The 65,904-nt window shown below is 41.3% G+C and overlaps 3 protein-coding genes across 4 annotated transcripts in view; 1 reads left to right on the forward strand and 2 right to left on the reverse strand.

The window, feature by feature from the left end:
• The window catches only part of LOC133447360 (NACHT, LRR and PYD domains-containing protein 12-like), a 23,119-nt gene extending 5,490 nt beyond the window's left edge, over nt 1-17,629 (forward strand). The window contains exons 5-14 of the mRNA XM_061726035.1: nt 1-1,713; nt 1,813-1,983; nt 2,361-2,528; nt 2,615-2,788; nt 5,825-5,998; nt 9,123-9,296; nt 9,673-9,846; nt 10,526-10,696; nt 13,931-14,095; nt 15,679-17,629. The exon at nt 1-1,713 is cut by the window's left edge and continues 43 nt beyond it. Coding sequence (XP_061582019.1) covers nt 1-1,713; nt 1,813-1,983; nt 2,361-2,528; nt 2,615-2,788; nt 5,825-5,998; nt 9,123-9,296; nt 9,673-9,846; nt 10,526-10,696; nt 13,931-14,095; nt 15,679-15,877 — 3,283 coding nt within the window. The 3' untranslated portion in view covers nt 15,878-17,629. The remainder of the gene's footprint in view (nt 1,714-1,812; nt 1,984-2,360; nt 2,529-2,614; nt 2,789-5,824; nt 5,999-9,122; nt 9,297-9,672; nt 9,847-10,525; nt 10,697-13,930; nt 14,096-15,678) is intronic.
• A 6,412-nt stretch (nt 17,630-24,041) lies between these two features.
• Nucleotides 24,042-37,298, reverse strand: traf5 (Tnf receptor-associated factor 5). 2 transcript variants are annotated; one of them, XM_061726154.1, is made up of 12 exons: nt 37,222-37,291; nt 36,481-36,573; nt 34,666-34,950; nt 33,698-33,761; nt 33,405-33,506; nt 29,883-30,047; nt 29,424-29,501; nt 28,053-28,127; nt 27,856-27,948; nt 27,559-27,699; nt 27,112-27,277; nt 24,042-24,799 (listed from the first exon to the last, which is right to left on the reverse strand). In XM_061726154.1, the coding sequence occupies exons 2-12, from the start codon at nt 36,570-36,572 to the stop codon at nt 24,207-24,209; spliced, it is 1,854 nt and encodes a 617-aa protein (XP_061582138.1). In that variant the 5' UTR covers nt 36,573; nt 37,222-37,291; the 3' UTR covers nt 24,042-24,206. The 2 variants fall into 2 exon arrangements, with proteins under 2 accessions (XP_061582138.1, XP_061582145.1); XM_061726161.1 differs by lacking the exon at nt 36,481-36,573 and having other exon boundaries at nt 37,222-37,298.
• Nucleotides 37,299-40,261: 2,963 nt separating this feature from the next.
• Nucleotides 40,262-60,693, reverse strand: rcor3 (REST corepressor 3). The gene is made up of 12 exons (XM_061726219.1): nt 60,497-60,693; nt 60,337-60,393; nt 57,922-57,999; nt 57,783-57,835; nt 54,271-54,432; nt 52,016-52,140; nt 50,506-50,584; nt 48,651-48,866; nt 47,066-47,143; nt 46,905-46,962; nt 45,608-45,852; nt 40,262-44,329 (listed from the first exon to the last, which is right to left on the reverse strand). The coding sequence occupies exons 1-12, from the start codon at nt 60,618-60,620 to the stop codon at nt 43,943-43,945; spliced, it is 1,662 nt and encodes a 553-aa protein (XP_061582203.1). The 5' UTR covers nt 60,621-60,693; the 3' UTR covers nt 40,262-43,942.
• Between the last annotated feature and the right edge of the window lie 5,211 nt (nt 60,694-65,904).

The raw sequence follows: 65,904 nt of genomic DNA on the forward strand, positions 1-65,904 counted from the left end.
ATATAAAACGAAGAGCCTGCCTGAAGGAACAGAGGGTGAACCTGTGACTTCCTTAAACAAGATCTACACAGAGCTTTACATCATAGAGGGAGGCAGTTGTGAGGTCAATAGTGAACATGAAGTGATTGATTTAGAATGTACAAGGGGTACAAGTGTAGAGAGGAAAATCCATCTCCATGAAATTTTTAAAGCCTCATCAAATGAAGAGGACCCACCTCAGAGAGTTTTGACGAAGGGAATTGCTGGCATTGGAAAAACTGTTGGTGTTCAAAAATTCACTCGGGATTGGGCAGATGGAGCATCCAACCAAGCCTTCCAGTTTGTTTTTCCCTTTACATTCAGAGAGTTGAATTTGTTAAGAGATGAGGATTGGAGTCTTTTGGACTTGATAAAATACTTTTTTGATGATGAGGAGGATTCAAACATGCCCGATTACAACAATTATAATGTTCTGTTCATCTTTGACGGTCTTGATGAAAGTCAGTTCCCTCTGAAATTTGGTGAAAATGGCCTCTGTCGCAAAATTACAAAGAAGACCAAAATAGATGCCCTACTAACCAACTTAATAGAAGGGAAACTGCTGCACAAAGCCTCAGTCTGGATCACAAGTAGACCCGCTGCTGCCAATAAGATTCCTCTCAAACACATCAACAGAGTGACAGAGGTGCGAGGGTTTGATGATGAGCAGAAGAAAGAATACTTTCTAAAGACAATCAGTGATGAGACAATAGCTTGCAAGATCTTGGATCATCTTCAGTCAAGGGCACTGAGAAGTCTGCACATCATGTGCCATATCCCTTTATTTTGCTGGATTTCAGGCAGAGTCCTTCAAAGTCTCTTTGGAAGTTGTGATGAAAGCGAGTTGCCCAAAACTCTAACTGAGATGTATACACACTTCCTGATCATCCAGACACAGCGGAAACAGCAAAAGGATTACCAGGAAGGCAATGCCAACACAGATGTGATTATGAAACTGGGAAAGTTGGCATTTGAACAGTTACAAAAGGGTAATATAATATTCCTTGAAAAAGACCTGAAAGATTGTCAAATTGATCTGAAACAAGCTGTTATTTATTCAGGAGTTTGTACACAAATCATAAGAAAAGAACATGGTCTATACAAACAAGAGTTTTACTCCTTCATACACTTGAGTGTTCAGGAGTTTCTCGCAGCTCTGTATGTACAAGAGACTTTCATGGATGGAGGAGGAAACCCTCTCAGCCGGATAAGAGTCCAGTCACAAGAAGGAGGAAGTCCTGTCATTTTCCTCCACATGAATGCAGTCAACAAGGCTCTGGACGCTAAAGATGGACGATGGGACTTGTTCCTACGCTTCCTTCTGGGGCTGTCTCAAAAGAAAATTCAGGAGCTTCTCCAGAAAGTTTTGGGACTTAAGGAAAGATGTCTACAGAGCAGCCAGGAGACCATCAACTACATTCATGAGATGATCAGGAAAGTGTCTTATGCCGACAAGAGTATTAATCTGTTCCACTGTTTGAATGAGTTGGGTGACCAGTCTCTTGTAGAGCAAGTCCAAAATTACCAGAGTTCAGGGGATGTTACTAAAATGTCACCCTCCCATTGGTCAGCTTTGGCGTTTGTGCTGCTTGTTTCCAATGAAGACCTTTCTATCTTTGATCTGAAGAAATACCATGGATCTGATCAAGTTCTGGAGAGGCTCCTCCGAGTGCTCAAAGCATCAAGAAAAGCTTTGTATGAGTGTAGTTTCAATCAATTACATATTTATCTGAGAGTCCAAGTTGGCTTTTAAAGGTATCATGAACAATCTTTGCAAATGTTTTTTTTCTATAGGTTAAGTGACTGTAAACTCACTGATAGATGCTGCAAATGTATTGCCTCAGTTCTTGGCTCCTCCTCTGGTCTAGAGGAGTTGGATCTAAGCGGAAATCCTCTGTACGACTCTGGAATGAAAATACTCTCTGATGGCCTCAGAAGTCCCAACTGCAAACTCCAAACACTCAGGTAAAACATAAAAAAAGAGTAAAAGATTACAGCAATTATTTATAAATATGTAAAGTGACATTATTAGGACAAAGTGGGAGTAAGTGCCTGCCATTGTTTATGTTATGTTTATGTAATTATTGCTCGGGGGTCATGTTCTGGGTCTCTGGAAAGATCCTAGAGACAACTTCTGTTATAATAGACACTATATAAATGAAATTGAATTGAATTGAATAGAGACTATGTCTACAATGTTTATCTTTTAGTGGCTCCGTCTCATAGAAATACGTTCCCCATAGAATGAAGTATGACTTTTTTTCTCCCTCTTTTTTGTATTAACTGCTGTAATTATTCTTTGTGTGTGTTTGTGTGAGTCATTTTTCTCCCTTGTGGTGTAGTTTGAGACAATGTGGCATTACAGAAGAAGGGTGCAGATCTTTGGCCGGGGATCTGGCTTTGAATCGGTCCCACCTGAAAGAGTTGGATCTCAGCCACAATAAGCTTGATAATGAAGGACTGATAATGCTTTCAAATGTTCTGGACAAATGCCATTTGGAAACACTGAGGTATAAAACATTTGCACTATTTTATCTCTATACGAATAATGATATGAAAAAAATTTAGTAATTAACAAAAACCAATCTGTCTGCAGGTTAACTGAGTGTGGCGCTACAGAAGAAGGATGCCGAGAGCTGGTCTCAGCTCTCCACTTGAATCCATCTCAGCTCAAAATCCTTGATCTGAGCAGGAACAGTGTTGGAAGTGAAGGAGTTGCTCTGCTCTCTAGCTTCCTGAGGAACCCTGACTGCCAGCTTCACCAATTAGGGTAAACAAATAATTCCTTTTTTAACTTTAAAGGAATTTCCACTTTTGATTGTGCTATAGACTAACCATTTACCTACAGTGTTAGTGGTAAGCGTTTAATGTCTTTGGCCCATTGGGACACACTGACGTTAGACCACAGGAATAAATATCAGCCGTGCAACCGGTGCAGTTGCACCGGGGCCCAGACGCTGTCAGGGGCCCATGAAGGAGAGAGAGAAAAAAATGTTTTTGTGAATGGAATAGTCCAATCACTGTAACAGGATACCTGTCAGTCATGTTCAGTAAATGATGTCTAACAGCTACCTCCATAAATGAAAAACGAAATTGACCCGACCAACAGGGGGCCGGGAGGAGACTTCCTGTGCTTTGCAGGGCGGTGTAGCCAGTCACAACGCTAGCCGTCATGGCAACAATAGCAGTTCTCTATAGTGACTGTGCCCGTGTGTGTGCGCTTTTGTTTAGGGCAGGGTTGGGGGCACCAAAAAAATATTTGGACTGGGGTCTATCACCATGATGTTCCGCCACTGCGTTAGACCATACAGTTATATCCGCAGGTTAGCAGCCTGTCTTTTGATTCAATTCCATTAAATTTTATTTGTATAGCGTCTAATACGACAGATGTTGTCTCTAGACGCTTTCCAGAGACCCAGAACATGAACATAAACCCCGAGCAATTATTACATAAACAATGGCAGGTAAAAACTCCCCTAGTGGGAGAAAAGCCCCAAGCCAAACATTAGCAAGGAAAACTCCCCTTTAGGAGGGAAGAAACCTTGAGCAGGACCAGGCTCACAAGGGGGGACCCTCCTGCCGAAGGCCAGGCGGGAGGGGTCGGGGACGTCAGCAGCACACAGCAGGCAGGTGGAAGCAGCAGCGGGATGACCGGGGATGGGGGGGCGGGGTGGCGCAGGCCAGCACGCAGCTCCCGAAGCTCCAGCCTGCAAACATGCACAAAAGAGAAAAAAGGGGGGCCAGCACAAGAAACTACAGGAACGATGGACAAAAATGATAGCTTTGAGATATTTATAATAAGTAAAAATGGAAATGGAGAAGAGAGGAAGGGAGAAGGAGAGGAGAAGAAGGGTGAGAGGCACCGCCCAGTGGATCATGTCGGTGCCCCCCTGCAGCATAAGCCTATAGCAGCATATCTACCACAAAGCTATGTTTGAGACTAACCATTATAGTCTTGTATCTGCAGCTATGACTACTGACTCTAACACACTAGAGTTTACACTACCTAGAGATTTACCAACACCAGCTAGAGGTTTACTAAACACTAACTATAGGCTTTACTAAACAGAAAGGTTTTAAGTTTGGTTTTAAAGGTGGAGGTGGTGTCAGCCTCCTTAACCCAGATTGGAAGTTGGTTCCATAGTAATGGTGCCTGATAGCAGAACGCCCGCCCTCCAAATCTACATTTGTGGCGCTTTCACACTAGTACCGCCTTACCGCCTTACCGCGGCTCGGCTCATCGCGGCTCCACTCGTTTTGTCCCCGTTTGTTTTTCCACAGCCAGGTGAGAAGTGGGGGGGTTGGGGTGAAGCGGCTGTGATGTACTCGATTGCGCAACACCTTTGTTCGTGTCGGCGCTGATGAGAAATCAGCTGGAGCCGCGAGCGGCTGAGAAAAAAACAGCCCGTCTACATCCCTTTTTCAATTCTCTCGTCAGCCCCCAGGTTTATGAATATCTGCACCTCAGAGTTGGATCACCAAACAGACGTTTGCGCTTTATAATAAAATCGCCGCGAGCCGCCAGTCGCCCTCGCGCTGACTCCCGCTTCCTGATTCAAACGTCTGCCGGCCCCGCCCCCCGACCAATCAGTGGCGAGGAGGGTGATGACGGCCCCGCCCCCGAACAATCAGTGGCGAGGAGGGTGATGACGGCCCCGCCCCCGACCAATCAGCTGCCTGTAATGTGATGACGTCGGAAATAGTCCCGGCCGAGCTCGGTTAGAACCTCGCCAGAATGGTTACAGAAAAAGTATCTGCTTGGAGCAGCTCTACCCGCCTCAGCCCCTAGTGAAAAAGCGCAAGACGGGGCCGTGGCGGGTAGAAGCAAGCTGAGTAGATACTAGTGCAAAAGGGCCATTGGATACTCTAGGAACTACGAGTAAACCTGCACTCCGAGAACGGACAGCTCTGCCAGGAACATAAGGCACTATCAGGTCTTGTAAATAATGCGGAGCATAGCGTTTTGGGCTTTATACGCAAGTAATAAAATTTTAAATTGGATTCTGAATTTTACAGGTAGCCAATGGAGCGAGGCGAACACTGGAGAGACGTGGTCTCTCCTGCTGATTCCTGTCAGTACTCGTGCTGTTGCATTCTGGATCAGCTGGAGCCTATTCAGCAAATTACTTGGACATCTTGCTAATAACACATTACAGTAATCTAGTCTAGAAGATACAAACGCATGAACTAGTTTTTCTGCATCACTCTGCGAGAGGATTTTCCTAATCTTTGCAATATTACGGAGATGGAGGTTTTACAAACCTGATTAACATATGGTTTAAACAGCAAATCCTGATCGAACCGTATGATTTTTAGAGCAAAGTCATGATATTTAAAAAAAACATCTGAAAAGTTGGTAAATACAACTTCTAAAAAACAGCAAATGAAGATAATAAAAATAGTTGGATAAATCAAAGGGAAAGAAAATGTAAAATAGAGGAACCAACTGGAGGATTAGACAATCCAGCAATGCCAAATTAGCCATCTGAATTGCCCATATGAGTGAGTGTGTAGATTGCAAGTACCCTTATGATTAAATAGCTTGTACACCCATCTTCAGTTGTAAGAACTTTAGTAACTAATTGTTACCTGCATAACATTACCAGTCTCTCACATTTGTGGAGGAATGTTGGTCCAATCTTCTTCTGAAGGTCCCACGTGTGAGATCCCCATAACTCCATCAGGTTGAGGCCGAAACTTCGGCCGAATCTCATAGATTTGGTGGCGTGCTTGCAATCGTAAGCAGTCAGAGACCAGCATCTATTGTTTGTTATCATTCTTAATTCAAAACTGCTTTTCTCTACAGGCTTGAAGGTTGTCGGTTCACAGAGAGTGGCTGTGCTGCGTTGGCTTCCAGTCTGAAGTCAAACCCGGTACATCTTAGAGTTCTGAATCTGGGAAGAAATGATCTCAGAGACTCTGGAGCTGAAAACCTTGCCAAATTCTTGGAAGATTCACTTTGTCAGCTGGAGATACTGAAGTATGTAAGCTGGCCACTATCACACTCTTCACACCTGCATGTATACAAAGATAGTTCTCAGGCTTTTGACCACATTAACAAACTAATACTTAGTAATCATAGTTTCAAAATGTTGTCTTTTATGAGCTTTAAAAGGTCAACAATTAGAACAGTTAAACACTGAGATAGCTCTGCATAAGTTGATTATGATTTTTTTTCAATTACTTATGTTTTTGTAACTATTCTTACTATATTATTATTTTACACGTGTGTCCAGAACAGCCTTCACAATCTATATATATATATATATATATATATATATATATATATATATATATATAATTTTTTTTTTTTTTTTTTTTTTTTTTTTTTCTTTTCCATATAATATGGAATTCAATGTTCTTAAATGAGAAATATTTTTCACAAGTGGAAAACATTCAAGACAGCTGCCAATCTTTCCAGGAGAGGATGTCCACTCAATCTAACCCCAAAGTCTGACTCTGCAGCACTCAAAGAATAATATATGCATGCACACACCCACACACACTATCGTATACCACAAAGGCCTCAGCAAGCATGATAATAAGTAAATCAGGGACTTTAACATTTAAACGCCTCAAATGTTGGGATGAGAACCCTTGCTTGCTGAATCATCTCTAGCTGAAAATCTGCACCCCTCCCTGCAGATATGGTCTGCATGCAGACATATTCATCTTGGGTACAAGGTAGATGGCCAATGTTACATGCATCAGAAGAATGTTGACCAGTTCAGCTAGATCCACATCCTCCAAACCCAAGAACTGAGTTGACCTTAGAAGAATCTGCAGTTATCTATCATGGGGAGCAACATCAGTGTCTTAAAGAAACTGAGCAAACTGATGAAGAAGGCTGGCTCTGTTTTGGAGCCTCTGGAGCTGAATATGCAAAGGAGAGTACTTCATAAAATGAGGAAGATCATGGACGACCCTGAGCAACCTCTTCGCAATGCAATCAGAACATTTACATGCACTAACAGAAAGTTGAATTGTTGCCTTAATCGGATCGATATCAACATTTTAAAAACCATGTACTGTACGTATACACCTTAGTCAGGGTGTAGTTGAACCGCACTGAAGCTCTTGATAGCTATTAAAGCCTGATATTGCGTCCTAATTCGATTTATTCCGGCATGTAAATGCAACCCACGCTTAGACGTGCTAGCGACTGCCCCAAGACTAGAGTCTCACTTCTGGAAGTGACGACACTGCAAAACCCAGAATATCAACACAGTAGGAGAAGAAGAAGATGAACAACAAAGAAGGAACCGGAAGAACACACACCTCACTCAATAATCGATTGTCTTCTTGTGCTTATATATTTGGATATCTCGGAAACTCCAGCTCTATCCTTAGCTAGATTGTTTCCAATAGCTTGGTTTAGATTTGCATGTGACCACACTGAGTGATTCAGCAATGGGGTGTCATCAGTCAGAGGCTTTGGGGACACCCAGGGCTGTTTCATGATTCTCACAAACTCTGAGAACAAAGCCAGTCTGTGTCTCACCATAGGTTGCTATGTGGGGGGAAATCATTTTCTGACAGCATGGGACTTTGAAGGGTGGCACAATGGGCGTGGTTCAGCCGCTCTTCAAGCCAATCAATGCAAAAGCACTTCCATCTTTCTCGACTGCTGATTCGACACAACAGCCATGGTTCCTCTCTCACCTCATGATAGAGGATGTTGTCCTACCTCACCCTTCCATCTCTTGTGTCATCATTCATCACGTAGGTTACCATCTCAGTAAATGGTATGAGGTTTTTGGAACTAATAAACAATGTAACAAATAGAGGTAGACAGTGAAGTGCAGTAACATTGAGGAGGTTAAGACTAGCACTTTGAGAGATCAGACCCTCCATCTACCATAGCAGTCTCATTGGCCTTGACAAGCATGTTTAAATAACTTTGTCAGGAGGGTCCAACAGTTCATCTTCTATAAGTCTAATGTGGATAGTGCAATCACATCTGCAGTTATCTATTGGGGGAGCAACATCAGCGACTTAAAGAAACTGAGCAAACTGATAAAGAAGGGGGGAACCGACTCAAAACCACACAATAAGTACCGGGGTCCTTATACTTTATTTTAATTAAAAGACAAACGGTTCTGGTCTGAAGCCTCTGCAGCTGATTGTGCAAAGGAGGGTACTTCATAAAATTATGAAGATCATGGCCGACCCTGAGCATTCTCTTCACAACACAATGGTTAAGAAATGGGGTGTCTTCAGATCCACTGCAACACAGACCACAACAGGAGCTCCTTCCTGCCCACAGCAATAAACCTCTACAATGACTCTTTGAAGAGACTTAAATCATGACTACTGTAACAATAAATCTTCATTTGCATTTTAGTAAAGTATTTATTGAAATGGAATTGAAATTGAACAGGGTGTGGTCCCCATATTGATTTGTTCCAAATGTATTAATGGAAAGTAAATATAGAATGAAGAGAAGAGGGTTTGAAGAAAACATTGCAAAAGCATTGCTTTAAAAGAGGATGTACTAGACTTTGCACATGACTACATGGGGCGGCAGTAGCTCAGGTGGTAGAGCGGGTCGTCCAATGATCCGAAGGTCGGCGGTTCGAATCCCGCTCCATCCCAGTTACTGTCGTAGTGTCCTTGGGCAAGACACCTTACCCAGCTTGCCCCGTGTGAATGTGTATGAATATGTTTGAATGTTTGGTGGTGGTCGGAGGGGCCGTTTGGCGCGGAATGGCAGCCACGCTTCTGTCAGTCTGCCCCAGGGCAGCTGTGGCTACAAATGTAGCTACCACCACCAGTGAGAATGTGTATGAATGAATAATGGTCTAAGTGTAGCACTTTGAGATTCATTGAATGGAAATTGAGTGTTACAAGTTAAATGCATTATTATTATTATATGTATAAGTATTCTCACTCTGCATCTGTAAAGTTATTCCAAGCACCCTCATCTGGGAAGAAAAGGAATCTTTTGTAATACAACACCCAGTATTTCTTTGTTTTCTTTTACATTTTATTTTTAAATACTATCCTGAGAAATGACGTACATGAGAATTCATATTACACAGTGACTCCTGTTTGCTCTCCTGTAACATTTTCAGCATAAAGCAATGTTTGGGATTTGTTTTTAGGCTTTTAAAGACCAAACTTCAAAGGCATGACGCAGAAGTCCTGGTGTCAGCCTTGGTTTCAAATCCTTCCCACCTCAAGGAACTGGACCTGGGTCTGAATGACATTGGTGATGAGGGAGTGAAGGGAATTTCTGCTCTTCTGAAGAATCCCAACTGCAAAATGGAAGCACTGAGGTGATGACATGCATGACGAATGTCAGTTTTGTTATAACAAATACAAATTAGCCATCTGAATTGCCCATAGGAGTGAGTGTGTAGATTGCAAGTACCCTTATGATTAAATAGCTTGTACACCCATCTTCAGTTGTAAGAACTTTAGTAACTAATTGTTACCTGCATAACATTACCAGTCTCTCACATTTGTGTAGGAATGTTGGTCCAATCTTCTTCTGAAGGTCCCACGTGTGAGATCCCCATAACTCCATCAGGTCTAGGTCGAAACTTTGGCCGGATCTCATAGATTTGGTGGCGTGCTTGCAATCCTAAGCAGTCAGAGACCAGCATCTATTGTTTGTTATCATTCTTAATTCAAAACTGGTTTTCTCTACAGGCTTGAAGGTTGTCGGTTCACAGAGAGTGGCTGTGCTGCGTTGGCTTCCAGTCTGAAGTCAAACCCGGCACATCTTAGAGTTCTGAATCTGGGAAGAAATGATCTCAGAGACTCTGGAGCTGAAAACCTTGCCAAATTCTTGGAAGACTCACTTTGTCAGCTGGAGATACTGAAGTATGTAAGCTGGCCACTATCACACTCTTCACACCTGCATGTATACAAAGATAGTTCTCAGGCTTTTGACCACATTAACAAACTAATACTTAGTAATCATAGTTTCAAAATGTTGTCTTTTATGAGCTTTAAAAGGTCAACAATTAGAACAATTAAACACTGAGATAGCTCTGCATAAGTTGATTATGATTTTTTTTCAATTGCTTATGTTTTTGTAACTATTCTTACTATATTATTATTTTACACGTGTGTCCAGAACAGCCTTCACAATCAATATATCTAAATGATTTTAGTTTTAACTTCTTAGAGATGATTGTCAAGTTTTTCTCAACTTTATTAACTAGAGAGATAATGTTTTTAACTATGGGATAATTGTTTTTTTTGACTTTTCTTTTGTCCAATCAGGTAAAAAGTTATTTTGTTTTTTAAATGGTTATATAGTTACTGAAACCATTAAGAAAAATTGCATTTAATTAAAAAAGTTGTGATTTTCACTACGTGAATGTTTAGACAGACCAAACCAGAAATGGAACAGACAACATGAGAGCTCTTAAACAACAAACACTCGTGCAATTAGGAGAAAAACATCTCTCTACAACTACATGATTAATTACTCCTTAACATGCATGTTTACAAAGAAAATCTGATTTGAGAACTGTATTTAACTCTCTCCCTGCAGCCTGAGGTGCTGCACCTTAACAGAAGTGGGCTGCCAGACTGTGGTTGCTGCTCTGAGCAATTCCTCCGCTCTCAAAGAGCTCGACCTGAGCTTCAACCAGCTCAAGGAAGAGGAATTGAAGCTGCTCTCTGGCTGGCTGAAGAAACCCTTCTGCAAACTTGAGATATTGAGGTGAGATTTGTCAGATTTGTCTTTTTACATGATATGTTCTCACTTGGGATGCACTTACATTCAATTTACTGTTTTGCCACAAAGGGGCTGCTGGTTCAGTTATTGAAGAGTTATTAATGATTGTCCTTTGACAATTATTAACAATTAATAAAGTAGATTATTTATCAAATTGAATTATCAAAATGAATAAATCAAAACGGGGCACCACCTGAATTAATCAGGAAAATGATAACTAAACAGCAAAATCAGTCTCAAGGAAGATTATTCCTTAGAATAATAGTAAAGGAAGGAGTCCGAGCACAGACCTTGCAACCAGCAGTTGTGACAAATATGTATAAAATACATCGAAACTCATCTCGGCCTCTTGTATCTGCAATCTTGTCCTTTCGGTCACTACCCAAAGTTCATGACCATAGGTGAGGGTAGGTGCGTAGATTGACCGGTAAATCGAGAGCTTCGCCTTTCGGCTCAGCTCCTTCTTCACCACGACGGTCCAGTACACCAACCGCATAACTGCGGACGCTGCACCGATCCGTCTGTCAATCTCACGCTCCATCGTTCCCTCACTCGTGAACAAGACCCCGAGATACTTGAACTCCTCCACCTGAGGCAGGACTTCTCCACCCACTTGGAAACAATTTTTGCATTAGTACCTTTAGAAATTCTTTATTGTAAGTCAAAAATGACAGTGATACAGTTTGGCAATAATTGTTGCCAGTGGGGCTAAACAGGTTAAACAATATGGGTCACAACCAGGGGCCTCATCTATAAAGCTTGCTTGCGCAGAAAAAGCGCCTGAAAGTTGCGGAAGCCGCCTTCTACGCAAATCATCGGATCTAAAAAGAAAAAACTAACCGAAAAATCTGCTTATCTTTACGGCAACTAGGACCCTCCCGTAAGAATTTACTTAAGACACGGGGAACTGGCGACGCAGGGTTTGAGGTGGTGAAATGAAGCCAGATTCATGTCATACTCTTAATAATGTCATCACATATCACAAAATATATCAGACTTAAAATAATAAAATAATAAAATAAAATAATATAGCGCTGATCGTGTTCCTCTGTGTGTGAAGCTGTCAGTCAGGACTCTGGTGCTGCTGGAGCTGCAGCCGCGGTGCAGGACACGCCGGGAACCTCCTTCACCGCTTTAGGACAGAACAAATGAGGGGCTGCGTTTAGGGAGCCCCACGGAGCCCCTCATTTCTTCCCTAGAGGGACTCAGATTTGTTTTCATATATATGAGTTTTACGGGCGCGTGAAACCTTTAGGTGCGGGTGTATGGTGCCTAAATTATGGCCCCGCGTTAAAACGACGCAGAGCCTACGGCGTAGGGTACGCGGCGACGCGCACCTACGCCGTAGGCTCTGCGTTGGTGACGCAGAACCATAAACCCGCCCTGAGCAGCTCTGAGGGGAGACGGGAGGGGAGGAGGGGAAGCTGGGGGTGAAGCGGGGCTGCAGGGCCGTTCTCGTATCGCTTTCATACAGTGTCTTGATAATTTGCAATGTAAGGCTGAGCCTACCGTTAGTTTTTAAACTGTAAAAAGTAAGGGGAAAATAAACATGATTTTGAAAAGACGGGGGGACGTGTATCCCCCTGTTGCACCGGGGAACTCAAGGCGTTCCGCGCAGCAACGGCGTGCTGCCACTCACTCGCTTTATTTTATACTATTTATTTTTCTACTTTTACTGTGACCACAAAATAATGTGGTTTTCCTGTCCTCCTCCTCATCAACAACATCTAGATCTCAGATCTCAGTGAAATTCAGTGGCACGGTGGCTCGACACGTTCATTCATTCATTCTGAAGCCAAACAGGTTGCAGGAAGCCACTGCGCATGCTCAGCAGGCTCATTCATATGCAAAATGATTCCATTTTCGGTAGAAAGTGGGCGTGTAGAGGGAGGGATACCAGGCGGATTCACGTGCGCAGCCTTCCAGCTGGACTGTGATTTATAAATAGAACCTTACGTGGAAGTCTGCGTGCACGCGGTTTTATAGATCCGGATTTTTTTTTGCGCCCGCCATTTTCGGCTTTTGAGCGTACGTGCACTTTTAGTATGACTCCTACGCAGTCCATTTTAAATGAGGCCCCAGTTCTTTAGGTGATTTTAACATATATTTCACAGGAACAGAACAAAATCAGTCAGTGATTCAAGAAAAGATGGTGAAGGAATGCCAGGGGGCCTGCACCAAAACACAATCACAGACAGTGAACACACGCCTAAAGGTTCTGCCTTACAGCTAGTGATTCCTTGACGGCTTGTGACTCCAGTTAAATGTTAAATGTTCCTGGGGGAACAACTATCAAACAAACATAAACCCAATATTTCTACTCCAAAAAAAAGCAATCAGAATTGTCAACCATGCTAAATACTACGCACCAACAAATCCACTTTTCATCCGGTCAAACACCATAAAATTATACGATTTAATCAAATTCAAGACAGCAATAACAATGTACAAGGCACACAACCAGATGCTCCCACACTGTATCCTGGAGTTGTTCCAGGTGAGGGAAAGCAGGCACAACCTAAGGGGCTATGGCATTTTTGAGCAGAAATGGCCAAGAACAAAAAAAATGTCAAGGTGTATCAGTGTCGAAGGTGTGAAACAATGGAACCGCCTGGATGAGGAACTAAAAAAAAGTAGCTCAATTTATAAATTAAAAAAAAATTATAAATCTAAAATAATGGATAAATATAGAACACTAATATAAATTATCTTCATATTAAACTGTCTAAATTATTCCTCCTGCAGCTATCCTCAAATCGTGAGTGACCAAATTTATTTTCTTCTCTTCTTTGTTTATTTTCTTTGTTTTATTCGTTCGTTTCGTTTTCTTCTTATTAGTATCTTTTGTTTCTGAAGTCTGCCTTTGTTGAAAAGGATAGGCAAAATAAGCCATGAGGCTTCAGCTTATACCTTTTTGGTCAAAAAAAAAAAAAGGAAATGTGTACATATATATAATATATATATTTATACCTGTGTGTATACTGTACATATACAGTGTGTATATGCAAACATCTTAAAATGTAAATGACCAAAACAAAATAAACTAAACTAAAACTAAACTAAAGCTTATGTTTGTTTGTTAAAATGTTCAGGAAATAAATAAAGATATAATTGGAAAAAACACAAACAAACAATGTAACTTAAATGACCAAATTGATGAATCATTCATGTTTAAAAAGCAATTCTGACCCAGAGCTCTGTCTAAATCCCTCCCTGTAGCCTCTCTGGATGTGGATTAACAACAGTTTTCCAGACATTGGCTGCTGCTCTGAGCTCGTCCTCAGCACTCAAAGAGCTTGACCTGCGCGACAACCCTCTCAAGGACCAGGAGCTGAGGCTGTTCTCTGACTGGCAGCAGAAAACCTGCAGACTGGAGAGACTGAGGTGAGACGTGCCACATTTGTTTGTGTCTATGTTAAAGCTGTAGTTTTCTTTTTAATTATTATTGTTTGGTTCCACCTTAAATACAATTATTAACTAATAGGAACTATCACATATCGACCAATCAGAAGAAGGGGCGGGGCTAATTCATGCCAATGAAGGTCAAGTACTCAATACCGAGTCAGATGACACCACCCATGACTCTTTATATCACACCATTCAAAATTTATGGCAGAAAATAGGAACTATCAAATATGGACCAATCAGATAAAGGGGGGCGCGCTTTTTGGCGTCTAGCATCGCCACAGTAACGCTTTTGACTGAGAAAAGTAATGCGCGTCGTTGCAGGATGGAGACGCAGATTTTGACGTATAACACACCTGGGTGCACGTTACGGTTCGGGCCGTATTAACTGCCGAAGAAATGGCATAAATTGCGCCAAAATTACACAATTAAGTCAAAATGGCCGACTTCCTGTTCAGTTTTCGGCCATGGCGCCAAGAGACTTTTCTTTAAGTTGCGACATGATACAGGTGTGTACCTTTTTTTCGTGCATGTATGTCCAACCGTATTGTGGGGCTTGAGGCACAAAGTTTTCTAGGGGGCGCTGTTGAGCCATTTTGCCACGCCCATTAATGCAAACCATTAAATATCAAATTTATCACCAGGCGTGGCTTGCGTGCAAAATTTGGTGACTTTTGGGGCACGTTTAGGGGGGCAAAAAGGCCCTTATTTCGTCGGAAGAAGAAAAATAAGGAAAAGGAAAAAGAAAAGGAAGAGTAAAATTCCTACAGATACAATAGGGCCTTCGCACTGTAAGTGCTCGGGCCCTAATAAAGTCTTCCCATAGCTCACAGACAGAGAACAGGTCTCCAGCACCAGCCATGTGTTCTCCTCTCAAACAGGAAGTGAAACTTAACTAAATAGGAGTTAAGACTGCATTTACCCTTGTTTCCACAGGGGGCAGTATAGCATTAAGCAGCTTGGCACTGGCCATGACATCATCACTTGATTTCTTCTTTTGCAATTCTTATGAAATAATGAAATAAATACATAAATAGTAAGTGGAAGCGAAAGGATTAGTGGAGAAAAACTGTTTAAAGTCAGTTTCAATTTCATCCATCCATCCATCCATCGTCCGCCGCTTATCCGTTCCCGGGTCGCGGGGGCAGCAGCCTCAGCAGGAAAGAGATATCTGCCGTATCTGCGCATGAAGAGTATAGACAGCATAGTGAAGACTCCAGTGCATCATGGGAAATTCCCCAGCGATATGGATATGCTTTCGTTCGAGGAAGTTGAGCCAGCTCTTATCTCTTATCTTATCTTTAAGCTTTACCAAAAAACAAAAGCCTCAATCCTAATCATGAAGGTTGAGAGGGTGCCTGCGTCCCAAACACCACACACAGAAGAGGTGTCTGATACAGAAGGCTCTGCCTCAAGTTTGGCATTTTTGCATGAGTGTGAAGTTACGACACAGCGGAAGGGGCATTATCAGAAAATATTTAAATAAAGTTGAATCAAATTTTTGTACTTCCAAACAAGACATGGTCTTAGTTACTAGATGTTAACATGACGTGTTTCACCAGGTTGCCAGATTCCCTGGACAGCAGCGAGAAGTCTCTGGCCCCAGTTCAGAGGTCCGAGTCCTCGTTCCTCGGAGAGCCGGATCCGGACAAGAGTCGGCCAGCAGGAAGGGGTTGGAAGCTGCCCTCTGATTTCCAGCAGAAAATGTCCAACGAACTGATGCTGCAGCATCAGAACAGTGTGCTGCCTGAGCAGCTCTGAGACATGACCCAACTGGACAAGGTTGACTTGAAAACATGCAAACATCACAGGTGAACAACACATGTGGCTGATCTGCCACTTGAGAGAGACCAGGGGCCTCATGCACAAAAAACGTGCGTAAGCAACTTTCTACGCTCACGGTCGGATGTTCAAAAAGTGATTTGAACGTGGAAAGTTGCGGTCCTTCATGCACAAATCATGTCTGGCGTATGCACTTATCTGAGGTTTTGTCCGTTGGCGACACTCACCGGTGATGCAGTCAACTGCAGAATATGAAGAAACGTAACGTTAACAATAAGTTCACGACCACATGAAGGACACGACAGTCCCCACATCACCAGATAAGTTACACAAGAGTTGAGCTGCAACAATCTCACAATCAACCACATGATCTGAACAAACAACTAAAGGCAGGAGCTCAACGATGGAACCTGCAAATCCCAATCGAAGCCTTGGTTCCGTTAGAGCACAGGTGTCAAACTGAATCCCAGAAGGGCCGGTATCCTGCATGTTTTAGATGTTTCACTGCTTTAACACACCTGATTCTAATTAATCATCATCACCAGCTTGTCATCAAGGCCTGGATAGTTCTGTTGATGACACAGTCACTTGTATCATGGTGCAATGAAGCAGGGAAACATCTAAAACCTGCAGGGACACCGGCCCTCGAGGACTGGAGTCCGACACCCCTGCGTTAGAGGAACCTGCTGATGCATCAGATCACACCGATCTGCTGGTCCAGGACTAAGACTGGACCATCAGCTGGTTTAGGTACCAACAGGATCCTTCTGGATCTCTGTCCTGAACTGGACCAGCTGCTCCGGTTTGGACCAACATGATGCATCAGCTGGAGCTGCAGACAGGTCGGACATCTCTGTCCCCATGACGACCGTATGGGACAACTACTCGAGATAAAAGCCAGATCCTAAAACATCCCATAACTGTGTCTGGACCGAAAAACATTAAAATACATTTTACAGCGAAAAAACGGTTCTGTAAAGTTGTCTTTTAAAATAAAACTAAGATGTCACGGAAAGGGTGGTTGGTACGAACTGATGTGACTCGGCAACGAATGAATGAAGTTGAATGAATTAAGTTTTTATTGAATGTTTAGGCAACTTTTAGAGTCTGATATTGAGTCAGTTGCAGCTGCTGCAGGACTCCAGAAAGTGTTTCTCCGGTGATGGAGGCCGGGACTAAGACCGGTCTCTCCTCCTGTACACGAGGCCCCAGGTCCATCAGATCTGTGAGTCAGAAACTACTAGAGCTGCATCGTCATTTTATTATAACTGTTTGGTGACTGTCTGACACACGCACTTGCATTAAATCATGTTTTAAGGGTGGATAATATTGTATTGTAATGGGAAAATAACAATGTATTCTACATTTCGGACACATGGTAATACTCACTGTCTGAGTCTTGGAAATGCAATCATCTTATCGTATGCTCTTTGTTTGTTGTTTAACTTTATCTGAATCCAGGAAGGAACTATTGTCGATTACAATCGACAATACCTGTCGATTGTATTCAGACTGTTTTACAGACTTGTTTACAGACTTGATGACATTTACTTACCGTACACAATCTTTGTCTATAACACACACCTACTGTACTGTACACCTTGGAGCAAACCATCAATGTGCAATTATACTTTGTTGTGATTGTATGCTGATCCCAGTACTTTCATGCACAGGTCCGTGTAAAATGTATTCATTTTCTGATTAAATAAATAATATCAATATCTATTCAAACAGACATGTCCTTTTCTTGCTGGATTCAAATAAAATAAATTCATTTTAACATGACTCAGACGTCAATTTAATGACACTTTCTTATTGAGACTTTTTTGAGGTTTTAAACAAGTCTCATCATGTTTGAAGTTTTGTTCAATATTACATTTATTTGACAATGGAGATCAAAGCTTATTAAAACTGTTAAGTAAGCTATGACCTCATCACGTTTGAAGTTCCTACAGTGAACCTCACCACATCCCCGTGATTTGGATCCAAAAACAGTTTTTGGGCTCCAGTCCAGTTTATTTTTGACTGTGAGAAGACAAAGAGGAAGTCAGTTTTCTCTCTCCCCCTTTGCCTCCTCACAGGCTGGGAGCCAAACCTGGTTCAGCTGCAAAGAGGCCCAAGTCGCTGTTTTACGTGGCACCTGCTCAACAAGCTGAGCTACGGAAACCCGGTCGGCCTCCCTAGGAAATACCCATTTCAGCTGCTTCTATCAGCAATTTTAATCCCTGCCCGAGTATTACACCATATGAATCCTATACGGTGATATACATGGGATACTCTACGAACAGCAGTGGAACTAAGTTTCATGTTCGCAGTGTGGCTGCGTAAACTATTATACCGTGTCCCATGCGATGAGATCGAACTTCAGTGACAAAATAAATTCCATTGCTTTATTTTTTTTTATTGGACTGTCCTAACTGACCGCGAGTTTAACGGTTTCAGTGTGGACAGAGAGAGAGTTTAACAGTTTCAGTGTGGACAGAGAGAGTTTAACGGTTTCAGTGTGGATAGAGAGAGTTTAACAGTTTCAGTGTGGACAGAGAGAGTTTAATGGTTTCAGTGTGGACAGAGAGAGTTTAACAGTTTCAGTGTGGACAGAGAGAGTTTAACAGTTTCAGTGTGGACAGAGAGAGTTTAATGGTTTCAGTGTGGACAGAGAGAGTTTAACAGTTTCAGTGTGGACAGAGAGAGTTTAACAGTTTCAGTGTGGACAGAGAGAGTTTAACGGTTTCAGTGTGGGCAGAGAGAGTTTAACAGTTTCAGTGTGGACAGAGAGAGTTTAAAGGTTTCAGTGTGGACAGAGAGAGTTTAATGGTTTCAGTGTGGACAGAGAGAGTTTAATGGTTTCAGTGTGGACAGAGAGAGTTTAACAGTTTCAGTGTGGACAGAGAGAGTTTAACGGTTTCAGTGTGGACAGAGAGTGTTTAACGGTTTCAGTGTGGACAGAGAGTGTTTAACGGTTTCAGTGTGGACAGAGAGAGTTTAACAGTTTCAGTGTGGACAGAGAGAGTTTAAAGGTTTCAGTGTGGACAGAGAGAGTTTAACGGTTTCAGTGTGGACAGAGAGAGTTTAACGGTTTCAGTGTGGACAGAGAGAGTTTAACAGTTTCAGTGTGGACAGAGAGCGACCGATGTCATGAAGCTCGACGTGACAGTCGGACGCTCGCATGCAGTTACACGGTGTAAACGGATCTTAGAGCCTGAATAACGGTTCTGCGTTAAATCGACGCGTACCCTGCGCCGTAGGCTCTGCGTTGGTGAAACGCGGAACCATAAATCAGCCTTTAGTTCAGGTCACCTCGTCTTCACACTAATTCACACAGGAAGATTTAAGGGAATTCTAAACAGCTACACCACATTTATTTACTCCGATTCCTCATCATTTAATTTCTTATATTACAAGACAAATGAATCATGTTAACTGTAAAGAAATCACAACACTGAATTTTTCACAAATGGCAACTTTATTGTTAAAAATAAAAGGACATAAGTTGTATATAAATAACATGTATGCACTATTGCTGGCTCAAGGAAGGACCGTGCGTCTTCTGAAGGTGTCGTTGAACAGATTCAGGTGCTTGGAAGATCTGAAACCATGAACAGAAGAAAAATGTATTACGGTACTAATAGAGCTCCAGTGTTCCTTAACACTCCGTTAGGGAACACTGGAGCCACCGGGGCCCGGGGCCACTCACCGGTCCGTCCAGTGAGTGGCTCAGGTGCTCCGGAGCTAAGCTAAATACTAAGCCCATGCAAAGATCATACTTGTAAACAAATATAAATAACATTAAAAAAATAACGTCACTTACCGCTGACTCGTGTGCAGTTGCCGGGTCCGTTCTGTTGGAACTGATCCTTTTATGAGGGTAAATGTCGATGCAAAACCTCATTTTAACTCTCCCTCGTTGTTCAAACAGCCACCGCTTCGCAACAATGGCTGAAGCTCCGGCCGGCGGAGTTAGTTGTGGGCGTGGTTTCAGCAGCGGAGGCCAAACCTCTGCGCCTATGGTGACGTCACCATAGGCGCAGATTCTTAACGGCTTGTAAAAGTCACATGACACTGGAAGGATACTCCGGGCGGGTTGTACAGACACTTAGTTGCTTTCTTCCTGCTCGGTGTTGGCAGGCTGAGGGGAGACCACTTTATATATGTTAAAACAAGAAAAAACCTGTTTTTCATAATAGGTCCCCTTTAAGTGGTATATCAACTTAATATAGACTGTATATTTAACATATTCAGATACTGTATGCCCTACATTTGATCCATATTCCAGAAAAAATGTTGTGTTGTGATTAGTCAGACATGTCCAGATATGATATGAGGAGAAACACAAACTCTACAAATATAGGATGTTCCTAGTATGTCCCTATGATGGATATTGGGATCATATTATGCAAAATATGCCATTACAAGGTGGTCGTAAAGGGATGGACATGGTCTGCAACAATACTCAGGTAGTCTGTGGTGTTGACACAATTCTCAGTTGGTACTAATGGGCCCAAAGTGTGGCAGAAAAATATCCCCCACCACACCATGACACCACCACCACCAGCCTGAACCGTTGATACGAGGCAGGATGGATCCATGCTTTCATGTTGTTGACACCAAATTCTGACCCTACCGTCCGAATGTGGCAGCAGAAACTGAGACTCATCAGACATGGCAACGTTTTTCCTTCTTCGTTGTCCAGTTTTGGTGAACCTGTGTGAATTGTAGCCTCAGTTTCTTGTTCTTATCTGACAGGAGTGACCCGGTGTGGTCCTGCTGCTGTAGCCCGTCCGCCTCAAGGTTGGACGTGTTGTGTGTTCAGAGATGCTCTTCTGCACCTCGGTTGTAACGAGTGGTTATTTGACTTACTGTTGCCTTTCTATCAGCTCCGACCAGTCTGGCCATTCTGCTCTGTCATCATTAAGATATTTGCACCCACAGAACTGCCGCTCCTGGATAGTCTCTTTTTCGGACCATTCTCTGTAAACCCTAGAGATGGTTGTGGGTGAAAATCCCAGTAGATCGACAGTTTCTGAAATGCTCAAACCAGCCCGTCTGGCACCAACAACCATGTCACGTTCAAGGTCCCTTAAATCCCCTTTCCTCCTCATTCTGATGCTGGTTTGAACTGCAGCAGATTGTCTGGACCATGTCTACATGCCTAAATGGATTGAATTTCTGCCATGTGATTGGCTGATTAGAAGTTTGCTTTAACGAGCAGTTGCACAGGTGTCCCTAATGAAGTGGCCGGTGAGTGTACGCAATCAACATATGACACATCCAGAAATTCCATAGACCTAATCAGTAATCTATTGTGATTAGATATGATCTAATGTCATATATGGAACACATTTTAAATGCATCCCGTATCCCAATGTATTCATGTTGCATACTGGGTTCATATTGGACCAGATATGGTGCATGTCAACAACACTCAGGATATGCATCAGAGATGTCCGTATTCCAGACAGAATCCAAAAACAAATATTTGTGATTCTTGCACTTTTTGCCCAGTGCAAGTTAATGATGGTAATGGTAAATGGAGGGGATCGCCACATGTCTCTTCACCAACAGACCGGAACAGAGTCCAGATTACAGGCGTTGTGGGACCTATAAACCCGTCAATACTTCCCTTGAGCCAGCATCCCAGTCTGGACCGGGACCAGTGTACCTCCCTTCACCCAGTAGGAGCCATGTCCTCCCATTTGGAGGTTCCCAGTGAGTTGGATCACGTGGTGTAATCCTTCTGATTTTTACTGCAGTTTTCAGAGGGACGCTCATTACAGAGCTGGTTGTTCATTTCTTTTTAATGAAATTAAGCAGCTCGACACATATTTGTTTTTCAGGTTGTTCATGTTATATGTTGCTTTTTGAAGCTGCCCAATCTGACACATGGATGATGTTAACAGACCCATAGCCATATGCTGTGTAAATAACAGTAAATGAGAACATCTCCACTGATAAGAACTTCAATGTACTGCCCTAAACGAACTCCTTTAACACATTTAAGAGATTTCCATCAATAGACAGTAACTGCAAAAGTGTATCAGTTATAAAAAACAAACATTGGTTGTAAAAAATTTAAATAAAACACCATGAATGGTTTGGAAATGTGAGGATTTTAGTAAAAAAAGGTAGTACAAAGAATTGATAAAAGTCATTACACTATTCAACTCAAGTTCAGCAGGAAAAAAGTGTTTTCTCATATGAACTATTATTTCAAACATACTTTCCCAACTTCTCTAAATATCTTTTTGCAAATAAACTTAATAAAGTAACCAAGGAGTTTCATCAAGCACCGTCACAAAGTAGGGGGTGAAGAAAACTGCAGTTATCGAACTGACCACTAGGGGCTGGCTCCAAAATGGGGTCATCGCTGGTGACCCATGTTAAAAACTTCCACATCCATCCATCCATCCATTCATCCATCCATCCATCCATCCATCCTCTATACCAGCTTATTCAGCCGGTGTCTAGGGTTGCCACCTTTCAGAAATAAAAATAAAGGACGCCCTGATTTCAGCAGCACAGGCGCCAAAAATTTTTTTTTGATTTAAAGTTTAAACTGTTTTAATAGCATTGAACTTGCATGACTGTACAGACAGCCAAACATATAGCAACTGAAATAGCCTTTGCTCTTAGCTGTATGTATGTCCACATCAGCCAAGATGTAATATATGCAGGTAAATATAAATAGCCTTCAGGTGACGGTCGGAAAATTAGAATATGGTGTAAAAGTTAATTTGTTTCAATAATTCAACTTAAAAGGTGAAACTAATATATTACATAGTCTCATTACATGCAAAGCAAGATATGTTAAGCCTTTATTTGTTATAACTTTGATGATTTAATTGTTTTTTGATTTCATAAAATATTCAAATTTTTGGAGATTTTTTATTCAGGGTTTTCATAAACTGTGAGCCATAATCATCAAAATTATAACAAATAAAGGCTTGGAATATCTCACTTTTCATGTAGTGGGAAATAATATATTTGTTTCACCTTTAGTTGAATTTACTGAAACGAATGAAGTTTTGCAATATATTCAACCTTCACCTGCATATTATGACATCCATAAATAACAGGGAGCGAACCAACATATGTTGCTGTCTTTAATGTATCCTGTCCTTTATTTTGTTCATTATTGTTAGTTTGTTGTTCATGTGTGTGCGTGTGTGACAGACGTGCATAGGACAATTGTGAAATACGGAACAAACTGTGTTCCGTATTGGTTCAATACGGAATGCAACTTTTAATTCCCAATTACGTAACAATTCCGTATTTCAAGACATGTTTCTTTCCCTGCAGTTGATAAGATTCAACAGATAAGGTTCAACATCGGCTCCTACAACGTACAAAACACCTCTCTTTGTCAGTATAAATATGACTGGATTGATGACCACAGTTCTCTCCTACCTATGTGGTTTGAGAAAAGTGAACCTCCGATTGGAAAACATTGTGCATGATATAATAAAAGCTTGTATTAACTTTGATTCTGTTCCCTGGTTTTCTTGTGGTACATTACACAAATGAACACGAGGATCTTCACCCTAAACAGGAATAAGTAACTACAATCAAAAGATGGGTGGAGGATGTAACGTAACATTAATTTGCATCATAGCCAGACAAGCTAGAACAGGTAAGTGGTGGTAACGGAGCTCAGGTGGATGTGTTCCAGCATCCAGCCCCACTTGGTTCACTCATGTCCATTTGTTGATTCCCTGAGGTTGGACAGCATGAGTCCCCACCAATATGGGATAGTGCAGCTAAATGAAAAAGATGTACGGAAAACCCATGTGTGATGTCACAGAGGGTCCGTCCTGTTCTTACCGTCGTGCTTCTAAAACGTGATTCTGATTCGATACTCTTTAGGAACATGAGACACTTACGGAAGAGTATTAGGGCCAGGCAGGAGAAAAAATATTTGAGAGGGGAAGATTTTTTTTTATTGTGCACTTCGAGAAAAAAGTTGAAATTTCGAGAAAAAAGTCGAAATGTCGAGATTAATGTTGAAATACAATTTCAAGAATAAAGTCGAAATTTCGAGAATAAAGTTGAAATACATTTTGACTTTTTTCTCAAAATTGGACTTCATTATTATTCTCGACATTTCGACTTTTTTCTCGACATTTTGACTTTTTTCTCGAAGTGCATAATGGAAAAAAAATCTTCCTCCTCTAAAATTATTATTATTATTTTTATTTTTCTCCTGCCTGGCCCTAATACCTTTCCGTAGACACAAAGCAGATCAGCCTGCTGTCCACTACAATGCCATCCCTGAAATCCACTTCAGGTGGCACCAAAGTCATACATGAGATTTTTACAGCTGCTCCAAGCCTGCGGTGTCCACCTTAACTTTGACAAACAGTGTGTCATCTTTGACAAACACAGCTTTCCCTGGAGTTTCTAGGGTGTCGAGGGAAATGAAGCACGAGAATCCGACGGCAACGTTGCTCACGGCTTCGGCTTCGGCAGCCGGCTGCTGGAAGCATTTGTTGGCCGGGTCGGGTCTGAAGCTGAGGCTCTGGTGGTTCCTGGAGCCGCTCTGATCCATGACGGACAGCGACACCGTCTGTCTGAACGGCCACGGCAGCAGAGCATCAAAGTCTCCCGGCATGAGGACTACGTAAAGGGACAGGTGGGTTCCCCTTCCGTCCCCGTCCCCGTTCAGGTACACTTTGATGGCCATCTTGTAGCCGCAGCGTCCCGTGTGGAACGGCGTACTGGTCAGGCACGGCAGCTGCTCTCTGGCTGAGGCCTCTTTCTTTTTCTGAAAGTCATCAATCTTCCAAATGAGTCGGCCATCGTAGGACGTCACCTCCAGCTCTTGCAGGTGCTGCTTGTTGAGATTGAGTTGAGCAACGTGAATATCCAGGAGACCCGAGTGACACTTGAGTTTCTCCTCCAACGACGCTGGGGAAAGAAAGCACTGATTTTACTTCTGGACATTAACAGCACAAATACACAATTAATCAAAATGCTGAACTGAACTGAGGTGCAGTGAAAGTTTGTATTATTCTACACATCTCCCCTGTATGTGTTCACTGAAGAACCTGGGGCCTCATTTAAAATGGAGTGCGTAGGAGTCATACTAAAATTGCACATACACCCAAAAGCCAAAAATGCCGGGCGCAAAAAAAAATCCGGATCAATAAAACCATGTGCACGCACACCTCCATGCAATTTTCGCTTTATAAATCACAGTCCAGCTGGAAGGTTGCTCAGCTGAATCCGCCTCATATCCCGCCCTCTACACGCCCACTTTATACCAAAAATGGTATGTTTTTGCATATGAATGAGCCTGCTGAGCATGGGCAGTGGCTTCCTGCAGCCTGTTTGGCGTCAGGATGAATGAGAAGTATCCAGCCACCGTGCCACTGAATTTTACTGAGATCTGAGATCGAGATGTTGTGGATGAGGTGGAGGACAGGAAAACCACATTATTTTGTGGTCACAGTAAAATTAGAAAAATAAATAGTATAAAATACTGCGAGTGAGTGGCAGCACGCCGTTGCTGCGCGGAACGCAGTGAGTTCCCCGGCGCAACAGTGGGGACATGCCCCCCGTCTTTTCAAAATCATGTTTTTGTTCCCCCCACTTTTTACAGTTTAAAAACTAAAGGTAGGATCGGCCATTAATTGCAAGTCATCGACACACACTGTGCAAAGATGATGCGAGAACAGCCCGGCAGCCCCGCTTCACCCCCCGCTCCCCCTCCTCCTCTCCCGTCTCCCCTCAGAGCTGCTCAGGGCGGGTTTATGGTTCTGCGTCACCAACGCAGAGCCTACGGCGTAGCTGCGCGTCACTGCGTACCCTACGCCGTAGGCTCTGCGTCGTTTTAACGCGGGACCCTAATTAGACTTACACCCGCACCTAAAGGTTTCACGAGCGCGTAAAACTCATTATATATATCAAAAAATCTGTGTCCCTTTAGGGAAGAAATGAGGGGCTCCGTGGAGCCCCTAAACGCTCTACGAAGCCCCTCATTTGTTCTGTCCTAAAGCGGTGGTTGAAGGAGGTTCCCGGCGTGTCACCGCGGCTGCAGCAGCAGCAGAGTCCTGACTGACGCTGAGCTTCAAACACAGGGGGACACGATCAGCGCCATTTTATTATAAGTCTGATATATGTTGTGATATGTGATTACATTATTATTGAGTATGACATTAATCTGGCTTCATTTCACCACCTCACAGCCTGCGTCGCCAGTTCCCCGTGTCTTAAGTAAATTCTTACGGGAGGGTGAGGGTTGCCGTAAAGATAAGCAGATTTTTCGGTTAGTTTTTTCTTTTTAGATCAGAGGCTTTGCGTAGATGGCGGCTTCCGCATCTTTCAAGCCCTTTTTGTGCGCAAGCAAGCTTTATAGATGAGGCCCCTGCAGTTCTTTACAGCAGGTCATTCAAATCGATCTTCAGTCAGATTTGTTCCCTCTCACCCAACATGTCTTCTCAGTTTTACAGAAAAAAAAAAAAAAAACGAAAGATCAGAGCAGACAATAAAGCACGTATGTGTTTGTTATCTACAAAAATGGGTCAAGGAACAACAGAGATGTCCATCAATATGTTTGAACTGAGAAATGACCGTTATTTATGGAGCTAGAACAGTCTCAAAAGTGACAAATGCACACGCTGATCCACAAATGCACCAAATATCTAATCACTTTTCTAAGCGAACTGACGCAAACGCAGGCTCAAACAGCAGGTGTATCCGCCCCTTTAATCTGATTGGTTTACAAGTAAATCGTCCCCCACGTGGTGTTCGCTCTTATGATTGGCTGAAACAAAGGAAGAAATCTGATTGGTTGCAGATCCTTCCGTGTTTAAAAAAACGCATTTGTGGATCGAGTCACGTCAGGGGAGTCTCACACACAAATGCAGTACAGCCCACAAACAAAAAACGTTTGTAAATCAGGTTATAATTGTGTGTGCATCAAAAATACAATTGTGTATCTTGTCCTACGCATGTGTGAATTGTCCTGTGCATTTGTGCATTGGTCTGTGCGTTTGTCACTTTTGAGACTATTCTAACTCCATAGTTATTACTTCTTACGCTTCATGCTTTCACCCCCAGGCCCAGGTGGAGGCAGATGAGAGTTCTGTTCCCAACCACAGAGCACACTTAAGAACACTTAAGTTCATCGTGTTGTGCAAACAGATGCCAGTTCTAGGATGTGTGGTGAAATCAGTTCTGATCCAGCTGCTCCTTAAACAGAAAGCAGGATTTTGTACCTATGTGATCCCTGAGGGCCTCGGCCGCCAACACCTCCTGCATCACGGCGTCCAGAGACTTCCTGAGCTGCTCCAGCTCCTCCAGGTCAGCGGCCCGTCCCCGAGACAGCTGCTGGACGCCCAGCTGGACGGAGGACAGGGCGTCCTCCTGCCTGCTCAGAGACCTCTGCTCAGAGACACAGGAAACATAGCAGCTCAGCCTCGGCAGGGATTAAAGGATGCTTTCAGGTGATGAATATAACAATTCAATTAAGAGAAAATGTGAACAACAGGATGATTTTATAAAAAAATAATAAAAAACTGCATTTTATGTAGACAAACAAGTTATGAATATGCAATATGATGCAGAAAAAGAAGAAGAGGATGTATTTGATCAAAATGTTGCATTTATAGGCTTGGGAAAAATCTAGCTGAGGGTAAAGAAAGGCTGATCAGCAGCTTTTTCACCTGAGCAGTGGAGACGATGTGGTCATGGTTGCTGCTCTGCTGCAGCAGAGGTCTGATCTGCTTCTGCAGGCCGGTGAGCACCACGCTGCCCGTCTGGATCTGCTGCTCCCGGAGCAGAGCCTCCTCCTGCAGAACCTCCACCTGAAACACAGGGAGAGTCTGAGGTTAGCCGGGGGTTTCTAACCGCTTAGAGCTGAAGAAATCAAAACTGTGCAGAGCAAAGATGAATAAGTCTTTGTGTTTGTCAAAGAAGCTTTTAATAAGGGAAGGAGGAAACAATGTTCCAACCACGTAAACCTGTTGTTCCAGGTGGGTGTTGCTCTGCAGAACCATCAGCATGTGATGACTCACAGCAACCTCCTCGTGCTTCTTCACACTCCCTCTCTTACCCTGCGAGACACAACTCCTCTTCATTAGAGAAACGATACAGATGGAAATGGGAAACAATATCGGCTGATCATAAATGTCCAGGTCAGACGCTGGGATGGACCTACCTGGACAGAGCAACCGAACGGCTTGTAGGAGCAGTCAGTGTGAACCTCGGAACACGACTCTCTGTGCTCCGTCAGCTGAAGGACAAGAACATGTGAAGGTTATGTCTATATTACCGTACGGCCATGGCGAGCCTGTGATGAGCTCGGCGAGAGCTTTTAAAGTCTGTATTTGTGGGTTACAGTTGCAGTGTTGGCTAAATGTAAACGACTCAGTTCACTTGAAAATGAGGGTCAGTTCGACCGTCAAGCTCGTGGTTTGTTCGCCTGTTCTTCAACCTCCTGACCCAGAGTCCAGTCTCTCTCCATTTATTGCAAAAGTTAAGAAATCTACCCTTCCATGAGAGCAATTATCAGAGGTACGAAGGTGGAGTTTTTATTTTATTTTATGTTTATTTGATATGGACATAGCAGTTACATTGGACAAACCAGATGCATTGTTTAAGTGTTTTAGCACAAGTGCTAATTCGCAACACTTGTCCATAGGCAGCTTTTGAAAAGAATAGAGAGCAATAAAATATTAAGATAACAAGAATGGGGAAAAAAAATAATAATAAAAGAAATAAAATTAAAAAAAAAACAACAAAACAATTGGAAAAGAAATCAAAGAAATACAAACAATTTTCAATTAGAAAAGACAACAAAGCAAGCAGTCAACAAGTTAAGAACTATTCATGTGTACACTGCTGATTAGATTTTAACCACTGTTTGAGTCCTTTGTTAAAAGCTTTTGTGTTGGTCTCTAATTTGAACTCAGTGGAGAGAGTTCCAAAGTTTTCCCCCTTTACAGAGAGAGAGACTGGCAGAGAGAAGTGTTGCATTGTGGGATGAGACAGTCACCACTAGTGGATGCTCGTGTGGTCGCTCTGTGAGAGCTGTGACGCCTAACAACCACGCCAGAGAACAGTGTTGACACATGATGATTTAAACATTTAAAGAAACATTTTAAAATACTGAGGTTAATAACATTTTCAAAAGTGAGGAGGTTGTGTTTCCTTAAGATGCAGTGATGCCATTTCATTGGTTTTTGGTCCATGATTTTTATGTCTTGCTTGTATATAGAGACTATAGGTTTCATAGTGGTTGTGGAAGCCTGTGACCATGATGTGATGCAGTATGATAAATGAGAAAGAATCATAGGATGCATGTATAGTTTTGCAGCTTGGTGAGACAGGTTCCTTCTGATAAAACGAAAACAGTTCAAATTTGGTTTTGCATCTATCACCATCATCATGCATAGTAACACTTCTACGTTAAAACTAGGTAAGTAAGGTAAACTCCGGAGAGGATACCGCCACACAACAGCTTTCAGATCAATTAAATGTGCTTCAATCATGTCCTGGAAGATGAGAAAGATTATTAGGAGGAGCTCACCTTGTGTCTGGCTACCTTGCTGGAGCAACCGTCTGGACACTCCACCTGCACCTCCGGACACGAGCTCTGCATGTGCTCCTACAAGCAGCCAGAAACAAAAAACACTTCCTTATGTTCTGCCGTTCATTTTTTACATGTATACAGTTTTTTTTATACAGTTTTTTCCATTCTTTCATCCATTCATGTGCAATATTCTTTCATTCATTCATTCATTTTCATAGTGTATATATATTTATATTCTGTTTCTTATTTTGTTTTTACATAGCCTTTTCATGTGTGCACTTTTATGGAGCTGCTGCTTAATCTCATATATTATAATGACAATAAAGGCTTTCTATTCTATTCTATTTAATAGAAAATAGGCAAACTACAATCTTCCAATCTTTACCTGCACCGTAATAAGTTTAATAAACGTGAAAATAAAACAACAGATCCTACCAGAAGACGAGGCTGTGTTACCTGGAGGAGGCTGAGCTGCAGGGGCTGCCTGCAGTGCGTGCAGGGCTCTCTGCGGTGAGGGCAGCTGCTGCTCAGGTGTTCCTGCAGATGCCTCCTCTGCAGCACCTCCCTGCAGCCCGGGTGGCTGCACTGCAGCGGCTCGTGCTGGCAGGACCTCAGGTGCTCCTGCAGAGAGCACATGGAGGGTAATGGAGACCCGCGGGTGCTTACAGAGCTTCAGGAGCCGTCCCTCCGGCAACGGAGCGCTTTTAAAACGCATGCAAGGCAAGTTCCTCAACTACTTTTGTGTTGAACAAAACTTTAAGACACCAATTAGATTCATTCAGGAATACCATCAGGAATTCCTGACAGCTGCATGAGGGCATCAAGTCTAAACCTTTAGCCAGACTGCAAGAGAAGTGCTGCAACAGCTGACACAACCTTCACACAAACCCTCAGCCCATGCAGGAAGCGTGGGCTCACAAAGACAGCTTTTACATCTCTAATTAAGATCTGTGACCAGACGCTAACATCCGACCCATGGGACTTTGAGCTTACGCTGGTCTAAACCTGCAGTTTGCTGTCTTTGCTCTAGTTCGAATAAAGAAGCAGCTAGTTTTCTGTCTCTCTTGTGGATGTTTTCTTTGTCTTTTTTAGTTTTATTAGTTTTAACCACATTTAAACTTAACCGTTAGAATGCTTTCCCTCACTTGTCACCTCTAGAGTTGGTGGCAGGCGTGTGCCTGAGACCAGGTAGACGTGCCTTAAAAATGACTCCCTGAATAGAAGAATTCTCCACAGATATCCAAGGTTTTCCTTCACTTTAGATGCATGTGCAGTTTTCCCTGCTTGCTCTACCTGCTCATTTAACGTGCAGGGTGTTTAAATGATCACGTCATACTGGCTGATGCACGAGCTTGGTGCTTTCATTATTGACAAGTAAGAAAAAAAACATTTTCTTACAGTTTGAAACCAGCAGCAAAGGTTACATGAAGTAATTCTGTATTTGACCCGGTCTTTGTACGTTTTGACCGTATAGAAACGTAATTATTGTTAGTTGTGTGAAATAAGACCAGGAAACAGGCATTGTGGCAAAGAATTGTCAAATTGGTTTAATTCACCGTACAAATTGTTACAGATTACTTTTGTAATACTGTATTTGACCTGGTCTTTGTACGTTTTGACCGTATAGAAACGTAATTCTTGCCATTGTAAGAATGAGATGTACCTGCTGGATCTACTGCCCTTACTTTTTAACTACTTGTGCTTTTTATTATTTTACCTCTTTTCTTATCATTTTATTTTATTTTATTTGTTATTTACTGTTATTATGTCTTGTCACTTTTAATGTTGATGTAAAGCTGTGCTGCACTGTTTATTGATTTAACCAAGGCTTTTGATTGTGTTAACCATGGATTACTGCTTAAAAAACTCAAAGATATTGGCTTTTCTGACCCAGCTGTTCACTGGTTCAGGAATTATCTTACAGACAGGACCCAATGTGTAGCCACAGATGGGCACCAGTCAGACTTTATCACAATTTCCAATGGGGTCCCTCAAGGTTCTGTTTTGGCTCCTGTTCTATTTACAGTTTTTATTAATGATATCGGGAGGAATCTGAACAGTGCAAAAATCCATCTTTACGCAGATGACACAGTTATTCATTCAATCGCCCCCTCTCTTTCCCAAGCCATCAATGATCTCCAGTCTGCTTTTGAACAGCTCCAGACATCACTGACTGAACTAAAGTTGGTCCTTAATGCCAAAAAGACCAAATTTATGACTTTCACCAGAACCGGTTCAACCAACATCATCCATCCTGGAATACAAACTACAGGAGGAGAAACTATTGAAAGAGAACCAACATATAAATACCTGGGTATCTGGTTGGATGACAAACTGTCATTTTCAGAACATGTGTCTCATCTGCTAAAGAAACTGAGGGCTTTGCTGGAGTTTTATTATAGAAACAAAACCTGTTTTAACATTGTTGCCAAGAAAAAGCTGGTACAGACAACTTTTTTAAGCACTCTGGACTACGGGGACATTATTTATATGCATGCTGCCTCCTCAAAACTTCATTGCCTTGATACAGTTTATCACAGTGCTTTACGTTTTATTACTAACTCAGCGTTTAGGACACATCACTGTGTTCTCTATTCTCTGGTCTCCTGGCCCTCACTGACCCTAAGGAGACAACAACATTGGATTATTTTTATTTACAAAGCCCTTCTGAATAAACTCCCCACATATCTGTCCAACGTGTTGTCTCCAGTTCACAGTGTGTACAGCTCCCGCTCTTCCACACGGAAGCTGTATAAAATTCCTAGGATTAATACAGAACTTGGCAAAGCAGCTTTCTCCTACGCTGCTCCTGGTCCTGGAACCACATTCAGAACTCTCTTAAACTTTCTGGACTCATCTCCTTGGGGGAATTCAAGGTTCTTCTTAAACAGAAACTAAGAGAAATGTGCACCTGCTATTTTTAATGTAAAGTATTGTAATGTTGTTTGCACTGTTTGTTGTTGTTGTTGTTGTTGTTGTTGTTGTTGTTGTTGTTGTTAAATTGATTTTATTGTTGTTGCACCAGTTAAGCCTTTTGGCCAGGTCTCCCTCGCAAAAGAGATTCAGTCTCAAGGGATTTTCCTGGTAAAATAAAGGTTAATAAAAAGCACTTTGAATTAACTTGTAATTACCTTGCGCTATACAAATAAACTCCCTTGCCCTCTGAGTAGTGTAGGTGTAACAGCACTAGTTTGCAGAGTGAGGAATTCTGATGGGACTTCAGCTGACTACTACTCAGAATCGGGGCCATAGAAAAGCTCATTTTCACCACCGGTAGGAAGACGACTCAAAGCACATTGGATTTGGTTTCAGTCAGTGTTGTATCCTGGATATTTCTAGTGGCTTCATCTTTGCACGAGCCAGTCATGTGGACTGATTCTACGCAAAACCACAGACCGTGTTACAACACAGATGTTCCGCAGGAAAGAAAATGTATTGACAACGTGATTAACTGCCTGGAGAAAAGTGATGCAGTGAAAGTTGACCTAATAAAGGTCTGGCTATGAAACGTATGAGGTTTCAATCATTTTAGATGGTAAAAACTTCCAAATGGCCTTCATTCTCAGTCTTGCTCTCCGTCAGAATTCCCCCCTGATTCCTGGAGAGAACAGTGTGGCTGTCTCCACAGCAAAAAAGACACCACTTCACAGAATCATGTTTAAACAGAAAAAGAACAAAAGAATAATCCCTTTAAATTAGACACAATTAGAAAGCAGCATCAGCCAAAATGCTGGCAATTAGCTAATTATCTACTAGGCTCGTTCACTTTATCTGATCAGTGTACTATGAGTTCTGGAAATCATTTTACAATTGAATACATGATACTTGAAACCTTTCTGAGCAGGTTTCAAGCATCTCTCCCACCCTGTGGTTACGGGGCAGGTGGTTTACTAATGGATTGTAGGGTCCATGCCATTTGGGCATGGACCCTACAATCCATTAGAAAAGGAAAAACAGGACTGACGTGTTTGTTCATACCTGCAGCTGGTTCAACATGAGGACAGAGGTGCATGATGGGGAGTTGGTGCAGTACACCTGCAGACCGGAGATTTCCCGTTTACAGCAGTTATCCTGGAAAACCTACACAAAAAATAAAAAAATATCAATTTACGGAGTCGGATCAACACAGACTGTATTGTAGAAAAACCTGGTGAATCTTATTTGTTTCTTGAAACATGCCCTCATTTGGTAAACTCGGTCTGAACATGGTGGATGATGGTGTCAAAGCTGGATTCAAACATGCTGAAACAAAGCAGTTAAAGTTAAAGTACCTCTGCGGGTGTGATCACGGCTTCGTCCACAGGGCAAACCGGGCTGGAGGGGGACGAACGCTCCCTGAAACACAAGGCAGGCTGGAGGTCAGGCAACTGGAAAGCTGTTTCAGCTGAACTTTTCTCCGTATCACTGTGTCTCAAGCTGAACTGTATCAGTATGTTATATTATATTCGGAGGGAGTGGTTTTTGATAGTCAGTAAGATAAGTCTGGGGTAAGGTGGGTGTGTTCCAACTAACTTCCAGGCTGGTTTGTTGTGTTCATTTGCCCATTTTTAGATGATCTGGGGCTGGGTGGAGTCTGCTCTTGCTGTGATGGCATCAACGGGAGCTTTAAAAAAATGGGCTTCAAAATCCCTCTACCAAGAATCAATGAGTGACATCATGGTGGGTTTGTCCAGTTCTTTTTATACAGATTTTCATGTGACTCTACAGAAATTAAATGTATATTGCACTTCTGCGAACAGATTGGGCCAAAGCTCCCAAACTGCAACTCGTATGTTTTAAAGTATGTACTGCTGGAATGATTCAAATCTGAATGAAATCCATTATTTGATGTTTACATGTTTGGCTCTATCTTGCACATACTTAACAAACTGAAATATGAACCACGACAAAATAATCTTCTATGGGATTTGTTTTGGTTTCACCCACTTATAGGAGAAGTAAAACACAATCTGGTACTGCCGAGGGACTCACTAATCACGTTCCCTGGTTTCTCTTCCTCAACCTAATTTCAGTCACATTTTCTCCCCTTTTCCCCCCCGACTGTAGCTCTACTGGCCCTCAGAACTACTGCAGCAAGTAAGCAGACAGAAAGGACATGTGCCCCCTGAACGGGTTATTAAGGTGCTGAGAACATAGCCTTGTAAGAATCGTTAAAGCCATAACTGTTCTGGTTGGGGGAGTGTAAAAATACTATGCAGTTTTGTCACTGTGCATAAATCTTAGGGTCAGTGGCTCTTACAGCAGGTCTTGGAGGCAGTGGAAGCAGTAGATGTGTCCACAGGAGTTCTGCTGGGGATTGAGCACAACACCGTTGCAGATGGGACACACAAACTCCTCCTTCAGCTTCACCACAAACTTTAAGGAGTGCTGGATGGAAGTCAGCTCTGATTCCCAGGAGGCCAAGGGACCTGGCATTCTCATCCTGGTCTCCCCGGACTCAAGCCTCGACTCCTCACACCGCCTCAGGGGTTCCACAGACTGTAAACTGGACTGTTCAAAATGTGTTTCTGCAGTTGCCATGAGTCTGCAGGAGAACAGGAGAAACAAATATTGTACAGATAACTGAAAAACATTTATAATTAGTTTTTGAACAGGAAGTTTTACTATTTTAGAAATTATTAGATTTCTTTAATTTTTTTGATAAAGTGCTAACATCTAAATCCCCAATTCCAATGAAATTGGGACGCTAAATGATTTGCAAATCTCATAAACCCTAATTTTATTCCCAGTTAAACATAAACACCTTTTTAGATGTGTTGCTGCCATAAAACTCAAAATGAGTTAATATGTTCCATGAAATAGCAAATTAGTTCAATTTTGACATTAACATGTTATTTATGTTGTATTACAAGCTCCACGCTGGATGTTTTATTCTGTCAGTTAAACTAGTAGGTGGGAGACTTTTCTACCAGCCAACCAGATACTACTCACAGATATTGTGTTTAAAAGTGGAACGTGTTAATGGTTTAAAATAAAGTTAAATCTAAGTCTAAACTGAAACAGATGTATTTTCTTTCACGACATTTGACACGAAGCAACAGTTCCAGCCCGCCGTCAACAACAAAGTGAAACTGAAACAAGCTGTGCAACATGTGCTAAAGTTACAAAATATAGCGACTCAGATGACTTTTTTTCTCTGCCAGATTATTTACTAAAGAAAATTTAGGCCAAAAAGGAAAATTGTTGGTAATAAGGAGGGGATTTCTCTGGTAAATGTACCCCAAATCTGAGAAAAATACAACTCAGCCCATGACTTTCATCTCAGACACTCACTTTAAACTGAAAATGTTAAATGTTAAAAACCATCACAGCACAATTAGCAAAACAGTCTGTTTAGAAGGCAATGCACGACTCAAGTTTAGCAAAACTTCATCTTAACAAACAACAAGAACACCTATGGAACAATGGACAGATGAGACCACAGTGAAGTTGTCTGGCTTTAATCCCCAGCGTGAAAACCGAACACAGCATTTCAGCATAAACATCCCTTACCCTGCATCAAGCACGGTGGTGGGGGAGTAATGATTTGGGGCTGTTTTGCAGCCATGAGCCCATGATCTCTTTATACCAGAGTATTCTACAGGCAAATCTTTTAGAATATCCAACCACTAAAACTTGGTTGAAACTGGATCCTGCAGCAGGCCGGTGATCCAGCAAACACAGCAACCACTAACAAATCTACATCAGAATAGCAGAAATATACCGGGTACTTGGTAGTACAACTCAGGAGAACCTAACCTGGAGGACATGACGATGCACGCCAGTATTTCTGCAACAGGAGCAGCAGTGTGTGACATCACGGCTAAACTAGCAGGGTAACGTGCAGTGAAAATGTCTGCAGTTTAATTGAGCATAAAATAAACACTCTAAACATTAATCCTACGCAAAATGAACCATAGACTCCTGGATAAAGCGTTTAGAACTGTTACTTTTTGTATTTCAGCCATATTATAAACAATGTTCAGGGACACCACAATTATGAAGTTATAACAACTATATTCTGGTATGAGAAGATCATAAAACTACATACTATCAAACAATAACAAAGTTCTACCTTTTTTTTGCTGTTATTGCTGCTTGTTGGTGTGAAACACAGTCTGGGACACGCTGCTGTGTGAAGTCTCCAGAAGCCTCCACTGGATGCATCCTTGATCAAATGGACAGTGCAGAAACAGCTGATGATGGTTTACAAGCACACACGCGTGCACACACGCGTGCACGTACAGGCAAGCATGCATACTGAGAAACAGCCAGGGTTGAGGAATGGCCTGTCAAAGTCTAAACCTCTGAGAGGTGCGGATCAGCAAAAACACAAACCCTCAGGGTAATATAGTAATACTGTATAAGTGCTCGGTGCGCCTCAGCCACGTGTGACTGACAGAACCTGCACCCGCGGGTTCGAGTTCCTCTACGACACGCCGCGCACACGCACCATTACATGTTGTAAAGATAGTGGTTCAGCTGAATCAGGAATCAGGATCATCAGAGTGAAATGTGTGAACTCGGGATGAGGCTGCTCTGTGACGTCAGAGGGCAGCATGGGGAATCCCCTCTCCGTCCACGGTGACCCCCCCTAACCCCCCCACCGTGGGGTCTCTGACCAGTAATGACCAGTAATGACCACTACTGGTCATTACTGGTCAAGGTTCGCGACCCGCCCGCGGGACCGCGCAGGCGGCTCCTGCGCGTTCCCGCCACGAGCGCTTTACTTTCATTTTCCCCAGTTAAGTCTGTCCGTCAGTCAGTCCACTCACACACACACACACGCAGCTCCGGTCTGGGGGGGTTTTCTTACCCCAGTGGGGTCCCGGCCGAGGCATGGAAGCAGCAGATCGATGATCGATCCAGTGATGATCAGCTCTCAGCAGATCAGCAGATCAGCAGATCAGCAGAGCTGGGGAGGAAATCACAAGTGCAGGAAGTGACTTCAACAACCTGCTGCTGCTGCTGCTGCTGCTGCTGCTGCTGCTTTAGTGATGCAGGGGAGATGTTACAGCCTAATAAGGTCTAGATACATAGATGGATTATGGATAGATTGTACTATGATCAGTGAATGTAAGAAGTGGCCATTTCAACCTGTTGCTCTATTTTTGCTCTAGTTATCAGCAGTACTCGAGTTGTAAAAAATAAATCAGGGGGGATGGTGGATTTTATCATATGGGGAAAGATAATGTATGCTGATTACTAATAATATAATATAATACAAATAATAGCAGTGACCAAAACACCTGCAGAAATACTGCAGGAATGACATAGCAGCAGTTAAATGCAGCCTTCTGTAAGCTTTAAATATCCACTGGGCTTACATCAAATACATCAAAACACAACAATAAAAAACACTTTTCTGAACTTATCAATATGACTCTGTCATTCACAGGATAAGTAACATGGATCACTGCAAAAACTCAAAATCTTAACAAGAATATTTGTCTTATTTCTAGTTAAAATGTCTCATTTTAGTAAAAAAAAATCTCATTACACTTAAAACAAGACTCATCACTGGAAAAAACAACAATTTTCACCTGTGTCAAGTAGAATTTCACTTGAAATAAGTAAAAAAATCTGCCAGTGGAACAAGATTTTTTTTGCTTGTAATGAGAAGATAAATCTTGTTCCACTGGCAGATATTTCTACTTATTTCAAGTGAAAATTTACTTGAAACAGGTGAAAATTGTCAAATAATTTATTTTTCTGGTGTTATTTTTCTGGTGATGACTCTAAATGTTGAAATAGCAGTAAAACCACATTCATTGATGAAATGACATAAGGGATGGAAAGGAGGGATGACAGTTTTACAGGGGGGGTGATTTTGACCATTTTTATTTCAGGGGGGAGTGGTTTTTATTATCAAAATAGGGCCTGCCTTAATTTAGCAGTTAGGAAAACACTTATACAGGCTACATTCTTAAGTGTTCTAGACTACGGGGATATTATTTACATGCATGCTGCCTCCTTTAGACTCTGTGTATCACAGTGCTTTACGTTTTAAATCCAACTCAGTGTCCCGGACACATCCCTGTGTACTTTATGATTTGGTTTCCTTCATTAAGCCTAAGCAGAAAGCAGCATTGGTATGTTTTTATGTACGAAGCCATACTGGGGAAACTTCCTTCATATCTGTGTAATCTCCCATCCTTCACCAACAGCTGCTATAATCTTTGTTCCACTAGATGCTGCTCTACCAGGTACCAAGGCTTTAACAGAGCTTGGTAGAGCAGCTTTCTCCTATTTTACGCCCTGGTCATGGAACAATCTTCACAACACATTACAGTTTAGTGATTGGGTCTCCCTGAGAGTTCAAAGCTCTGAAAGAAAACTGTGTAACTGAAGAGTGCAATTGCTATTTCTAAACGGGATTTTGTTGTATGTCTGTTGTTCTTTGTCTGTTTTTAACGTGTTTTTTTAAATAATTTTTGTTATTTTGTAAGGGTGTGCTATCTTGGCCAGGTCTCCCTCGAAAAAGAGATTTTAATCTCAAGGGACATCCTGGTTAAATAAATAAAAATAAATAAAGTATGCATGAATGAGGTGACAGTATTTTACAATAGATGGGGAACTGCAGTTATTTTAACTCGGAAAATAAAGCGAAAGTGTGTTACAATTACTGATATGTAGTGGTAAAGTTGGAGATAGCAACCATCTCAAAGGCTGACTATCAACTAATCACATCTTCCTCTGGTTAAGTAACCAGACGATGAGAAAACCGGCATCACTCAAATATCTTTGCTCTCCTTCCTTCTGGAAAATGCTCCATTTGTCTTGTTTTTCTCCCTTTTTTCAGGCTTTCACTTCTTTGAAATGTGGGATTCTCGAGCCATTGTTAGTTCTTGCATTACAGAGGAACTGTGATCCTCCACTTTCCCACGAAATCTGTCACAATTAGGATATCCCCACCTTCTTCTTCTGTGTTGCCCTGTTAACCTATTGACCTGTATTTTACTGCATCGACACCCCAAACAGAGGAAGATGGTGCCACAAATGTAGGTGTGTTTGCATGAAGCACCACTTAAAGCAGCACAATGTAACTTTCAGCTTTTGTTGAGTTTGGCGGCTCCTTTGGACAAAAGTGTTAGTGCTTTACCAGTAGTGTTGCAGGGTTCCTACCATGCTCCTCAAAGTTACATAGTGCCAGTGAAGGCGATAGAGACCCCTCAGACCATGACAGAGGTTCATTAAACCTGTTGGAAGTTGATGTACCATCACAATGATGATGATGAAATATTAGATTAAGGTGGAAAAGTTACATAGTGCTGCTTTAACAACATACATTAATGTTCTAAGGTCACGAAAGGGTCACAATTCATGTGTGAGGTCATTCGAGTCTCAAAGAAACATGGTTGATGACGACTCTTCCGTTAGTGCTCTGCTGTTTCCCAACATGTGGATCCAGTCCCTCCACAAGGCCCGGAGATGAACCTGCTGCAGGACGATGTTTATGAGAAACAAGGATATTTGCTTTTATTTCATTCATTCACAAATCTGTAAGAATTTTCATTTTTGTGCAGGGCCCTCCCGGGGTTGGTAGAGGATGGCAATGTCCAGGACTGTCACTTAGGTAGGAGCACTGGGTGATAAAATGGGAAAAATCAGGGATAAAAAATATTTAAAAAAAATAAATAAAAAAAAATAAATAAAAAAATTCATTTTTATAAACTTAAATATCTCTGAGTTCATTACAGTTTGAAACATGTCAAAATGATTCAATTAATTGAAATGAAACATTTGAATTAGCTGCTAAATCAAGCATTTCCTCCAACATGTGCTGCAGTATAAGTTTAAAACTGCACAAACAGGAAGAAATGTATTGATCTGAAATGTCCTGTCCAGGAATGAGAAATAAATACAGCAGGAAACAAACTACAGAACCCATACATCTACTTGTACTGTACAAAAAGCAAGTGTCAGCAGCTTTAATGAAGAATAAAAGACACTTTTTGTACAAATGTAGTTTTTAATGGGACAGCCAACAACATCAACCCCAGAGAAAAACACTGCCGTCGCTTCATCTTCACATCAATAATTTACAAGTTCTACTGAAACGTACGGGACACGACGCATGACTCGTCACATTTAACACTGTGATGCATGTTTGTCCAAAAAGTATTAAGAGCACTTTCACAACGATTTTTCTTTAATACTAAGACCAATCTGGTAGCACCAAAAAAAGGAGAATAAATAATGGGAAGAGCGACAGACAGCACATGATGAGCCTAGAGGATGACGAAAGAGTTCTAAGTTTCCATTTGAAAGTTTAACATGTAGGAAAAAAGTTAAAAGTCATCTGAGTAAAAAAAAAATTAAAAAAAATGGAACAATTTAAAACAACACCGAGGGATTGTTTTGTTTTCTACAGGCGTCAGTAAATGTTTTGATGAATTCTTAGTGTTTTCCAAAAGTTTTAAAATAACTCTTCTATCAACAAATGAACATCAGGTGTCTTCACAGAACTGAAGCGAACAAGCCTGGAACTACAGGAGGCTACGGATGCTCAACAAAGCTACTTTACTAACGAGGCCGCGAGTTTAAACCTCATCATGCCTACCGAAGAGGAGAAGCATCACGTGTTACCATGGAAACACCACTGAGCCGGGACACTGGAAAGCAGCATCTTGTTAACCGTGTTCCGACCATATTTGTCCCAGAAGAAGACGATCCCTCTGGTGATATTTCTTACATTCCCCAGATCCAGCTTCTTTCCTAAGTTCTCAATGGAGAAAAACTATTGATAAATCTGCGACTGAGCGTCCTCCCCACCAGAGGCAAGGCTTCTTCTGCTTCTTCTGTAAGAGCTGCAGAGAGCAGGCGGTGGAAGTCGTCTTTAAAGACCTGCATGTTCAGCAGGGCTGAGCCCCAACCGTAGCTAGAAGATTAAAGAGGTCTGTTGATATTCAGGAAAACACAGAAAGTCACCAGAAGGATCCTTTGTGAAGACGGGAGAAACAGTTTACCGTGTTACTAACATCTCTTAGAGGCTGCGGTGTTAACATGAACAAAGACAATCCCGGTGTTGTAGCTCCTCTTATGGCGCTTTTCCACTAGCACCTACTCAGCCAGACTAGACTCGGTTTTGCGCTTTTCCACTAGGGGTCTAACGTGCCGAGTAGATACTTTTCTGTAACTAATCTGCAGAGGTTCTAAGCTGCTGAGTCGGCTGTATCTGACATCATCACACTCAGTACTGGAGTTGAGGGGGGATGAGGGGGATGGCATCCCCCCTGAAATAAAAACGGTCTAAATCTTCCCCCCTGTAAAACTGCCATCCCCCCTTTCCATCCCTTATGTCATTTCATCAATGAATGTGGTTTTACTGCTAATTCAACATTTAGAGTCATTACCAGAAAAATAACTTATTTGACAATTTTCATTTATTTTCTTATTACAAGTAAAAAAATCTTGTCCCACTGTCAGATTTTTCTACTTATTTCAAGTGAAAATCTAATTGAAACGGGTGAAAATTGTAATTTTTTCCAGTGATGAGTCTTGTTTTAAGTGTAATGAGATTTTTTAAACTAAAATGAGACATTTTAACTAGAAATAAGACAAATATTCTTGTTAAGATTTAGAGTTTTTGCAGTGATCCATTTTACTTATCCTGTGAAGGACAGAGTCATATTGATAAGTTCAGAAAAGTGTTTTTTATTGTTGTGTTTTGATGTATTGGATGTAAGCCCAGTGGATATTTAAAGCTTACAGAAGGCTGCATTTAACTGCTGCTATGTCATTCCTGCAGTATTTCTTGCAGGTGTTTTGGTCACTGCTATTATTTGTAATATATTATATTATTTGTAATCAGCACAAATTATCTGTCCCCATATGATAAAATCCACCATCCCCCTGATTTTTTTTACAACTCGAGTATTGATCACACTAGACGCCACTGATTGGTCGGGGGGTTGGAGTCAGACGTCTGAGTCAGGATGTGGATATCAGCGAAAGGGCGACTCTGACGGCGACTTCTTGTTCATTTTATTCCACCAGCAAAGACAGCAGAAGTCTGTTTCATGATCCAACTCTGAGGTGCAGATGTTCATAAACCTGGTGCTGAGGAGAGAATTAAAAAGATCTAGACGGAGATAAGGAACGACCAGATCTACCAGGAGCTCTGTCTCTTCATAGCTGCTCACGACTCCAGATGACTTTTCAGCAGCACCGAGACAAACAGCAGCACATCTATCATCTCCTCCAGGTTCTACATCTTCCCCGCCCATTTCTGATCTGGGTGTTGAAAAGAAACGTGGGCGAGGTGAGTGGAGTCGGGCTGAGTAGGTACTAGTGGAAAAGCGCCGTTAGTGACTGAGTTTGTGCAGCGGGAGATACGACAGCCACAGGTCACTGGGTCATTACGACCTGCAGCATCGTCCTCTCTGCCGACGGGAGCACCAGGAACTGAACTCTTAACTGGAATAATAACACAAACCCATAGGGTGCTTAATATATACTATTACTTTTTAGATTTGGATGAATGTGTTAAAAAAAATGAAGTACCGGGTGGATCGCCAATGAAGGATCAATTCTTCAGACTTAAAGGAACTTTTTCTTGTGCCGCTAACGGGTCAGGGTACTTTCAAAACAACTATCAAATGTTAGCATGCTAACACACATAGTAAAGATACTAAACTAGTAGAACATCCTCATCGCACTCATGCAGCTCAAAGCCTCACGTAGAACAGCCTTTAATCTCTTTCCAGCTTCAACGGAAGGAGAGAATACCTTGTAACGGTGGACTAAGTGCTGATGACTTTCATGTGTGGGTTCACGCCGCCACGTTCCCGTAGAAACAGCGCTGGAGAAACGTCTGGACGTAGAAATGGACGTAGCCGTTGTGACGTCGGCCGTGGCCTGTGAGCGTTCGTTCCTGCCGGAGAGGGTTGGAGTCGTGGCCACGGTCGTGTCCTCGGAGCCGGAAACGGCCGTAAGAAACTACATGACGTATTTCTGCCACTTGACATCTGTGTACACTGTGACATCGGGAGAGGGAACCGCTTTCACACCGCGATGACTCGTAGGTAAAAAGGGTCTCGTCTCTGTCGTTCCTGGGAAAGGTTTGGAGCGGGAGGTGTTCGTGTTGCTACCTACTGGCCGTGAGTTTAATGACACTTTAAGGCACAAGCACATCAGCTTCCCGTCGGACCGGGGATGACTACGTCCATCCTTTACGGATAAGCAGGACCGGGGCCGAGCTGGAGGAGACGCCGCGTCTGCTGAGGGCGATGGAGACAGACCTCTGACTGCTACAGACGTCCGTAGACGGGATGAGCTCCGTTCCAGCTTCCTGCACTCAACCAGCGGCCGAGTCGTGGCAGGCGTTCTGCTGGAGGAGAGAAGACCTGCCCCCCGGGGGGGGGAGCAAACTCTCTGAATGGTCGGATGTTCCATGGTGTGTAAAAGTGACAGGATGACTGTGGCTGCTGTAAAGTACGGAGTCAGGATGGGACTGCACAAGCCTCTCACTCACACTCACACATCAAGGTGGGAACCAATCTGCTTCTGCTGAACAGAAACCCCTGGGGGGGGAGTTAGTGGAGGGAAGAGGAGGAGGCGGTGTCCGCCTGGTGCACCGCCAGGCCGGGGGGCTGCTGGACGGAGCTGGGGCCCTGGCCGGCCCCCCCCGGGGGGACGCCCAGGGCCACGGGGGCGGGCCGGGGGTTGAGGCGGGGCGGCAGGGGGTTGGACGGGCGGATGAGGGGCGGGGGCTGCTGCAGGGTGGGCCGGGGCTGCAGGAAGCGGGCCTGCTGCTGCAGCGGCGGGGGCTGGCGGTGCAGGGACGGCGTGGCCGGCAGGGACGGCCTCAGGAGGGGCGGGGGCTGGTGCAGGGACGAGGACGAGGCGGCGGACGTCACGGGAGTCTGGACTGAAGAAGAGGAGGAGGCGGCCGGAGACGCACCGGAGGAGGTGACCGGACCCTGGAGAGAGGAGGAGGGAGGGACCGGTTACACACACCTAGGCCTTGAAAAGATCGATTTCTGATTCTCATATTAATTCCTAAAAATCAATTCATATGTCCAAAGATTGATTTTTATTCATTTATTTATTTTCTTTCATCATTGCGATAAGATAAGATAAGATAATCCTTTAATAGTCCCAAAGAGGGGAAATTAGCAGTTTACAGCAGCAAAGGGGATAGTGCAAAAACAAGAGGCATCAATAGAAATAGAACACAGTAATAATAACACGCTATAAACAGTAAACTGGTATATACAATAATAATAATAATAATAATAATAAGAAAAATAAATAATAAGAAATACTGGTATATAAAAAAATAACAGACGGATATTAACATTTATTTTCATTACATTACAACTTTTGGTATTTTTTGTTTATGCCCAAAAAATGTATGTTTTGTTGGACACGAGAATAACTAGTTCCATGTTTTTGCCTTTAAATATGTTTAAAGGTATGAAAACATTAAAAGTGTTCAGTTATAATTGCATACATTGTCTATATCTCTTTGCTTTATATACTGTCTTGGAGTTACATTTGCATAAAATGCTAAAAAGTCTCATAAATGGGACAAAATTAAACCGATTTCCTACGTCCTCTGTTTCCTCCCTGGATCTGTTTGGTAATTCTGACCCACGATGTTTCTGAAATCAGTTCTATCAGCATTCTGGGAGCTGATTGGTCCTTACAGCATCATTAGCTGAAATACTACTCTTGAATCTCAATATAATACTAGTATTAATATGTTGCAGAACTACACATATACTACAGTCATATAATTCATGCAACCGCTCAAAAAACAGTTTTAATAACACTAACCCAAATCAATATTGGAACCGATTCGGATCAAATCAAAGAGTGATAATCGATTCTGAATCTTAAGAATCGGAATCAAACTGATTCTTAACATTTGAATGGATCCCCAGCCCTAGTCACACTAGTGATCCCTAAACCCAGGGCAGAAAAAACATTCATGAAAGGAGAAAGTAGCAGGATTAGGGGTCGTATGAGGCCCAGCAGGATCTAGCAGATCCCTAAAGAATCTGTAAACCTGTTAAATCAGCTAAAACCTCTGCAATCACCTAGGTTAGTCCAGCGGATGAAACACTTCTTTAATAAACATAACGTGTATTCACAAACAATCAGATACGGAGAACAGAGGAGAATTAAATGAAAAGAATGCTGCACATACGTCAGGGAGACGGCCTGTTTAAATGTGAACATGTTAAAGGCCTCACCTCCTCGTCCTCTTCATCCGTGCTCTTCCCTGACGGAGTGGTGCAGCTGTTCTTCCCCTCCTCACCAGAGGTGGTGCTGTCTCCGTTGGGGGCCGGGGTTCCCTGCTCCGCCTCCCACTCCTGCAGCACCTCCTCCAGGTTGAACCTCCTCCGGTAGTTCACGAAGAAGTTCTTCACCTGGCCCACGGTCTTGTTGCCGATGACGTCGGCGATGGCCTGGAAGTCTTTCCCGTACTTCCTGACGCCTGCACAACGTTGACCGGGGATTGGAACATCAATGTAACTCAGTACAGGCCGGTTACATCGCAGGTTCCCACTGACATAAACTAATACTTGTGGGTGAAAGAGCGTAACTAATGAAATGATATTCAGAGTAAATGCTGTATTTGCCAGTAAACTACAACGACATTCAGCAGCTTGTGTTTCCAGTCTGGACCGTCAGTGATTACAATACTTATAGGCAACTAGTCATCATATCTCCTGCTCTCTGAAACACATGTTAATGCTCAATAGTACACATATATGGTTCTTTAATATATTTACATTATACTAAGATACATTCATTTTCAATGGCTTTTGTCCTTAATGGCTTTTCCCCCTTACATTACTTTTACTTTTACACTTTAAGTAGTTTTGAAACCAGTACTTTTATACTTTTACTTGAGTAAAAAACTTGAGTTGATACTTCAACTTCTACAGGAGTATTTTTAAACTCTAGTATCTATACTTCTACCTGAGTAATGGATGTGAATACCTCTGACCGTCACCAGTGGGACTGCTCGCACTGCAGAAGTGACATTTGTTTTTTAATTCGCCAGGTTTTTTAAATAAATCAGTTGCTGCATCTTTCACTTCTTAAAAATGGTATATATGTTAATAAGAGCCGTCATTTGTCTATTACCTATTTACTTATTTACCGTAGCGTGAGCGATAACAACCGAATCAAATGTCTTGTCTGACCTGACCTGGCCAAATAAACGTGATTCTGATGCCTCTCAGTTAAAAATGGCAAATAATTGTCCCATCTTAACGGGCAGATCAATAGTCAGAGGGAGTTTTTTTTTTTTTTTTTAAAGCGACTGCTCGCTGTTGCTACAAATAATACAATCAGTGCTGAGGCAAAGCTGAGAAAAGGAGGGAAGACTCAATAAATGAGCTTAAGTTCAACATAAAGGTCTGTAAAGGCCAGCTGTGATCCAGATTCAGCGCTCACGTAATAAAAAACTGCACCTAAAGACAGTGAGGAAGCTCCACTTCACGTATGTGCTGCAGTTCATTTAGAAGTCGGGGATCTCACCTTGAACTGCCAGGAGCTGCTCGTCTGTGGTCCAGCGGGCGTTCACCTTCTGGTTGGACTGAAGAAGCAACGTGTTAGTGGCACATACACACAAACACACAGCTGGTGCTTGAGCTAAAAGCTATTAAAGTTCATATGCATGTCTGAAGATAATTTAGTACCTCCGGCAGCTTCAGCTCTTCAATCCCAGATTCCAGCTGGTGTTTCAGGCCGCTGTTCATCTGCTTGGAGTTCTGGACCTGAGGAACAGACCCGGGAAAACACTCGGCTACAGTTCAAAAGTTCAAGGAAAACTCTTTATTCTTTGGTGCATTCAATGAAATGAACACAAAGTGAATGTGGGAACTTGCAGAACTGGTAGCATCCAGCTATTACTGAACCCTCTCCTAAGTTTCCATGTGTGGGATTTCTCTCGACTTCAACAATTTCAGACACAGCAGAGCAGTTTTCCATCCGCATCCACATGTCTTTTATTCTCTTCTAGTTATAAGTTTGGTCAAACTGCAAACCTTAGATTTAAAAGATGTCAAACATTTGTGCAAAACATTAAAAATGAGCAATAATAACTTCCTGGATGGAATGCTGACATTTGTAGTCTAGTTTGCTGAATTGCTGTTGATAGTGAAGCGCGGGGGTGAACCTACTTGTGGGGATGCGTTTTTCTCCTGTTTGTTTTAATTTCTGGAGTTAAGCAAGTCACCGTCATTTATTTTGCGCTTTGTTTTGACAGGTAAGGTAGAAGTGGGTTTAAAAAAGTTTTGTTCATTATTTTTTTCAATTCGTTCAATTCAGTTTTATTTATAACGCGTCTATAACAACAGAAGTTGTCTCTTTCCAGAGACCCAGAACATGACACCGAGCAATTATTACATAGACGTAACATAAACAATGACAGTGCTCCTTTAAGGAGGAAGAACCCTGGACCGGGGCCTGGATCATAAAGGGGGGTTGCGTTATGCTTTCTGTTACAATATTTTGTAAAATTACAAAGCCATTATGCTTTAAGATCGAATGATATTTTGCACCTGGCTGTTCCTCGTGTTCGGACCAACTTGGGGAAAAAGCTTTCAGTTTCTCTGCACCCTCTGCTTGGAAAATCCTCTAATTTGAACTAAAAATGCCCGAACTTATCTCACTTGAAGCCTTTCGCTCTTTCCTAAAAGACCGACAGTGGCAATCCTTTCGGCAGTGCCTGTGTTTTTAAACTACATGTGCCTGTGTTTTACATTTTAAATTATTACTGAAGTTGTTGTTTTTACATGTTACTGAAGTCACCACTATTGCACTTTATTTGCGAAAACAGTTTGCACTCTCATTTGAATGTTTATTTTCTGATTGCTGTTATTTGTGTGTTATTTGTGGACGTGTGCTGCTCCTTCCTTGGCCAGGTCACCCTTGTAAAAGAGTATCAATTCCCGTTGATACGTGTTTGTGTAACAAACATGGCGGATCTGAGTCATTCCACTTTTGCAGTACAGGTGTAACTCATTTAATTGGTTTTTATTAATTCAATTTAATTGGTGTAGTTAAGTAGTATTCAGTATTCTTTTAGAGCAGTGATTTGGGGGCTCCAAAGACTGAATGTGGTGATAGATTTATAGTTACAAAGGTGGAGTTGAATTGGTATTTTTTTTTTGAATCGTCATTTTTATCGTTATCGGGATAAATGCCAGAAATGATCGTGATACATTTTTTAGTCCATACCGCCCTTCCCTAACGTGTGGACGTGTGTTTCAGCGTGCCTACCTGTCTCTTGAGGGACACCAGCTCCATGTCCAGCCCCCGCAGCAGCGTGTTGGCGGCGGAGGAGCTGCAGGACACGGCCACCACGTCCTCCTGGGTCAGGAACATGCCCTTGGGGGGGCGGCAGCGCGAGCGCTGGTGGTGTCGGTGCTGCAGGGTCTGGTGCTCCCGCCGTCCTAAAGCCACCTTAGATCCCGGCACGGCCGGCTCCACCGGGGTCTGAAGGGAGGGTAGAAGTTAGGAGGAGCTGACTTTTGATCATCGAACAAATGGAATAAAATACCTGCTTGCACCAGTTTTTAGTTTATTGATAGCAAGGTGTAAAATATACTTTCCTTTACTATGTCATTTCCTTTACTATAGGCGTCAGGGGGGGGCTGTGGTCTATACCCTCAACATGTGTAAGTTAAAATAGAGAAAAAACATTTCTAATCAGTGCTTAAAGTGGGTCAATGGGCACCGGTATGAGATACAGACACTTTTAATTAATCGCATGCTGTCCATAGTTAACTCACGATTAATCGCATATTAATCACACATTTTTTGCTGTTCTAAATTACCTTTAGGTATTTTTTAAATGTTTTTAATACCGTTAACAACATGAGAAAGGGCAATATGCTTGCTTTATGCCAATGTTTATTCAACTTTCCACAAAAAGCTATATATATATATATATATATATATATATATATATATATATATATATATATATATACATACACATATATATATATATATATATATATATATATATATATATATATATATATATATATATATATATATATATATATATATATATATATATATATTCATGTGTGTATATGTAGCATCAAAGGAAACACTTTACAGGCCACGCCCTAATACTGAAAAGAAGTCCATTTACAGAGGCAAAAATCTTTCATGTATTTGAGTTGCTTTTATTCTACATTTTTATTTTTTTCAACATAAATCACCATTAACAAAAATTTGAACACATTACATTATGGATTTAAGTTTTTGGTTATTGAAAAAGAAAAAAATATCCTAGATTCTTTGTTGAAGGGGTTTGTAGGAAAACACTTTTTATTTCCACTGTATTTTCTCAGTTTTCTCCCAAACATCTTCGTCCACACATTCAGCATGGCTGAAGATTACCATCCATTTTAGTGGATTCATTTAGAACTTATAATTTGTTCATATATTATATGATTATATGCTCATGGTTACTTTGACAACACTGATTTGACTTGTCGTTAAAAGTGAGTTACTGAATTCAAATTGCTTAATTGATTAAGATTATTAAGTCAGTACAAGGATGCAGGTCCACTCAGTATTAATGGTTAGTTTACAATCTAGAGAGCTGAACGTTGGATATTTCGCTACATTATATTTTTTACATTATCATTCATAACTTAACTTTACCAAGCATCAGCATTGTATGTTTAATTTTTTGTGAGGCATTTACTGAACAAAATATTTGGACATATATGATTTATTTCTGTGATCTAAGATGTTTTTTACAAATTGACTCTGTTTTCTCAGCTTTTGGATCAAGTATCAAAACAGACCATTTACTTTGGGATGTACTGGTTTGAATTTTGGTGATAATTAACATGGTCTATTTAGTTTTTTTATTTTCTCTTATTTTTGTACGGTCTTTAATCATCCACTTTCCACTATTATGATTTACTATTGATAATGGGCTGGATTATTCGTATTGTCCTCTTTAACAGATATTGTTCTGCATTTGTCTCATACATTTATAATGATACTGAAGTCCCATCTTAGAGTCCTGAAGTCTCAGCAGGATCAGCATCTGCTGAGAGACCTTAGGCCTGTAATCACCATGGCAACAGCATCTTAGGCACTATCTTACCTCCTTCTTGGCTTCCTTGGTGGGATCATAGTCGCTGTCGTGTGCTTCGATCGGGTTGGCTTCCTCCATCTCCTCGTCACTACAACCACAGCAGATCGTTTCCAGTTGTTAAAACACAAAAGATGTGATTAACAACATTTACAACTGTTCAATAATCTTTCCCCTAAATAATGCTGTTCTGATTCAACATGATTACATGTTACGCATAGAGTGTGACCTCCTGAACACAGATGCGTCTCTGTCTATACGCATCTAAACTATGCTTTTGGTAACAGACACTAAAGTAAATAAAAAATGTAATTATTACATCCAGTTTAAAACCGACTTTAACTAATGAAGGGGGTAAAACCTGGGCTACCATTTGTACTGCCTTCTAATATTTGTCAAAAGCAGACAAGCTGCATTTGCATTTGAACACAAAAAATTACTATAATCTGTGCAAGATGAAAACAAAGGCATGAAACTTCTCAAGAGCTTGAAAGATCTTTTGGATGCTTCATTTGTGGTAAAAGCATGATTTGAGCTTCTTTGTACTTTGCTTCCCCCACGTGGTCAGACGCGGTACTGCTACACCGAGTCGCTACAGCCAGTACTGGAGTTGAGGGGGGATGAGGGGGGATGATGGGGGGCGGCATCCCCCCCTGAAATAAAAACGGTCCAAATCATCCCCCCTGTAAAACTGCCATCCCTCCTTTCCATCCCTTATGTCATTTCATCAATGAATGTGGTTTTACTGCTATTTCAACATTTAGAGTCATCACCAGAAAAATAACTTATTTGACAATTTTCACCTGTTTCAAGTAAATTTTCACTTGAAATAAGTAGAAAAATCTGCCAGTAGGACAAGATTTATCTTCTTATTACAAGCAAAAAAATCTTGTTCCACTGGCAGATTTTTCTACTTATTTCAAGTGAAAATCTACTTGAAACAGGTGAAAATTATAGTTTTTTCCAGTGATGAGTCTTGTTTTAAGTGTAATGAGATTTTTTTACTAAAATGAGACATTTTAACTAGAAATAAGACAAATATTCTTGTTAAGATTGTGAGTTTTTGCAGTGATCCATTTTACTTATCCTGTGAAGGACAGAGTCATATTGATAAGTTCAGAAAAGTGTTTTTTATTGTTGTGTTTTGATGTATTTGATGTAAGCCCAGTGGATATTTAAAGCTTACAGAAGGCTGCATTTAACTGCTGCTATGTCATTCCTGCAGTATTTCTGCAGGTGTTTTGGTCACTGCTATTATTTGTAATATATTATATTATTTGTAATCAGCACAAATTATCTGTCCTCATATGATCAAATCCACCATCCCCCCTGATTTCTTTTTACAACTCGAGTACTGGATACAACAATAATAATAATAGTAACAACAGTAATAAAGAAGAACAAGAAGAAAAGGACAGGGTTAAACGTAACTCTGCTAATAGAGAGGGACTGAATAAACAACTGTCTACAGTATTTCTGACTGCTGACGGTGTAGGCGATGGTACAGTTGGCCGGGCCGTACCTGTCGTCCTGGTTGCTCCTGGTGGCCAGTTTACGGGCCTGTCGGTCCATCAGACTGGTTCTGGAGCGCGTCTTCTTCCACGAGTAGTAGTACTTCACCAGGCTGGAGATGGATTTATCCGGCAGCTGAAACGTCAAAGCCAACAAAGATAAACCCCCACTGTGATACAGGAAGCACATCCTCACTAGGAGTTACAATTAGGTAAAGAGAACCTCAGAAAAACAAACCTACACCACAAATTAGACTGTGATTACTTTGTCTTAGCTGTCAGACACTTGACCTCCCATTTGACGCCAGGATAATTCAGCAGAGCTGGGTAGTAACGAGTTACATTTACTCTGTTACATTTACTTGCGTAAGTTTTGGGAAATGTTGTACTTTTAGGAGTAGTTTTGAATCACTATACTTTTTACTTTTACTTGAGTAGATTTGTGAAGAAGAAACTGTTCCTCTTCCTCCGCTACATTAGGCTACGTTGAGCTGTTACTTTTCTTTTATCCCTTTTATCCACGTACACGTCAATCTCATGACATCACTGAGTGATTCTTTGGGAAAAATGTTTGTTTTTGCATGTTTTGTCACATTTACACAGACTCAAACACACACAGAGTTTCTATGAGTTCATGTTTGTTCTAGTTCTGCTGGTTAAAAAAGAAAAGTACAAAGGCTTGAAATTTTGTGCTACTTGTGCTTAATTAAATTTTTTATTCTGTTATTATTTTATTTATTAAAGTACTTGAATTTACTTTAAGATTATTTTAATGTAAGCTATTTTTTATTAATTTTAATTTATTTTATTACTTTATTAATTTAATTTGCCTGAAGATGATTATTTTGTACTTTTGTCTGTTTGAATGGTTGTGTTAGAAAAATAAATCAGACGTTACTCAACAGTTACTCAGTACTTGAGTAGTTTTTTCACCAAGTACTTTTTGACTTTTACTCAAGTAATTATTTGGATGACTACTTTTTACTTCTACTTGAGTCTTATTATTCTGAAGTAACAGTACTTTTACTTTACTCTACCAGCTCTGTATTTCAGTTACAGAGTTCCTCCCACCACGGGGCTTCAGAGATGGAGAGTGGTGTGCTGATGTGCCTGCTTGGATTCCCCCTGTGTGCCACAGTTCCTCCCAGCCAAACACCTTCATGTAGGTCTCATCTAACAGGAGGACGTGTCCCTCGAGTCCAGAGTCTGTTCAGGTGCAATTTAGCAAACTGAAGCTGTGCTGCTCAGATCTCTGAAGAGAGAACTGTAGGTCGTTAGTCATGCCGACTAGCGTTTGGGGGGTTGGCAGCCTGTCTCAACATTTCATGGGCTCTGGCCTTAGACCAAACTGAGCTGTCCACTACCGTCTCTTACTGATAATCGGCAGCTTTTTACGAATAGCGCCTCACTGCTGCTCACTTCCTTCATTTGTATAGAAACAGTTACTTTCTCACAGCAACAACCATCACGTACCATTCTTCATCTGAGGTTGAATGTACTAAGTTTAAACACCTCGTAATGGATTTATTATCATTATTTTTTTTCATCAAGTGCTGATATATACACATTTTAATTTAAAGAGGGTGTACCTTCTCCTGACACTATGTTATCAAATATTCTTCAGGATAAACCAAAGATTTATCCACATTATACAACAGAATTGTTGGATCAGTGCGCAGTGATACAAGGAGGATTCAGTTTCTTAACCAAAAGTGGAAGATTTAAGTTACAGCATTAGAATTATTACTTGTGCATTTTAAATCTCTTTAAATACAGAACTTGAATCACCATACTCTACGCTTTACCGTGATCTGACTCTTAATTAAACGGTATCAAAGCTTCAGCAGCCTTCTCCTGGTACAGTCACTGCAGATGCAGCTCTTTTTAACCATTTTATTATATAAAGGCCAAACATTTGGTTCAGAAGTCTAGAGAATAAAAGTCTGTCCGTCTAATAGTTTACAAGATTAGGGGCTGATGTGATTAATGGCAAGTTTGCTGTTAGTCATCATCTTAAAATCAGGCTGGGTATCACTAGTTTAATCTTAAGAGAAGTGTCAGAGCTTTGATGGAACAATTACTTTAGCTTCAAACTGATGCTATGAAGAAGTGGCACCAAATCTACCAAATCTAATCAGAGAGCATTCTGATGTGCACACATTGCTAAAGATAAGTCAAGGTATTGCCCCGAGACAGCTGTATATCCCTAAAACAGCCACTTATTAGTGAGCTGATCACTGCTGTTGGCCGTCTGCCGGGTATTTACCATCTGCTGGATGCGGTGGAAGCTTTTGCCGTGGAAGCTGAAGGCCTGCTCGAACAGCACCTTGTCCTCCACCGTCCACTCGTCCGGGAACGGCGTGAAGTTGGGCAGGTCAGCCAGAGACTTCTCGATGTTGTGTTTGTGCCAGAAGAGCATGCCGAGAGCCTGGAGACACAAGGCAAACATTAACACCCCTCTGATGATCCACGACACGCTCCCAGTAAAACTGCTCAGCAAGACGACACGAGTCCTGTTCCTTCCCCGGCTAAACATCTGTCAGTAATGACTGGAGACGACACGAGTCCTGTTCCTTCCCCGGCTAACATCTGTCAGTAATGACTCGGAAGAAATCCCTTCATTGTCCGCCTGAGCTGCTCCAGAGCGTCTGCTGCTGAGTTCACTCAGACTGCTCTTGTTCCTGCGGTTACGACTTGAACTGGTTCTAATTGTTATCTAAAATACGGATGAGTGTGAAAAGGAAACTTCAATCATGAAGCAAGTGGAAGTAATCAATGAGGGCATTCTCTGTGAAAATGACCATGAAGTCAGAGTAATGTGTTCGGCCTGGCTGGCATTCAAATGTCGCTTTAGAAATTAACAGCAAGAGATGTTTCTTCCTTAATTCAATGTCACGCAACTTTGCTTATGAAAAGCTGGATTTTCCCCCGAACGCAGCGGAACGTCAGCCTGTCACGTCCAGATTATGGCGGGATGCAGTTTCAGAGACGCTCAACTGCAGGCAGAGAAATGCAGTTTTGACAGACTTTACTTTAAACAGCACTCACGTCTAGGCCTGTGTTGAAAAAAATCGATTTCCCAATTCTAAATCGATTCTCATATTAATTCCTAAAAATCGATTCATATGTCTAAAGATCGATTTTTTTTTTCTTTTATTTATTTATATATTTTTATTTTTCATCATTACATTACAACTTTTGGTTATTTTTTTGTTTATCCCCAAAAAAGGAATGTTTTCTTGGACACGAGAATAACTGGTGCCATGTTTTTGCCTTTAAATATGTTTAAAGGTATGAAAACATTAAAGTGTTAGGTTATAATTGCATAAATTGTCTATATTTCATTACTTTATATACTGTCTTGGGGTTACATTTGCAAAAAATGCTAAAAACCAAATTCTCAAAAGTTAAAAACCAAAATAGACCGAAAATTGAACAAATAAAAACGTAATGTGGGAAAAAAATAAAACCGATTTCATCGTCTCTGTTTCCTCCCTGGATCTGTTTGGTAATTCTGACCCACATGATGTTTCTGTTTCAGTTCTATCAGCATTCTGGGAGCTGATTGGTCCTTAGAGCATCATTAGCGGCAATACTTGCTGTTGAATCTCAATATAATACTAGTATTAATATGTTGCAGAACTACAGTCATATAATTCATGCAACAGCTCAAAAAACAGTTTTAATAACACTAACCCAAATAAATATCGGAATCGAATCAAATCTTGATAATCGATTCTGAATCTTAAGAATCAGAATCGAATCGATTCTTGACATTTGAATCGAAGGTGAGCCCTACTCACGTCACCTGCTTTTTTTATTTAAACATCTTAATTTTTAGTGAGGAAATATAACGTGGCCTCAGAAACTGCCGCTCTTGAACTGACCGGTGGAAGCTGGAATGTTCATTATCACGGATCCCCCAAACCTTTCAGTACTTTGGCTCCTTCAGCCATGTAAACCCAGGAGAGTGATGTAAAAGGCCGTCCACACACCGGCAGGTGGCCTTTCAATGGCTAAGCCCATCTTTAGATCACATTATGTATTAATGTGATGCCTGTTACATGTTGACATAATGTTTCCTCATCTTCGTCTTTAACCTCAGACAATAAAACCAGATGTAAAGCCATTTACTGTTTGTGGCTGCTTAAAAAATAGAAGAAAGACTCCATGAAGACAAGTATAAGATATTTATTATCTCATTGCTGACTCTCTGTTCTTTTGTAAACACTAAGGACATTTTACATCTCTTAAAATGTCCTATAAAACATTAAGAAGGGACGTTCAGTGAGCCAAACCAAACAGGTCTCCGTGTGAACAGTGATCACGAGCCCGACTGGCGGCTCGGCACAAACACACACACTGCAGATTCTGGCTGCAAAAAGGTTTGACCGAAACACATTTTATAGTGTGAATTAATACTTCATACACATGTGATACAGATCCTGCAGCGTCTGCTGGAACGGTGCATTTGATAAACAACAACAGGTGTCACTATGGAGATGGAACCCTGTAATGTCTCCTTGAAGAGGAGCGTACAGCTCACTACCAGCAACACTGCTGAGGATCCGCCAGAGAGCAGCGTGAACAAGACGGACCGGGACACGGCATATCAACACTTAGTCAGGCAAAGTGGGCACCCGATAAAAGCTAAATAAATAAATCAATATCTGATGTCTGCGCAACAATTAGGAAAATGTAAGCTTCTTCCCATTATGACATCAAACCAAATGACTTTGACTAGATTGATGACCCCAGCTGGGGGCCGGGCCCCACAATAGGGATGGGCGGTATGGACTAAAAAAATGATCACGATAATTTCTGGCCTTTATCCCGATAACGATAAAAATGACGATAAAAAAAATACCAATTCAACTCCACCTTTGTAACTATAAATCTATCACCACATTCAGTCTTTGGAGCCAAAACACTGCTCTAAAAGATACTAAATACTAAACTACACCAATTAAATTGAATTAATAAAAAACAATTAAATGAGTTACACCTGTACTGCAAAACTGGAATGACTCCTCGCTCTCAGATCCACCTACCTTTCTTTCTTTCTTTCTTTCTTTCTTTCTTTCTTTCTTTCTTTCTTTCTTTCTTTCTTTCTTTCTTTCTTTCTTTCTTTCTTTCTTTCTTTCTTTCTTTCTTTCTGGCTCATATCTATCTATCTATCTATCTATCTATCTATCTATCTATCTATCTATCTATCTATCTATCTATCTATCTATCTATCTATCTATCTTTCTTTCTTTCTGGCTCATATATTTCTTTCTTTCTTTCTTTCTTTCTTTCTTTCTTTCTTTCTTTCTTTCTTTCTTTCTTTCTTTCTGGCTCATATCTATCTATCTATCTATCTTTCTTTCTTTCAGGCTCATATATTTCTTTCTTTCTTTCTTTCTTTCTTTCTTTCTTTCTTTCTTTCTTTCTTTCTTTCTTTCTTTCAGGCTTATATCTTTCTTTCTTTCTTGCCCATATCTTTCTTTCTTTCTTTCTTTCAGGCTCATAAATTTCTTTCTTTCTTTCTTTCTTTCTTTCTTTCTGGCTCATAAATGTCTTTCTTTCTTTCTTTCTTTCTTTCTTTCTTTCTTTCTTTCTTTCTTTCTTTCTTTCTTTCTTTCTATCGTTTTTACTGCGAGATGACAAATTCTTACCGTGGGGAATTTTTTGGACGGTATATCGTGAACGGTAAAACATCGTCCATTTCTCCCCCACAAACATGTTTTGTTTATCAGAAGAGGACAGAGTTGGGCTGAATGCCACTTAGGGACCCACCTGCTCCACATTATATCCATGTTTCTCCTTGGCGATGGCGATGTATTCGTCCACTGTGGAAATAGATGCCCACTGTCAGTTTAATATGATCTAATGCCCCTGGAGAGGATGAGAGCACCGTCAAAACGCTTTCACTTACGCTTGGAGTCGACAATGTTGTGGTACGGAGACCAGACCAGCATCCCTCCACTGTCTTTATCCGTGTACTTGGTGGAACCTGAATGTGCGTAAACATCACAGAACAACAACACATACTTTAAACACAACTGCTGCTGATATGAACGTTTGATGTCACTTGAAAGTGTGATACCTGATTATGTTATTAGTTGTACTGGGAGGAATGTGGGATGCAGCGTTTTCCTTTGTAACACACTATTGAGGACACGTCTACCCCTGCAGGATGACAGAGCTGCTCACCCAAAGGTTTGTGGCATACGTCGAGGTAGGGCTGGGCGATATATCGAGATTTTAATATATATCGATATATTTTCAAACACGATATGGTACGAGACAATATCGTTTATATCGATTTAAAAAAAAAAAAAAAACATTTTTTTTTTTATGATTTTGATATAGCTTATTTTGTGACAAATTGACTTGAATGTTTTATATGAGATTTGCACAAATGTTTTGTTATTTGCACAACTGTCAACCTCAGTGGAAAAGTCTGCCTGTTACTGTCTACATTGTATTAATTGCACAGTGTATTTTAATTTCATTGTTATGCAGGAAAGGGACATTTGTTTTATTTTATTCAAGAAGCATTTTTATTCTATATATGCAGGCAGTTTATTTTTATTTCATTTGTTTTATAGATTTTGATATTGTGCAGACCTCTGTTAATAAAGGAACCTGTGTGACATTTGGCACGAGGCTTTGTATTAAAACTGACAGTTTTTTTAAGGGTTTGCCTCAGAAAAAAATGAAGCTAACAGAGATGCTATGCTATAATGCTTTGGGGGAAACCCCAATTATGGCACAGAAAAAATATCGAATTATATCGAGTATCGCCATTTAGCTAGAAAATATCGAGATATGACTTTTGGTCCATATTCCCCAGCCCTACGTCGAGGGAAGCTCACTTGGCCACTTTTATTAGTGATCTTGTTGTTTTGGTCACAGCTCTAAACCGCTTGTGAGGATCGAAACCTGGAGAATCAATTCTCTTTCTTCAGAACGACAGACAAGTATACCAAAACGGTTCAAGTGTTGCTAAGTAGTTACAGAGAGAGCCAGTGACAACAGAAATTTTAAGTGATGAAGGCCTGGATTTGGCTCTTGCTTCACTATTTTCCACTTAAAGGTTTAATAAATACAGATGTACCATGTTGTTGGAGTAATTTTCCAATTTTGAAAGAAAAACTCTTAACTGTGGCAGCTTTCTAAACAAGAAAACAACAGTATCACGCTTTTTGATAAATGAAAAACAGTATTATAATGAAATAAAAATAGTATTTTTATCATATAAAAAGTATTTTTGCTCAAATCTGAGAATCCTATAAGATGAGACACAAATACATGAATCCCACTAAAACTAGATACATACATTATGTACGGGGGAAAAAATCATTTTGCGTTAGAAGACTGATATGGACATGCAGCACTGTTGCAGAGCAGGAACAGGAAAGTTAGTAGGATTTAACTGGGATCGTTTTAAAGACATTACTTAACAATAAAGATTACACATAATTTTAATTTCTCATCCTTGTGTTCTTAATTATGAGACATTTTAGGCTCTGTTTTTAAAAGTTGACACTATTTCCTGACATCTTAATAAAATATAATTCAAATTTGGTGTTTAGTGAAATACCACAGTTACAAAGAACAGAAGCACCTTCTCCTACCAACATCTTTACAGTTTTGTTCATAGCAGCCAACTTAGGGGACGGAGTCAGTATCATTTCATCTGCCTCGTTCAAAACCAAGTTATAATTTGCCATAGTGTCTTCAGATCAGAGGTACAGCAAATTTACCACAATGGTAAAATGGGTTTAGATAAAGATGGATAAGCCTCTGATCTGGGTTTGGACGTCAAAGTGCCTTGCACCCGGAGACATATTAAGATTAGATGTCCCAAGAAGACAGGCGTTGAGTTATTTCAAAGTTTTTGAGTTATTGACTTCAGACACACAAATGCTTTAAGCCCATGAACAGCATTTTGTTTTTCACAATATGTCCCCTTTAACGTTTTTTGCCTGTTGTCATATATTATACTGTTTATTTATTTGTATAATAGCGATATTCGTGTTGTTATTCACGATCATCGCACGACTAGATATAGTTTGTGGAGAGACGCTCGGAATAAAGTAAACGCCGTAATTTCTATTTATCTAATTAAATTCCCTGAAGTTGTCAGTGGAAAGTTGAGGTATCCTCGGTTCGTGTTTGTTCAAGTTATTACATTGTACTAACTTATTCTTAATGCCACGGCGTAGAAAACCCGACATAAAGTTTGATTCAACTATGCAGTTGCAGTTTGAATGCGCCGACGGAGGCGCATACACGTATCGAGGCTACCACCGTCCGTCACTCGCAAAAAACAGCAACACTTCACCTGGGTCAAACTCGGGAATGTTCGCCTGATAGTCTGCTCCAACCCGCATCCCAACATCTGAAAGACATAAGTCAAAGATACGAGTTGTGTTTACTGCAGATAAAAACATTCAAAATGCCGACGAGGGGAGCGAGAAGAGGTTGTTCGAGGCTATACTGACCGTGTTCGTCGTCGCTGCCGCTTTCGTCGGAAAAATGTCCGTTCGAAGCGTTGGACGGACTCTTGGTGCCGTTTGAACGGCCTTTTCCTAAATATTCCGAGCCTTTATCCATCATTCCCGGCATCTCCGCGGTTAATTTGAGCGTTTCTAGGTTGTGTGTCGGGATAGAAAATGTCAGCAGGAGCGGGACGTTTTGTGCTGCTGTTCCCTCCCCCGCCGCAGCAGCTCCGTGTCGCTTTATCGCCTTTCTCCGCCCTCCCATCCTTATTACAGCGTCACTATTACAATATTACACATTTCAGTTAACAAAGGCAGTATAAAAGGGGATTTTTCATTCTTTATTCAAAAGGAAAACATTGCCCTTGTGATATCTATCTTTTCTAGGGTTGTCCCTGATAGAGGTCTAACTAACCGGCGGAAGGATTTTTACGCAACGTAACATGGCCGTGTGACTCTCGCTGCTGCTAAGCCATTAGTTACAAATCCATCCGCCGACATAAACAGAAATAAACAAACGAGTAAACTCATATATAGCAATATAATTCAAATGAAATACAAATACAACAACGTAAAAAAGTGGAATACAAATAAACAAATTAAATAAAACTGAGTATGGAATAAAATAAAAACTTAAAAAAATAGAGTAATCATAAACTCGATCGTACACATAATCATTTCAGATGCATGCCCTTTATATCAAATATCCAGATAAAGATAAGGCAATTACGGTATTAACTTGTACTGTAATTGGATGGATATTGATAATTCAACCTTAAATGTGTTACCCAGCATTTGTAGCGGTGACATTGCTGCACTGCGCCTTTACGGCCAGGAGAGGGCGACACAGCACAATAATCAGCCGTTAGCTCAAATAAACGTTCCAAAATGCACTGTGCCTGCACCAATGCACAGATGCCTGGGGCCCGTTTCACAAAGCAGGTTTAGTGAGAACTCTGAGTCTGTTAACCCTGAAATGAGGGAAACTCTGAGTTTTCCGTTTCACAAAGGGAGGTAACTCAAACCAGAGAGAGAGAGGTAACTCTAGCCTGTTTCACAAAGAGAGGTAACTTAAGCTCTCGGTCAGTTACCGTAGTAACAGACTCTCTGAACCTAACCTGGTCGGGACCAGGTTTATTTCAGCGAATCTGGAGTTTCTCTCCGTCTTCTCCCTCAGTGGCGTCAATTCAGCCAATGGGTCTTTACGCAATACACATCCGTTTTCTGCACCACGGACAGCAAGCGGCAGAGTTAGAGAGCAGAAAAAGCGTATCTGACAAACGCAACGTATTTTATTCACTATGTCAGTGCAACAATATCACAGGGACATCCCAGTTTAACTTCAAACAGTTAAAGTCCAAATGCAAAAAGGAAAGGGAGAGTAAAAAAAAAGTCAAATATTTCCCTTAAACAGATGTATAAGAGGATTTATATCTTACTTTGAGATGAACTTGCATAATTAATCCATCAGTGGCTAACAGCCTCGTTAATATATTCTGGACCCATCACTTGCCTTCTTTCTTTTTTTTTTATTGCGTGGTTGTCTGCTTCATTTTAATTTTTGTAAGTTAGTAACACTGCAGAGCGCACTTTTTTTAACTTTATTTAAAACTTTATTTAAAAGTTCCAATTACAGTCAGAACATTGACCGTGGACAGTCAGGCATCAAGGAATTAAATAAACAAATACAGTATGAGACATAAAGTGGATGAAGTGCATAAGTCATTACATAAGTAACATAAATATAATAAAATAAATCAATTTAAATAAAAAGAAAGAAAATGGCAGGACATATATTATATCTGCAGAGCGCACTAAAAACGAGATTGATCGACCACTGTCTTCAGGGACGCTGGGACATTTCAAGATATGAGGGGGGGGTACAAGTGTTGGGATAGATAATACCTACTGAAATCCATCATGTTGTTCTGATATGCATTTGTAGTTATTTTATATGTATGAAGTAATAGAATACATCAATACAAATAGATACAGAGTAATTCCATAAATGTATTTAAAAAAAAAACATTTACATTCTCCCCTGAAGCCGAGGTGTGGCAGCTGCCGTACCCAATTGACGGCCCTGATCAATAAAATTTCTTTTTTTTTTTTCAAAATATGCTCTCATACTCGCCATATGCACGTATTAACGCTTCTAACTCCAGTGGCGTGAAGTATGTGGATCTTCAGATGCAAACTAACGTTTCCTCAAAGGGATTTTGTAAATTGAAAAGATAAATAAAGTTAAAAAGAAAAAAAAGAAAATGTATGTCGCTATTTTGTGTCGCCGGTTGCCATGGTGAATCCTTGTATCAGCGATCTACTGATGCTGGCTTTTTATTTCCCTCACGCTCGCGCTTAACTCCCGGTGAAACTACTTAGAGTTGAGTAAATTACCTCAAATCCGCTGTTCTGGAACCGAAAACTCAGAGTTTCCGATCTCAGAGTAGATCAACTAAGAGTTCAGGATTAGACTCAGTGTTTGTTGAACTTGCTTTGTGAAACGGACCCCTGTTCTATTCAGCAAACCAGTTAATCTCCAACAGTTATTTAAACCACACTTTTTTGTTTTCAATACATTAACACTGATTGAGTAATATAAATAATAGAATACGAATAAGTTATATTCATTCCAGCTTTCCTGGTTGTAGATAATGGTTCAAATGAATGCTAACAAAACAGTGTTTTCCATCATTCATATAAACACCACAAACACCGCTACAAATGAGTTGGGATACAGGGGCATTATTCCCTTTTTGTATGAAGTCTTTCCTTTTGAAAACTCCAGCTGAAGTGTGGAACAAAAACATTTGGTGACAATCTCTGGACAAGTGTGCAAGTAAACATTGATAGTAAACATATCAGCTGTCCTTCCACCCATGTCTTTGTGCTTTGGTGGGAAGCTTGAGCACCTGTACACAAAGCACCACAGCTAAATCATACACACCCCACAAACAATCTGGACAGGGGGTCTTGTTCCACCCGCTGATTGATGCATGACTTCTTACACAATTATTGATGAGAAGTGTAAGTAAAGATCTGCAATTCCCCCGATATACTAAAAGGACATAGAAACAAATATTTCTTAAAAATGCATAGTGGTAGTATTGCTTTTTTCATTTTGAAATACTTGAATTCCCACAGCAGATTGCAGCCTGTCTGCCAGCTTGTTATTGATCCCCTGTGATGATTTTGCCATCAAAGTTCACCAAAGGTCTCACTTTCCTTCCTTTGTCTCACTCTCCTCTCTGAGTTGCTGGTGACAGTATGTGGTACCAGTTTAGAGAAACTGGTATACATAAACACTCTGAGGGGAAAAATGACTGATGGCTGGTGTGTAATGAAAAATAAGGCATGAGAGGAAAAGGTACATAAACGGCAGCATTTGGTTTTACTTTCTTTATCCAGCATTGCTGATCTTTAAGGCCCTAATTAGTTCTTATTCATGGCATATCCACTAGAATGAGATGTAATCTGAGATGTTGACCCTTAAATTCAAGCAAAACCAGAGTTTTCATGTTAAAATATCAGTTTAAAAAAAATTGGAAGGAATATTTGATAATTTGTAGGAAGTGTCGTCCAGCTCTTCGGGTCTCCGGGCCCTGCTATCAGCAACAACTGCCCAACATAGCTCTGGACTCCCGTCAGTCGTGTCTCACGACGGATGTGCTTCACTGTACCCAACAATCCCACACTACGAAGTCACAGATCAACAACGATGGTCAACAACAGCTATAATATGAAGCTAGCTTATACAGCCGGCATCATGGCAAACAACGAGACCCAAGACAGGAACGATGGAGGAATCGAGGAGGAGGAAATGAAAGAGCAGCAGAACAAGAGACCAAACATGAACAAATCTGTGACGGTGTTGTGAAAATGACTTAACCCCCGGACCTATCGGGGTACCCGCTGCTGTCTCCGCCTGTTTCCCCTCTTTACACTGAGCAACCTAACCCTCTATACCCTCTTCAGGGTGAAGTACAGGGTGTCCATGGTCGCGGGGACCTGTCAGAGCCACCCCAGCTGCCTTTGTGGAGAAGGTGGGTACACCCGGGACAGGTCAGCAGGACTTCAGGCCAAGGGCCACTGGGTCTGTCCTTCCCCAGCTCTGACAAGCTTCACCTCTTAAAGCCTGACATATGAACTAGTAGGCTGCAAAGAAGATCCTCTTGAATGAATGAATGAATGAATGAATTAATGTTTATTTCGGGACATTTGTAACCGAAAGGGTGTAGGTAGAAGCAAGGCTTATATATACCTACCCTTTTACTGGTACCTTACATTGGTTACAGCAAATACAAAAGAGCAAAGCTAAAGACTTTGACATGAATTATCAGTAAACTCAAATATCCTATCATAGCAAAATAAAGAAAGGCACAGAGCTCAAAACACAAAAATAACTTAAATTTCCCATCATAGCAAAAATAAAAAATAGCACATAGCTCAGAACCCAAAAAATAAACTTACATTTCCCATCATAGCAAAAATAAAAAGTAGTGCATTGCGCAAAACCCAAAATATAACAGTACAGAAGTCGGCATACTTAATTTTCCATACCATAATGAGAAATTACGTAATTTTTATATTCCCCATTTTCTCAGGGTTTTGACATTTCCCTTAGTTTGAGTTTCTGTTCTGTCCCTCCTGTTTCCATCTGTCCTGATTGTCTGCACCTGTGTCTCGTTATCCCCTGTGTATATCTAGTCTTGTCTTTCCCCTACTCCCTGGCGGTCAGGACTGTTTCCTCCCTCTGTGTTTTTCCTGAGTCCAGTTTTGATCCCTGTGAAAGCTTTAGTTTTTTTATCCTGCTCAGCAACATTTTTTGGTTTTGTTGTTACAAATAAACCTGAGTTTTCTGTAACTACTGCCTCCTGCTCTCCTGCGCTTGGGTCCTCAACAAACCGCACGTGACACATTTGAAGTGTTTATTCCATCCATCCATTTTCTATACCCGCTTCATCCTTTTCAGGATCACGGGGGTCTGCTGGAGCCTAGGTAGTTACAGGCGAGAGGCAGGGGTGTGTTTATCATATATTGAAATTAAAAAACACCTAAAATTTTGTCTTTAATAGTTTCCAAATTATTGAATGAATGTATCGGGTATTTAATAATTTATTTGATTATGGGATGGTGCCGAAAGATTGTTTTTAAAAACGTCTTGTGGGACTTGATTTGGGTGGAGTCCTTGGACCCCAACGGGTGGGGTGATGTAATCCTGGTGCTGGAGCACCAGCTACTGTTTACGCACTCGCTCTCCCTCTGCCCGGTGTCGCTGGAGCTCTCTCCACCCGCGGAGTCACCGGCTCCTAGAGCTCCAACCATCTGCCCCAAGAGAACCTGCTGGGAGAGAGAGGGAGAAACATGACAACACAGTCTCCTTATAGCCCTGCCTATTAATGTAAAATAGT

The sequence above is a fragment of the Cololabis saira genome, chromosome 1, assembly GCF_033807715.1.
Source record: "Cololabis saira isolate AMF1-May2022 chromosome 1, fColSai1.1, whole genome shotgun sequence".
NCBI lineage: Eukaryota > Metazoa > Chordata > Actinopteri > Beloniformes > Belonidae > Cololabis > Cololabis saira.

Coding starts and splice junctions, on each gene's coding strand:
- rcor3 (XM_061726219.1), bottom strand. CDS start 60,620: ATGCCGGGAATGATGGATAAAGGCTCGGAATATTTAGGAAAAGGCCGT. Junction 48,867..50,505: donor CCAAGGAAGCCAAGAAGGAG/GTAAGATAGTGC, acceptor CCCTCCCTTCAG/ACCCCGGTGGAGCCGGCCGT. Junction 47,144..48,650: donor TGGTGTCCCTCAAGAGACAG/GTAGGCACGCTG, acceptor TCTGTTCCTCAG/GTCCAGAACTCCAAGCAGAT.
- traf5 (XM_061726154.1), bottom strand. CDS start 36,572: ATGCATCCAGTGGAGGCTTCTGGAGACTTCACACAGCAGCGTGTCCCA. Junction 34,951..36,480: donor GCAATAACAGCAAAAAAAAG/GTAGAACTTTGT, acceptor GTTCTCCTGCAG/ACTCATGGCAACTGCAGAAA. Junction 28,128..29,423: donor GCAAGGTAGCCAGACACAAG/GTGAGCTCCTCC, acceptor CTTGTCCTTCAG/CTGACGGAGCACAGAGAGTC.